Genomic DNA, 72,089 nt, shown 5'->3' with positions numbered 1-72,089 from the left:
TACAATAGAAAGGAGATTGTTGGCATTTCAATAAGGATATTGAGAAGGTTGTTGGATATTGTTGATATAACTGAAGAAGATGATTACTGTCTTTATAATATTATTTTTTCATTGATGTCAAGAAATTGATTTTTTGATTCAGTATGATGTTGCCATATCTTGAGAAGTATGTATTGATGAGAATTAAGATGTCGGTAAAAGACACAGAAAGAATGTGATGAATAAGGGGAGAAATAAGTTATTCAATGGACAACTATTACCGAGTTAGACAATGATGAGATCATGATGTTTTGATTGTTTTGATATTCTACATATGTTGTTGATTATAAGTTTAATACTGTACCATGTCACTGAGCAAAGAACCTAGTCGGTAAACCCTAAGGAACCTAGTCGGTAAACTCTAAGATTATTGATATTGGTTAAAGAAGGCAGAATGTCTACCGAGTGAAGTCCAGTATTAACCGAGTAACAACCGAGTTATAATAGATCGCATTGGATGGATAAAAGCATTATTTAATGAAGGATGCTGATGAGCTAGAGATGAATAAATGATTGGTATGCCACGCAGAAGTTTGTTAAAGATCTACGGCAATGGAAAATCAAGAGGAAGATCTACATCACAGATTGAACCGCAATAACCTAGCATAAGTTCCTAGGAAGGAATGCAAGTTCCAAGGTGAGGTATAACGTTTTTAGATCAAAGGATACATTGAACCTAGTCAAGATTGAAGATCTGATGGCTATGATTGATCATGGGAAATGTGATCAAGGAGATTAAGCGGTTAGCAAATTGTTTATAAATTAAGAAATTGTTGATAAACAATGCATGTGGGCAAGTGTAAGCACATGGATGCTACATAGTGATTACTGAGCACCGAAGCTTGAAGACCTGTTTGAATAACAGAGTAGGGAACCTAGCAGAGGGACAAGATAATTCCTATGACTAGACAGTGTTGAGCAAATAAGAATTTGCTTTAGCATTTTGGATGTGAAGTTGTAGATATATTTTATTACTGTTGTTTATTTTGTAAATGATAGGAAATCTCTTAACCGAGTGGACTTAACAGTCTTATTTGTAAATCCTCTAGCAAGGTAACATTCTAAATGAGTGTTTGAAATCCTTTGACAATGTCACTTCTAACAAAGTGAAGATCCTAACAGATCCAAGGGAAATCCCTTAACCGAGTCACATCTAGCAATGTGTTTGTAATCTTTAACAAGATTTTCTTTTAACCGAACATACTCTAGAAGAGTATATTTCTTAGTGGGTCCAAAATACCATAGTGGTTTTTCCCTATTTGGGTTTCCATGTTAAATCTGGTGTTATATGTGTTATGATGATTTTGTGTTTATGAGTTAGCATGTTTAGTAGTTTTTGGTTATATTGCTGAAGTATAAGTTACCAAGGTTGAATCTGTTGATTTTGTGGAAGATTAAGTTTGTATGATTCACGCCCCCCACCTCTCATCTTGTTAGCTATTGGCATCAGAACTTTACAATTGGTATCAAAGCTGTGGACTTCGAAAGAAAAGTTTAAAGGTACTTGAGGCAAAGATCTGAAGATGTATAAAAGGGATGCACCAAAGCTGAACAAGTCAAGTTTCTCCACATGGCAGAAAAGGATGAAGCTGCATTTATCAGGAATTGGAGAATATGCAACATATTATTTGGAGAATGATTACATACCACCAAGCACCAACCCGATGACCTTGGAAGAGATAAAGGCAAAGAAAGAATATATTCAAGCTATGATTGAAATAACATCAGCATTGACCGACTCAAAGTTTAATGATCTAGAAGATTGTAATGATGCAAAAGCAATGTGGACCAAGCTTATATCTATGTATGGCAGTGATGAACACGTTCAAAGAGAAAAAGTAGATAGTCTAAGAGGACAACTTGAATCCATGAGAATGAATGAAGGTGAGAACATTACCCAATACAGTACAAGGTTAAAGGAGACTGTCAATCAAATCAAAGGAGCATAAGGAACTATTGAAAAAAAGGATGTAACAAGTAAGTTGTTGAGAACCCTTCTACCTGCTTATGCAATCCGAGTCTCTGCAATCAATGAATTGAGGTCTGTACCTAACATGCCAGTTTCTTTGGATGCTACTATTGGTAAGCTACATGCATTTGAGTTAAGTAATTTTGATAGCAGTGGGTCTTCGGTAAATAAAGTAGAATCTGCATTCATTTCTTTTCATATTGGTGAATCTGATGATTACAATGATAGAATGAGTAAGTATACTGAAGGAAATCATAGTGGAGCAAGTGAAAGATTTTGCAAAAACATGGAAGAGGTACACAAACTATATGAGGAAATCAAAAAGCAAGAAGAGTTTGAAGCATTATTAGCCAGAAGGTTACCGAGAGGAAAAGGTAAGTATAAAGGAAAGCTACCTTTAAAATGTTTTAACTGTGATAAAATAGGACATATGGCTTCTAACTGCCCTGACAAAGAATCTAGTGAAAAGAGAGAATACCAAGATAACAGGCAAAAAGACAACCAATACAGAGGACACTGAGACTTCAGAAGGAGAGACATAAAGACATGCCTAGTAGCTGATGAGGAATCCAACGATGATAAATCTGATGAAATTGATATAGAGGAAGTTGTTTATGTGGCTATTAAAGATGGATCAGATGAAGAAAGGTATGAAGAAAAAGCCCTAATAGCTCACATAAAAAATAATGATTCTTGGATCATAGATAGTGGATGCTCACATCACATGACAGGTGATAAACACAAATTTGTTAAATTAGAAGATTACGATGGAGGCTATGTAAGATTTGGTAATGATGCACCATGTCTAGTAAAAGGTAAAGGCTCTATCACACTTCTTGACAATGATAAATGTGATGATGTATATATTGGGTTGAAGGTTTGAAATACAATTTGTTGAGTGTAGCACAACTAAACAATATAGGATACCGAATAGAATTTCAGAAAGGATGTGTCAAAGTTCATGACAAACGTGGAAAGCTGGCTGCTATCGGGACACAAACAAAAGGTAATACATTTCATCTTGACTCAACTCGGAACAAATGTCTATATGCAAAAATAGAAGATACCTGGTTATGGTATAAAAGGTTTTGTCATGTAAATTTTCATAATCTAATCAAAATAAGTAAGAAGCACCAAGTAAGAGGTCTACCAAGCTTGGAAAAACCTGAGAATGCTATGTGCCAAGGATGCCAGATGGGTAAGATGACAAGATCAAGCTTTACAAGTAAGTCCTACACTTCTAAAGGAATTTTAGATCTAGTACACACTGATCTTTGTGGTCCCATGAAAGTTCAAAGTTATTATGGTGATAAATATTTCATATTATTTGTGGATGATTACTCAAGGATGATGTCAGTTATGTTTTTAAAAGAAAAATCAAAAGCTTTTCAAATGTTTAAATGGTACAAGGCAAGAGTTGAAAATGAAATAGGAAGACAACTGAAATGTCTTAGATCTAATAGAGGAGGAGAGTTCACTTATGATGAATTTAACTTATTCTACAATGATCATGGTATAAAAAGGCAAGTGTCTGCATCAAGAACACCCCAGCAAAATGGGATAGCTGAGAGAAGAAACAGATCAATTATAGATTGTGCCAGAACCCTGATGATAGAAAAGAGGGTACCTCAAACATTTTGGAGAGAAGCAATCAGCACTGCAGTTTACACCCTGAACCGAGTACAACTAAAGAAAGGAACTATGAAGACACCATATGAAATCTGGTATGACAAGAAACCTAATGTAAGTTATTTAAAAATCTTTGGAAGTAGATGTTATGTTCATAAAGATAACAGAAATGGAAAGTTTGACCAGAAAAGCGAAGAAGGAACATTTCTTGGTTATTCTTCTAGAAGTAAAGCATTTAAATGTCTGATCAAATCATCTAACAAAATAGTAGAAAGTGCAAATGTGAAAATTGATGAATTTGCAGAAAGAAATGATGAAGGAAATTCCAAAGAACCAGAAGATTATGAAGAATTTGTTTATGTTCAACCGAGAAGTCCTAATGAGAAAGTGGCTGAAGAAAATTAAGATAATGTCCAGTTACCGAGTGATGAAGAAGATCATATAGAGCCTACCGAGCCTATATTAGCCAAATATGTCAGAAGACATCATGTATCAAGTTAGATTATAGGAGATAAAGATGATCCAGTGATGACAAGGAACAAATTGAGACAAAACACATGTTTGATATCTGAATTTGAACCGAGAATAGTAAAAGAGGCATTTAACAGTGAAAATTGGGTAAATGCTATGACAGAAGAGATTGATCAAATCAAGAAGAATGACACATGGACACTAGTCCCAAGACCGAAGGACAAAAATGTAATCGATACAAAGTGGATTTTCAGGAACAAGCTAAATGAAAAAGGTGATGTCATTCGGAACAAAGTAAGACTAGTTTGCAAAGGTTATGCTCAAGAAGAAGGAATAGATTATGGTGAGACTTTTGCACCTGTGGCTAGACTTGAGGGAGTAAGAACATTGTTGGCATATGCTGCTTTCAAAAATTTCAAGGTATATTAAATGGATGTTAAATCTGCATTTTTGAATGGTATACTAGAAGAAGAAGTTTATATTGAACAACCTGAAGGATTTGTTGAAGACAAGAGTAAAGATCAGGTATGTAAATTGAACAAAGCTTTATATGGTCTGAAACAAGCACCTAGAGCATGGTATGAAAGACTGCACTCTTATTTGATCAAGATTGGATCTGTAAGGACAAGTGAAAACAACAATATGTACATGAAGAATGATGAGGACAATGGAATACTGATCTCAACCATATTTGTTGATGATATTATTTTTTGTGGTAATGACTCCTTATGCAAGAACTTTGGAAATGAAATGTGCAAAGAATTTAAGATGTCATTAATCGGTGAGATAAAGTATTTTATAGGTTTACAAATACTGCAAATGAAAGATGAGATTTTCATTACTCAATCCAAGTACATAAAGGAAATCTTGAAGAAATTTGGAATGGAGGATTCTAAACCTGTAAGTACTCCTATGACTACTAATTGTAAACTATCAAAGATTGATGAATCTGCATCTGTTGATGAGACACTTTACCAATCTATGATTGGAAAGTTACAATATGTTGTGCACAGTAGACCGGATATAGCACATGTAGTAGGAATAGTTGCAAGATTTTCTACAAATCCCAAAGAAACCCATATGATAGCAATTAAGAGAATTTTCAGATACCTGAGAGGCACTGAAGATTATGGCTTAGTATATGAAAAGAGGAATGATTTTGATTTAAAATTTTATACTGATGCTGATTGGGCAGGAAACATTGATGATAGGAAAAGCACAAGTGGTGGAGCTTTCTTTCTGGGTGATAGACTAGTAAGTTGGCTTAGCAAGAAACAAGGATGCATTTCACAGTCAACAGCTGAAGCTGAATATGTTGCTGCAGCATTGAATTGTACCAATATAGTATGGATCAAGCAACTGTTGGAAGGTATAAATGAGAAAGTTACTGAGCCAATAACTATATTCTGTGATAATACGAGTGCCATTAACATTTCAAAGAATCCAGTAATGCACTCTAAGACAAAACATATTTCTATAAAGTATCATTATCTCAGAGAAGAAGTTCAAGAGAAGAAAGTTGTGCTAGAATATATCAGTTCAAAGGAGAAAATAGTAGACATCTTCACAAAGCCACTGCCACAGGACACTGTTGAGTATCTCAGAAGCAAGTTAGGGGTCCTACCCCTATCTTCTACTCACTGACAGAGTTCGGTGAAAGCATCAATTCGATGACTCTATCGAATATTATTTGTGGATTGATGCTGATTTATGCACTTTAGGAGGTTTTCTAAAGGTGTGCAGGAAATAGTGAATAGAGACAAGTTGCTCTGACCGAGATTGAGATGATACATGTGTAACACAGCAAGGCAAATCACTTCACAGGGGAAGAAATCATGAATTAGTTTTTCTTTTTGGCATTGTTGTCAAAGGGGGAGAAGACTAAATGGAGAAGATATACTAAATGGAGAAAATAACAAAAGACTAATGACAGGGGGAGAAGATCACTGAAAAAGGGAGAAGACTAAATGCAAGATAATAGCTCAGAAGACTAATGAAAGAGGGAGAAAGCCTAGAAGACTTCAGGAGAAGATTTTAACATCTCAAGGATAACAGGAGAAGTCTAACAGCAATCTGAATCTGAATCAGTTGGAATAAATCAAGTTGGTATTGCCATTTAATTGTTGGTTTTGCCATCAATGCCAAAGGGGGAGATTGTTGGCATTACAATAGAAAGGAGATTATTGGCATTTCAATAAAGATATTGAGAAGATTATTGGAGATTATTGATATAACTGAAGAAGGATGATTACTGTTTTTATAATATTATTTTGTCATTGATGTCAAGAAAATGATTTTCTGATTCAGTATGATGTTGCCATATCTTGAAAAGTATGTATTGATGAGAATTAAGATGTCGGTAAAAGACACGGAAAGAATGTGATGAATAAGGGGAGAAATAAGTTATTCAATGGACAACTATTACTGAGTTAGACAATGATGAGATCATGATGTTTTGATTGTTTTGATATCCTACATATGTTGTTGATTATAAGTTTAATATTGTACCATGTCACAGAGCAAAGAACCTAGTCGGTAAACCCTAAGGAACCTAGTCGGTAAACCCTAAGGTTATCGATATCGGTTAAAGAAGGCAGAATGTCTACCGAGTGAAGTCCAGTATTAACCGAGTAAAAACCAAGTTATAATAGATCGCATTGGATGGATAAAAGCATTATTTAATGAAGGATGCTAATGAGATGGAGATGAATAAATGATTGGTATGCCGCACAGAAGTTTGTTAAAGATCTATGACAATGGAAAATCAAGAGGAAGATCTACAACACAGATTGAACCGCAATAACCTAGCACAAGTTCCTAGGAAGGAATGCAAGTTCCAAGGTGAGGTAAAACATTTTTAGATCAAAGGATACATTGAACCTAGTCAAGATTGAAGATCTGATGGCTATGATTGATCATGGGAAATGTGATCAAGGAGATTAAGCGGTTAGCAAATTGTTTATAAATAAGAAATTATTGATAAACAATGCATGTGGGCAAGTGTAAGGACAAGGATGCTACATAGTGATTACCGAGCACAAAAGCTTGAAGACCTGTTTGAATAACATAGTAGGGAGCCCAGCAGAGGGACAAGATAAGTCCTATGACTAGACAATGTTGAGCAAATAAGAATCTGCTTTAGCATTTTAGATGTGAAGTTGCAGATATATCTTATTACTGTTGTTTATTTTGTAAGTGACAGGAAATCTCTTAACCGAGTGGACTTAATAGTCTTATTTGTAAATCCTCTAGCAAGGTAACATTCTAAATGAGTGTTTGAATTCCTTTGACAAGGTCACTTCTAACAAAGTGAAGATCCTAATAGATATGAGGGAAATCCCTTAACCGGGTCACATCTAGCAATGTGTTTGTAATCTTTAACAGGATTTGCTTTTAACCGAGCATACTCTAGAAGAGTATATTTCTTAGTGGGTCTGAAATCCCATAGTGGTTTTTCCCTATTTGGGTTTCCACATTAAATCTGGTGTTATATGTGTTATGATGATTATGTGTTTATGAGTTAGCATGTTTAGCAGTTTTTGGTTATATTGCTGAAGTATAAGTTATCGAGGTTGAATCTATTGATTTTATGGAAGATTAAGTTTGTATGATTCACCCCCCCCCTCTCATCTTGTTAGCTATTGGCATCAGAACTTTACATACTATCCATAAGAATAAACATCAATTACAAAGATAATATTACAATATTATATCACCATCCTACATCGAAACATAGTCTCCAATTGCAATTATGAATACCTCATGAAACATAAGTACAATGATTTCTTTCAACTAATACAAGAGTGCATCATATATCAATCTACTCCAAGAAATCATGGACAAGATAAAGAGGAAGAGTTTCCACATACACATACATGTTTATCCAATGAAGAGGACATCCCAATGGAAGAAGGCATCAAACCACCCAACCATGTGGAACCATAGGAACCACCCCCTCGCTCTGGAAAATGACACAATGTCCCACACACACTCTAGACCTAGATTGACACCTAACAACCAAAGTAAATAACATAAAAAGAACCACAATTGGAAGCAACCACATGAACCATAATCTAGGCCACATCACAAGGCTAAATCAAAGCATAAAACTCCCAGAGGCTATCCAAAAAATCATGGCATAAGGAACAAGGACACGTGTAGGGAGGAGTGTCATCACATGCTATCTTCACATAGAAGGAAGAACTACGATATCTTCACTTGTTACTTTGATAGTCATGTGGAACCGTCTCAACCTATGCGAGAATCAAGGGAGTTTGGTTTACCATCTCCACGATCTTCCCAAGATCATCCCAAGTCTCCACTCTAGGGCTATGAGATGAGACACCAAAAACCATTTATTATCTTGTTTTAGATGAATCCTAATTACCCAGCTCATCTAAATTAACTATTAAAGTTATCACTTGTTTAAACAAGAAAACTTCCAATGTGTTCCTAGAGGTTTAGACTCTAATCATCCTTACAAGGAACCTCTTAGCAGCCTATCTCTCATGACCCTTGTCATCACATGAAAGCCCACTCCCCCTAACAATGTTCTAAGACCTTAGGGTAGACAACATCAATACAACAACAAGGAGGCTCTTTCAAATCCACATATAAATAATCAAATTTGAATCAATAGTCAGAATGCCATAGTGCCAAATCACATAATATAACCAAGAGCCTCTTAAGCAACCAATAATCACGACCAAGGCATGATCCCTCTTGCTCAACCATAGAATAATACTATCCTCTACAACAAGGCAAAACCATCTTGTTGGAGCCATAAACAATGCATATAACATCTCCGATCAATATATCAACTCAACAAATCTCAAGGAATCCAAAACACAACCTCTAGTGTAAAATACAAACTCAAAAGAAAAACACAGAAGCCAAAAACAACTCAGAAGTGAAAAGAGAGCAGACTAGCACATAAAAGACCCAATCTATTGCATTTGTCTAATTTTGCAATGCATCTACACATTTCTGCAACACATACATTCAATCTTGTAGCACATAGGAGAAATCCCACAACACATATGACAAATTCGACAACACCTATGACAAATCCTGTAGCGCATATGAAAAATATTGTAGCACATATTGTTGGCCATTTGGAGGAATTGATTATGTGTTGCATTGATGCCAACACTATTTGTTTGGATGCTTTACCGACACCCTTCTTGTCCCGGTAGGTTGAGTGGTTTCTGGTTGGTTTGGATCCGACATGATCCGGTAGGCTCCGGTATGATTTGGCTACGGAATTGGCTTGTTCATATTTAGTAAGTTGGTTTTGGTTTGGTGATCGAATGCTATCTTTTTTGCTTAGAAGCATGGCTTCTTGTTTCGGCGAGGGTTTTACCGGCAGAGCTTTTGATGAAGATCCCTGATGAATTGCATAAGTGGCGTTGGTGCAGCTTCTAGTGGAGTTTCAGGATGGTGACGGTAATCATGTTTGATACTTCACGGATGGAGATCATTGCTTTAGCATATGGACCTATATTGGGTCACGGTTGATCTAGGTTATGGGTTGACTTTAATGAAGCGTGTGGATTGGACTTCTTGATACGTTTCCGGGATGTCTTATGTGTTGGATATTATTTGTCTGGTCTAAGGCCGACATGGTTTGTAATTATGTAATTGGTTTATTGTCTGGTGGCCAACTTGATTTTTTATGGTCAAGGGTTTGTATATATAATGTAATATCTCATTATAGATCATCATGTTAATGGTAATAGGAATGGGAAATGGATATGTAATGTGTGAATAATGTAATATCATTCAGGCAGAAAATTTGGTCGGTCATTGGAGATTGAATTGGGTTTATGTAAGAGGATTTAGTCCTCCGGTATTGAGCTTAACTGGAACTATACTCAAGCATAGGAGATGCTATCTTTGGAGTTCAAACACTTCTCCATATTGTAGTCTAGATTTCTATGTAGTCAGCGAAGCTCCTTTTGTGATGAGCAGTGCGCTCTAGGCTGCTAGCCTTCCTACAAGTGTAGGCCCCCTCAATTATAATTCATATACTTACTGCAGAAGTATTATCTAACTGTGGGTAGGCTTCCCACCATGGTTTTTCCCTTTTCTAGGTTTTCCACATATAAATATTGGTATCATGTGGATGGTATTTATTATATGATTATTGTTTATGCTTAATTGGTTTAATTGCTATTCCGGTATTAATGTTTTGGGTTTCGGTATTAAAGTTTTAATTGCTAATGGTTCGGTTAATATGTGACAACTGATTCACCCCCCCCTCTCAGTTGTCTTCTAGTTATTTGAACTATCTAACAATTGGTATCAGAGTTCTGGTCCTCTCTACAGAAAGATTAACCGCTCGAGGAAGATCCTATGACGACTAACAGTTCAAGTTCATCCAGTTCATTTAGAGAAATATTTCAGAGAGATATTCCTAGGCGTGATGGAACAAATTATAGAGAATGGAAGATTTAGATGGAGACTCATCTGAGATGTCTTGGCAAGGAAATTTGGGAGATCACACAGAATGTTGTCACACCTTATAATCCAGCATCTGGTAATCCTCCTCTGGCAAACTTTGATAAGGAGCTTGAGAATGATTGTAGAGCAAGAGAAGCCCTTTTATGTGCACTTTCTGATCATCAAATAATCTGGAAAGGCTATATGGGATAAGTTGGAGGCTCTTAATGAAGGTGACCCTACAGTGAAGATTGCTAAACTTGATGGTTACCAGGTGAGATATGAAAACTTGAAGATGGAAGAAGATGAAAGGATTACTGCATTCATGGAAAGGGTAAATGATATTATTATGGGAATTCAATGTTGTGGTGGAACTCTAAGCGAAGATGAAATTGTTTCTAAAGTACTGAGAGCCCTACCACCAACTTAGAAAATGAAGGCTACTGCTATTAATAAGTTGAGTAGAATGGCTAATACATCTGTCAACAAAGATACCTTGGTTGGGAAACTATCTGCTTTTGAGCTTGAAGAATTTGGACCTTTTGGAGCTGTGAAGACTAAACCTGCTTCTCATGCATCTACATCTGCAACCGGTAAGCAAGATTGGAAAGCTTTATATGCAAAGGATTAGATGATATGAAGAGATAAGATGAAAAATTTGAGCAACTTGAAGCATTATTTGCTAGAAGAGTACCTAAAGGAGTGGTAGGAAGTAAGTATGAAGGAAAATCACCTTTTAAATGTTTTGCATATAATAAGATTGGTCATTTTGCATCTAGATGTCCTGAAAGGAATTCAAGATTTGAAGAAAGATTTAAAAGATCATTTAAGCCTAACCTTGGATATTAGAACAAGTATAAGTATAGGAAAAATAGAGACAAATCATGCTACATAGTGGATGAGGAAGGCATTAGTGATTCTAATGATGAACCGACATAAGACTGTGCTAGTCGTTCCGACAATGGGAATGAATGGGTGTTCCTGGCTATTAAGGAATATGTTCCAACATTGGAAGAGAATGTACCTGAAGAGAAGGCACTTGCTGCTAAAATTGAAGACAAGGATGAATGGGTAATTGACAGTGGTTGTTCACATCATATGATTGGAGATAAAGGGAATTTTTTATCTTTTTAAGAATTTGATGGCGGTCTAGTTAGATTTGGAGATGACAAAGCATGTATGATCAAAGGAAAAGGAACTATATCACTAGATAGTAAGAACAATATTGAGAATGTTTTTTATGTTGAAGGTTTAAGGCATAATCTTGTGAGTGTAGGACAATTGGTGGATAAGGGATTTCAATTGCAGTTCAAGGATGGAAAATGCAAAATCATTAATAGATATGGATTGGAGATTGCAACCGGTACATAGACAAAAGGTAATATATTTCATTTGAACTCCGGTGAGAAGACATGTTTTATTACACAAATTGATGAGAATTGGCTATGACATAAAAGGTCGTGTCATGTGAATTTTGATTGCATTGTGAAGATTAGTTCAACTAAGGCAGTTAGGGATATACCTAAGATTATGAAGCCCTATAATCCGGTATGTAAAGAATGTCAAATGAGAAAATAGGTCGGAACCTCTTTTAGGAGTACACAAGATAAATCTAATGATGTTCTTGATCTTATTCATACTGATTTGTGTGGCTCTACTAGAGTTAAAAGTTTTAAAGGTGATAGATATTTCATGCTAATCATTGATGAATATTCTAGAATGATGTGGGTTACTTTTCTAAAAGAAAAAACTGAGGCATTTGAAAATTTTAAAATCTTTAAGGCTAAAGTAGAAACTGAGACGGGATTGAAGATTATATGTTTGAGGTTAGATCATGACGGAGAATTCACATCCGGTGAGTTTAATAACTTTTGTGAGAAGCATGGTATAAGAAGACAAATTTCTGCTGCCTGGACATCTCAGCAGAATGGACTTTGTGGAAAGGAAGAACAAAACTATCTTGGATGTTGCTAGAACAATGATGAAGGAAGCTAGTCTACCTCATATCTACTGGAGAGAAGTAATGAGCACAATGGTTTATACATTCAACAGAGTACATATCAAAGGAGAAATCGGTAAGACACCTTATGAATTATGGTTTGGCAATACACCAAAAGTTAAGTATTTCATAATATTTGGTAGTAAATGTTATATCAGGAGAGATGATATCATTGGAAAAATTGATCCTAGATGTGATGAAGGCATATTTCTTGGTTATTCTAATGAAAGAAAGGCATATATATATTATAACAAGAGATTGCAGAGAATTGTGGAAAGCACTAATGTCAAAGTAGATGAGCTGAATAAAGGTCAAATCAGAGTTTATGAGAAGGAACCAGTAGTGAAATGATTATATCTGAACTGGTAGCACCTTTACCAGAACAGTGAGTTGAACCAGTTACTCCGACAGTATCAGAGAATTATACAATAATTGAAGAACAGGGAAAAGGAAGTTAGAGGACTCCTAGGTATGTGAGATTGAATCATTCAGAAGATCAGATCATTGGGGATAAGAATAATGGAGTGATGACAAGAAGAAGACTAGCAACTAATGAGGTATGTTTAATTTCACAAGTTGAACTAGTATCAGTAATTGATGCATGTAAAGATGAATATTGGTTGAAAACTATGGAAGAAGAATTAGATCAAAATGAGAAAAATAACACATGGACTTTGGTTCCTCGGCCTAAAAATAAGAATGTTTTTGGAACTAAATGGGTTTTTAGGAATAAATTGAATGAGGATGATCAAGTTATAAGAAATAAGGCTACATTGGTTTGTAAAGGATATTATCAGAAGGAAGGAATTGATTATGGAGAGACTTTTGCACCTGTAGCTAGGATTGAAGCTGTAAGATTATTTCTTGCCTATGCTGCTCATAAGAACTACAAGGTTTATCAAATGGATGTTAAGTGTGTATTTTTGAATGGGGATCTTGATGAGGAAGTTTATATTGAGAAACCTGATGGTTTTTCACTATCAGATGATACAAACATGGTTTGTAGGTTAAGGAAAGATTTATATGGATTGAAACAAGCACCTAGAGCTTGGTATGCAAGGTTGGATAAATATGTTTTGAAGCTTGGTTTTACTAAGGGTAATGCTGACAATAATTTATATTATAAGATCACTGATGATGATATACTAATTATTGAAGTATTTGTTGATGACATTATTTTTGGAGGTGAAGATAAGTTGTGTATAGAATTTTCTAAGAATATGGAGAAAGAATTTGGGATGTCTATGATTGGAGAAATGGAATTTTTCTTAGGTTTGTAGATTACTTAGACTAATAAAGGTATTTTCATTTGTCAAACTAAGTATGCTAAGAAATTATTGAAGAAATTTGGTATGGGAGATTCTAAACCGGTAGGTACTCCTATGATTACAAGTGAGAAAATGACATGGAAAGATGTTTCTGCACCGGTAAATCCTATAAGATACAAATCTATGACTGGAGGTCTACTTTATTTGAATCAGACTAGGCCTAACATTATGAATGCTATTTTTATTGTATCAAGATTTCAGAGTGATCCTAGAGAAAATCATGAGAGTACGGTGAAAAGGATTTTTAGATACTTACAAGGTACATTAGAATATGGTTTGTGGCACCCTAAGGATGATAACTTTACTTTATGTGCATATACAAATGTTGATTGGGCTAGAGATGTTGATGACCAGAAAAGTACTTCTGGTGGAGCTTTCTTTCTTAGAAAGAAGTTGGTTTCATAGATCAACAAGAAACAATCATTACTTCTTTATCTACTGTTGAAGCTGAGTATGTTGTTGCTGCTACTAACTATACACAAGTTTTATGGATGAAGCAAATGTTGAAGGATATAAAGATGGATTGTAATGGACTGATAGTTATTCACTGTGATAACTCTGCTACTATTGATATATCAAAGAATCCAGTATTTCATTCTAAGACAAAGCACATATCTATCAAGTACAACTTTTTGAAGGAAAAGGTGGAAGAAAATGAAGTTAAATTGATTTATTTGAACACTAAAGAGCAGATTGCAGATATTTTCAGTAAACCTTTGCCTATAGAATCATTTGAGTACCTAAGAGACAGACTGGGAGTTTTTGCCCCTCTGATAGAGACTTGATTGATGCGGTTTGGCATTAGTTTGGTATGAATTATTAGAGATACTTTTCATTCCGGCAGTGATGTTGGGATGCTACTACTCAAGGGGAGTATTCAACTTTGTGATTCAGTGATTTATGATTTTGCTTTGATATTTTTTGTTAGATTTCTGGCATTGATGTTAAAGGGGGAGAGACATTGATGTGAAAAAGAAAAAGAAAGGGGAGGGAGATATGTATAATTCAGAGCTTTACAAAGATATTATTCACACGGGGAGTTTGGTCTTTATTTCAGAACTATATGTGGGAGATTGTTGGTTATCTTCCATTGGGGGAGACTTGTTTGGCATTTCTTGGTACTTAGATGTTTTTCACGTCTAGTGTTGCTATCAATGCCAAAGGGAGAGATTGTTGGCCATTTGGAGGAATTGATTTGTGTTGAATTGATGTTTTGTCATTGATTTCAACACTAGTTGTTTGGATTCTTTACTGACACCCTTCTTCTCCCGGTAGGTTGAGTGGTTTCTGGTTGGTTTGGATCCAGCATGATCTGGTAGGCTCCGATATGATTTAGTTATGAAATTGGCTTGTTCATGATACTCATGTTCATATTCAGTAAGTTGGTTTTGGTCTGGTGATCGGATGCTATCATGTTTTCTTAGAAGCCTAGCTTCTGGTTTTGGTGAGGGTTTCACCGATAGAGCTTTTGATGAAGATCCTTGATGAATTGCATAAGTGGTGTTGGTGCAGCTTCTGGTGGAGTTTCAGGATGCTGATGGTGATCATGTTCGAGACTTGGCAGATGAAGATCATTGCTTTAGCATATGGACCTATATTGGGTCTTGATTGATCTAGGTTATGGACCGACTTTAATGAAATGTGTGGATTGGACTTATCGATACGTTTTCGAGATGTCTTATGTGTTGGATATTATTTTTTTGGTCTAAGGCTGACATGGTTTGTAATTATGTAATTGGTTTATTGTCTGGTGGTCGACCTGATTGTTTATGGTCAAGGGGTTGTATATATAATGTAAGATCTCATTGTTGATCATCATGTTAATGGTCATAGGAATGGGAAATGGATATGTAATGTGCAAATAATGTAATATCATTCAGGCAAAAGATTTGGTCGATCATTGAAGATTGAGTTGGGTTTATGTAAGAGGATTTAGTCCTCCGATATTGAGCTTAACCAAAACTGTACTCAAGCATAGGAGATGTTATCTTTGCAGTTCAAACACTTCTTCTGATTGTAGTCTAGATTTCTATGTAGTCAATGAGGCTCCTTTTGTGATGAATAATGTACTCTAAGTTGTTGGCCTTCCTACAAGTGCAGGCCCCCTCAATTGTAATTCACATACTTACTGCAGAAGTATTATCTGACAGTGGGTAGGCTTCCCACCGTGGTTTTTTCCTTTACCAGGTTTTCCACATATAAATCTTGGTGTCATGTGGATGGTATTTATTCTGTGATTATTGTTTATACTTAATTGGTTTAACTGCTATTTCGATATTTGGTTTAAGCATTTCGGTATTATGTTTTGGGTTTTGGTATTAAATTTTTGCTAATGGTTTCGATAATCTGTGACAACTGATTCACCCCCCCTCTCCGCTGTCTTTCAGTTATTTGAACTGTCTAACACATATGACAAATCTTGCAATGCATATGACAAATCATGCAACACATATAACGAATCCTACAACACATATGACACATCCTAAAGCACATATAACAAATAGAATAGTGCATTTGTTTCTTTAGTGCATATGTCTAGTAAGATAGCATGTTCATGATAGAGAAGGAATAAGTCTTAGAAATGTAAACGAAGAATACAACTAAGCCTATAAATGCAATAAATTAATGAAGATGACACCCAAGAAAATAATTGAGGTGCAATATACTTTTAAATAAAAGGGATTATACAAATAAAGTAATAATCAAACCAAAGCTTAACAATTTATCCTCAAAACAACATAGAATTACTTCCCGACAACACACAAAAGACAACCCCTGATAAGGAAAATACAAGAACTATTACAGATGTGATGGTGATCCTATTAAATGGTTGTCATTGATGTCAACATATTGGTTGGATATTGATGTCTTTGATGCTTTTGATATTGGTGATCCAAAATATGTGTTCCTAGAATCTTTGGTGCTCTGGAAGATGTGTTGGTAGTGATCTGTATTTTTCTGGTTATTGGATATGGTGTTGATTGTTGGTATTCATGCATATCTTGATATCATTCTTATTTTTATTATTTTGGGTAATGGCGTTTGGGTCTAGATTTAGTCCAGAATTCGAGGACACGCAATGACTTGTGGTGTAGTGTGTGTATCATGTTTTATGTCCAGAATATGTAATGATTGTATCATGTTGATCTAGCCAATGATTTGTGTTGTGGTATGGTCTATTACTCATTCCTTCACACCACCAGAATGTTTAGTGTTAACCTATTTTAAATCTCTTTCTTGGTTGACTTGGAAGATTATGGTTCTTAGAGACAATATATATATGAGATCGATCTGATTTAGGTAGATGTGGAAAAAGTGTGACATTTTTTTGAAGACATGTGAGAGTGTGTTGGTATTGAGGCACCAGAAGCAGTCTTGTTTGTGTAGATTGTGTTTCAGTGGTGGATTCTTTCTTTCTTTCTCTCTCTCTTCAGCAATGAGCCTTTTTCTGGGCAGTGAGCCCACTTGCGGTGAGCCACCCTTTGTAAAAATCACCTAAACTAGTATTTTATATTGGGAACTAGCATTCTCCGTGATTTTTCCCTTGGGTTTTCCACGTCATATCTGGTATTCATTGTGTGATCTGTTGTATGTTCATGTTTTCATGCTATATCTATGTTAATTCATTTTGTTGATTTGGATCTGGATGTGAAAAGAATAAAAGTAATTATTTTAAGTTATCAACTGATTCACCCCCCCTCTCAGTTGCCTAGATATTCAATAATTTATTGAACAATTGGTATCAGAGCTTTGGTTCCTTGGACAAGAGCTTAACCGCTTGAGGTAGATCCTAATCCGATGGTACATAAATTGACTATTCCTATCTTTGAAGGATCCATCTACAATATTTTGAAAGTGAAGATGAGAGGCTACCTGATATCTTTGGGGTACAATACTTGGAAATTAGTAGAAACTTAGTATGTTGAACTAGTAAATGGTCTTACCACTCTTGATGAGATTCAAGCTTATGAAGAGAATGAAAGGCAAGGTATGTTATCTTTAGTGCTTTCTCCTAGATTGAATTGACAAAGGTTATTTCATTGAATACTGCTTATTAGGTTTGGGAAAAGGTGAGAGATATCTATGAAGGGAATGCCAGTCAAAATATCAAAGAAGCTAACAACTAAGTACAGATATGAGAATTTTAAAATGGAAGAAGGAGAGGACACAACGAGCTATTTTTAGAAGGTTGATAGTTCAGTAAATGAAATCAGAGAACTTGGTGTCACATTGATGGATGAAGATATAATTGAGAAGATATTGATGTCCCTACTGGACAGTTACAGTGACAAGATCTCGGCTATTGAAGAAACTTATGATCTGAAGAAGTTCACTAGAGAGCAACTTTATGGTACTTTATTAGTATTTAAGATAAGAAAATTTGGAAAAGACAAAGTTAAGATTGAGTATACATTTAAAGCCTCTAAGGAAGATCCAGAAGATGAAAGTTCAGATGAAATGGAAGAAAACTTTGTAAGGAGATTGAAGAAAGGCACTGACAAAAACAAAGGTATGTTACCTCTTTAATGCTTTAGATGTGGAAAGATTGGTCATATTGCTACTAGGTGTCCAGAAAAGGATTTAAGACAAAAATCTAGAGAAAATAAAGGAAAATTTAATAAGAGAGCCTATTATGTCAAAGATGATGCTGGAATTTCAGATAATGAATCATATTATGAAGATGTTGATTGCTTGTTTTTGGTAGAAAGAGATGTACCTTAGATTGATATTCCCAAGGTTGTTGCTTCTACTTTACATGCTAGAAGAGATAGAAATGAATGGTTGACTGATAGTGGATGTTCAAATCATATGAGTGGTGACAAGAGTAAGTTTGTGAAACTTGATAAGTATGATGGTGGTATTGTTAGGTTCGGAGATGATCAAACATCACAAATTGTGGGAATTGGTTCTATGTCATTTGATGGAAAACATAACACTGACAATGTTTACTATGTGAATAGTTTGCATCATGATCTTTTGAGTGTTGGATAGATGTGCGAAAATGGATACAATCTTGTCTTTCAGGATGATGGTTGTGAGATTTGAAAAGAATCTAGAATTGTTATTGCAGCAGGGTAAAGAATTGGCAAAAACATGTATCTGCTAGAAGGAGCTATGAAGCATTGTTTGTTGTCTCAGATCAAAGACAGTTGGATTTGGCATTAAAGAATGTGTCATATCAATTTTGACAACCTAGTGAAGATCAGTTCATCAAGTGCAGTGAGGGATTTATCGAGGCTGACCAAACCGGATAACAACATTTGTAGAGAATGTCAAGTTGGAAAGTAGACAAGAGGATATTACAGAGGAAAGGAGCATTCGTCCACTAGATTATTGGATTTAGTGCATAGAGACCTATGCAATCTAACCAGAACAAGGAGTATACAAGGTGAGAAGTACTACATGTTATTGACTGATAATTACTCTAGAATGTCATGGGTTGCATTTTTGAGAGAGAAGTTAGAAGCATTAGAGAAACTCAAAATATTCAAGGATAAAGTTGAAAATGAGGTTGATAGAAATATGAAGTGTTTAATTGGGATTTGATTGAGGAGGAGAATTTACTTCTAATGAGTTTAACAAATTTTGTGAGAAACATGGTATTGGAAGATAGTTGTCTGCCCCAAGAACACATAAACATAATGGTTTAGTAGAAAGGATGAACCAAACAATTTTGGAGGTAGCTAGAACAATGATCAAAGGAGTAGAACTTTCGAAAGTCTATTGGAGAGAAGAAATTCATACTGCAGTCTACACTCTTAAGAAAATTCTATACTGGAAATGACATGGAAAGACATCTTATGAGCTATGACATGGTAGAACTCCAACAATGAAATATTTTAAGGTATTTGGAAGTAAGTGCTACATTCAAAGAGATGAGGATAATCCTGGAAAATTTGATAGTAGAGTTGATGAAGGCATATTCCTAGGATATTCTACAAGTTGCAAGGCATACCTATGTTACAACAAAAGGTTGAAGAAAATTGTAGAAAGTGCAAATGTGAAGGTTGATGAAGACACTTCTAAGGAATTTAACAAATTGGCAAGATATGAGTCTGATGAACTGGAAGACCGAAAAAGGAAAGAAAAGATCAAAGAAGGAGAAGAAGAAAAGGAAGCTTAGGAAGCCCTGACATCTACATCTACGACACCAAGATATGTTATGAAGAATCACTTAGTGGATCAAACTATTGGAGATAAGAACAAAGGTATCATCATAAGAAGCAAAGCAGCTAGAGAACAAGTTCTGTTATGTTTACTTTTAGAGATTGAACCAAAATCTATAGAAGAAGCTTACAAAGATCAGAATTGGATGAAAGCAATGAAAGAAGAGTTGGATTAGATTGAGAAGAACCAGACATGTAAATTAGTTAATAGACCGGTAGATAAGAATGTGATTGGAACTAAGTGGGTATTCTGAAACAAGCTATATGAAGATGGAAAGGTTGTGAGAAATAAAGCAAGATTGGTTTGTAAAGGTTATACTAAGATTGAAGGTATTGATTTTGATGAGACATATGCCCTGATTGCTCGGATGGAAGCGATCGGGATGTTTTTGGGTTTTGCATCTTTTAAGGATTTCAAAGTTTATCAGATAGATGTGAAATCCACATTTCTGAATGGAGAGTTGAAAGAAGAAATTTATATTGAACAACCAGAAGGATTCAAGTTGAAAGATGATCCGAACATTATTTGTAGATTGAAGAAGGCCCCGTATGGTTTGAAATAAGCCCATAGAGCTTAGTATGGAAGGCTAGATAAGTATTTATTTGGTCAAGGATTTCATAAGGGTTTGGTTTACAATAATTTATATTTCAAAACAGATTGAGGTAAAATCCTAATTGTTGTAGTGTATGTTGATGATATAATTTTTGGAGGAAATGAAGTTATGTGTAGAAAATTTGCTAATGAGATGTAGAAGGAATTTGAGATGTCCATGATTGGTGAGTTAAGTTTCTTCCTTGGTTTGTAAATTAATCAAAATGATAAAGGAATTTTTATTTCTTAGTCTAAATACATTAAGGAATTATTGAAGAAGTTTGGGTTAGAGAACTCCAAACTGACGTGTACACCTATGCCCATCAAATGCAAGTTGACAAAATATGATGTCTCGTAAAGCAGATGCAAGTCCGTATGGATCAATGATTGGAGGACTGCTATATTTGATTGCTACTAGATTGGATGTCATGTATGTAGTATGTTTGGTAGCTAGATTTTAGCAAGAACCAAAAGAGTCTCATGTTGTGGCAGTGAAAAGAATTTTCAAATATCTAAAAGGAACAAAGTAATTTGGTTTGTGGTACCTTAGAAGTTCAAATTTTACTATGACAACTTATACTGGTGCAGATTGGGCTGGAAGTGTTGATGATAGGAAAAGTACAAGTGGTGGAGCATTCTTTCATGACTCCTGATTAGTTGCTTGGTTAAGTAAGAAGAAGGGTTCTATCTCTTTATCTATAGCTGAAGCAAAATATATTGCAGCATCTTCATGTTGCACACAGATTTTATGGATGAAGCAGACTTTGAAGGATATTGGTGTAACATTCAATGAACCTATCTCTATTATTTGTGATAACACTAGTGCAATAAAAATTTCTAAGAATCTAGTACAACATTCCAGAACAAAGCATATATCTATTTGATATCACTTCTTGAGGGAAAAGGTGTTCGATAATGAAGTAAACCTTGAGTACATACCTACAAACCTTGGAGTATATTGCAGATATCTTCACAAAGAAATTGTGTAAATATACTTTTGAGTATCTTCGACAAAATTTTGGGGTATTATTCCTTTCCAGATTGAACTAATGTGCATTTGGTCATGCATTGGTCTAGTGAGAAGATTACATATTTTTATCTAGACTAATATTTGGGTGCTTCTTCTTAGGGGGAGTAGAAGTGAGCTTCATAGAGGGACTTTTTCCCACCTTTGTCATTGTTGTCAAAGGGGGGGAGATCTTGAGATTTTTAGTTGTTTTAGTTGTTGAGTTATTACAGAGTTGTGTAGAGATTGTTTTGTGTTTGTTGTTGATGGATGTTGCCATCAATGACAAAGGGGGATATTGTGAAAAGAATAAAAGTAATTACTTTAAGCTATCAATTGATTCACCCCTCCTCTCAGTTGCTCGAATATTCAATAATTGGTATCAAAGTTTTGGTTCCTTGGAGAAAAGATTAACCGTTTGAGGTAGATCCTGATCTGATGGCACATAAATTGACTATTCCTATCTTTGAAGGATCCAACTACAGTTTCTGGAAAGTGAAGATGAGAGGCTACCTGAAATCTTTGGGGTACAATAGTTGGAAAGTAGTGGAAATTATTGTCACAAAAGTGTACCCTCTTGATGAACAACCTTGATCATGAAACTAGTGCAACATGGAAACAACCTCCCAAGTGTGGGACTTGCAAAAGTGAGGTTGAGTCTTTGGAGAAGGTCGATTTCCTTTCCAATCCGAGTGCAAGTGTTGGACTAACCCAACATTGAAATATCTATTCTACTAGTTTTAAGGGGAAAAGGGTAAGAAGGAATGCATACAAGGGAAAAATAAGGCTTGCACCTAGAAGGAATTGTGATCTTTCTGCCTGTAAATGCATGAGATATCAATGAAAACTACCCAAGTATGCAAAATTTCCTATTCTAATCAGTCCCTTAAGGATGTGCAAAGGTTAGAATTCTGAAGGATGAAGAAAGGAGTTAGAAAAATTCACAGACAACATCCACAAAAGCTTTAACACAGTCACATAAGATAAGAACTAGAAAATAATGCATTCAAACAAGAGGTAAACATGTTACACAGATTGATTAAACTGAAAAGAGGAAAGAAGGAAAATTTTATTGATGAAAGGGCAAGACAAATTTTATAGTTGTAGAGAAACATAAGTTTTCTGCCAAAGAAAAGAGAGAAGATCTTGAACAGGGTTACAAAATTACCTTTAAAGCTCAGGCATAACTCAGATCGAGTTGTAGTTAAGAAATGCTAACCCTAGGTAGGGTTAGGTTACAAAAATATCAGAGCATGACAAGAAGATCAGATCAAGGATCTGATGGCGTGTTGAGTGCAACCTCTGAAAATGGTCCTCTGCAGCACAGGGAAAAGAAAAATTTGCAGATGAGGGGAAAGCTCTGTGCACAAGGCATCACTGTGGCATCTAGAAGCTGAAGGAGTCTTCATTGCAATGAATGAGCCACAGGGGTCATATTTGGAGTAATGGCGGAGCCCTTGAGAGTGGATAAATTTATTCTAGTCAGATTCGGCCGTCGACTAAACAAAATACCAGCCTTGACCGCTTGGTCGCTAACTACCCTGCAAAAGGGATTAAAATATTTACCCGCTCGTGGGTTTGAATTTTGGCCATTTAACCATGGAGGGTGTGTGAAGATGGAGGTGCGCGATCAAGCCACTTAGCCATTGACATGGCTCAATATAAGTTTAAAACATGACAGATCAAGCCTTTATGAAGATCCGATGACTGACAATGACTAACATGGCACCCCGATCCCATGCTTCTTTTTGTTGTGTGACTGTTGAGCGACCTTCTTATCGTGCAGGATGGCAGGGGCAATAATCGCCCCTTGCATTTGATCACCTCATGCGACCATCTTTGTGTATTCTTATTCGGCTTGAGATGGTGGAGAAAACACCCACACTTTGCTTTTCCTTATTTGACGTGCATCATTTGGGCCTTCACTTACCCTATGGGATGGCAGGGAAAGCCATATGCCCTTGTCTTTTGTTTCCCTACAACACTCTTTCCTTGGCTCTTTTCGTCTTGCGGGGTGGCGGGGAGCATCGCCCACATCGCTTTTTCTTTATCCCGCAAGGCCTTTCCTCTTGACCTTTTTTCCTTGTAAGATAAAAGGGAACATCACCAAGAACTTGGTCCCTATTACCTCACAAGCATAATTTTTGTTAACTTATGCTCACGTGGGGGGGGGAGGAAGAAAGGAACTGACTTCCTTGCCTTCCTCACCATCCTGCATGGGCAAAACCTATTGGACAAAACTTGTGCGGTAAAAACCCTTAGCCCACTGCAGTAGAATAACACACACTTAAAATAACACGAGGCATGACTAACACGTGTGTTAATCACATTGATTTTGTTATTTTGGTGTAACTATTCGCTTTGATCATTAACCCTCATGCTAATAATTTTCTAAAAAAATAAAGAAGCAACTAACTTTGCTGAGTATGATAACATGACGTGTTAGTCACATTGACTAACACGATGTGTTAGTCACACTAAAAACTCAGAATTGATCTCTGCTAAGGTTGGCACAAAAATTGCCAACAAAAACTTAGTATGTTCAATCAGAAAATGGTCTTACCTCTCTCGATGAGATTCAAGCTTATGAAGAGAATAAAAAGGCAAGGTATGCTATTTTTAGTGCTTTGCCTAAGACTGAATTGACAAAGGTTATTTAATTGAATAATTCATATGAGGTTTGATAAAAGTTGAGAGATGTCTATGAAAGGGATGACAGTCAAATTATCAAAGAAGCTGAAGTTCAACTAAGAGCAAATATGAGAATTTGAAAAATGGAAGAAGGAGAGGACATAACTAGCTATTTTCAGAAGGTTGATAGTGTAGTAAATGAAATCAGAGAACTTGGTGGCACCTTGATAGATGAAGACATAATTGAGAAGATCTTGATGTCCCTACTAGAAAGTTACAGTGACAAGATCTTAGCTATTAAAGAAACCTATGATCCAAAGAAGTTCACTAGAGAGCAATTCTATGGTACTTTATCAACATATGAGATAAGAAAGTTTGGAAAAGACAAAGTTAAGACTGAGTTTGCTTTTAAAGCCTCTAAGGAAGATCCAGAAGATGAAAGTTTAGATGAAATGGAAGCAAACTTTGTAAGGAGATTAAAGACAAGCACCGCCAAATACAAAGGTACATTACCTCTTAAATGATTTAGATGTGGAAAGATTGGTCATATTGCTACTAGGTCCCAAAAAGAATTGAAGACAAAAATCTAGAGAAAATAAAAGAAAATTTAATAAGAGAGCCTATTATGTCAAAGATGATGTTGGAATTTTAGATGATGAATCAGATTATGAAGATGGCGATTTCTTATTTTTGGTAGAAAGAGATGTACCTTATATTGGCAAGAGACACTTTTACGGTGATGATTGGTGCATGATAGATGTTTACGGGTTGTCATTGATGTCAACTCAGTTCATAGACCACATCTGGTGTATATAGAATTGGTTTACCGGGAGTCATTTTGCTCATAGGCATAAGTCTGGAAGGTGGAACACAGTTACCGCTAGAGCATGAGATCATGGTGCACATCCTCATTTTAGTGATGTATTTTGGGTTGTTGTGATCAAGGGAGTTAGTTCAAGGTTTAAGATAGATTATCTCGTGATCCTGATATCTGGTGTTGAATTATGTGCAAGTTTAGAGCTCAGGTATCTGGTATTTCAGTTAGGGAAGAGCTATTTTTAAGTAACATCTGTTGCGGTTTTGTTGGGATGATTTTGGTGATCAGATTCATGTTTGAGATAATTGGGCCAACTTATGGGAAGCTTTTTATCATCTTGTTTTGGTTTGCATTTGGATCTATGATCGAATTGAGCTGACTTGGTGGAACACATTTCATGTTGCATGTTATGCGGTTTTTGGAAGCCGACTTAGTAAATGATTTTTTTTTATGGTGTGGATATATAAGATTGATTTGGTTGATCATTTTGGAGAGTGTGTTGAGAAAATGAAGTTTTTATGAGAAATTTTGGTGAAGATTTTGTTGCTCTGGTATGTGACAGATCAGTATTACAGAGCAGAATGACAGATCAGTTGTAGAAGACTATATGAGCCTAACCAGAATTGTATTTTGGCATAGTTAGATGCTACACTTTAGTTCAGTTAACTTTGTAATCATTTTGTATTAGCCTATAAGGCAGCGAGCCTTCCTCTGGGTTGTAGCCATTTTGGAATTGAGCAGTGAGCTCTAGGCAGTGAGCCTAAATACAAGTGCATTCCCCTTATGTTATATTGTTCTACTACTGGCCATAGTATAATAATATTATGGGTACTCAATCCCACCGTGGTTTTTCCCTTTCCGGGTTTCCACATAAAAAAATTAGTTTTATGGTTGTGTGATTATTCATTTTATGTTTCTGAACTTTGATTACTTTCACATGCATCTAGTGGTTTAAGAGTTAGTTTGATAAGTTTGCAAATAATAAATCACTGATTCACGCCCCCTCTTAGTGTTCATTGATTCCAACAATTGGTATCAGAACTTTGTGCCTCAGAAGAAGCCTAACAACTTGAGGAAGATCTGGAAGATTGAATAAATGGACTTTGGTTTGTAGAGACAACTTAGTGTGGCACTTGAAGATCTTGATGTAGAAAGAAAAGAAGTTTGTTCCTTGAAAAGAAACTTGAATGCAACTAAAGATTTCATTGAGACATTGAAAGATCAAGTGAGCAGATCTAGAGAGAAGAGAAAGGAATTGATGGATAAGATGAAGGAGAAAGAAGAACAAAGTATTGATAATCAAGCCCTACAAGACAAGACAAATGAATTTTTGAAGCTGGCTAGGGAGAATGCAGTTTTGAAGAATGAAATGCAATCTATTGTCATGAAGTTGACTAAGGAGATTGAAGACCGAAAGAAGAATGAAGAATCCCTAACTCAATCACTGAAGGATAGATTTGATGAATGTTGCAGATTGACATATGAGAATGATCAGTTGAATCTTGAACTAGTACAAACAAAGAATGATGGACAAGAACTTGAAAGATAAAGCATAATTCTGAGAGATGAGTTGACTACTGCTAATGAGTACAAAGAAAAATTCAAAGCTAGCTCAACCCGTTTGGATGAGATGCTTGAGAGTCAGAGACATGGAAAAGACATGCGAGGAATTGGATTTGATAAAGGAGAATCCTTCAGTTCTGGTCAAAGGAATCATCAATAGAAGAATAAGAAACCTTCGATAAGACAACCTAATGCCTATAAATTCAATGGTAAATGTTTTGTTTGTGGTAATAAATTCAGTCAAATGGAAATTCAATGCAAAAGTAGGATGACTAATGGAATGATGAATAATATGACGAACAATGGTCCTACCTTTACCAGTCAATGCTTCATATGCAATAATTTTGGTCACAAGTAAAACATGTGCAGAACGGTGATAAATAACTTTAAGAATAAGAGATTATATGCTTGTGGTATGTTTGGGCATATTTCTAGCCAATGCAGAATGAGATCAAATCAAATGAACTTCAGGCCTATGCAAAGAAGTGTTGTTTGTCATGCATGCAATAAACCTGGTCATATTGCAAGGTACTGTAGAAGCAGGAATGCTCCAGTGAACAAGAAAAAATCAAATGAAAAAGGAAAAGCTAAAGTGGAAGAGATCAAAGATCAACATATGAAGATATGGGTGAAAAAGGAAGATTCAAATGCGTAAAATGGCTCCACACCTGATTACGGTCTAGGAACCTCATCCGGTAACTAAGGCATTTTGGCCTTAATGGGAGATTATCATGCATATCTTTAAAACCCCCTTTTGGAGATCTATAACTGGTGGAGAATGGTTGTAGATGATGGATATTAGTTCTCTCTTGTTGCTATCCAAATGATCTCGTGGCAGTTTGATAATCTAGTGAATGAATTCATGAAAAATAGTGTATGTGAAAGTCATTAGGGTTGTGCATTTATTACAACTTGAAATTAGGTTTTCAGTGAATAAAAAGGCATATCAATAGTTCATTCTTCAAAATAAGATCAAGAGAGAAGAGTAGAGCAGTAGAGCGAAGGAGTTTTAGCAGCTAAATTTGAGCTTGAAGCAATCTATCAGTGATTTCTTGCACCCGGTTGAGAATCAAAAGGTATTTTCCGTTTGCGAAGCTATCTTTTCATATCTGTATTTCAAAATGGAATCTTCATCTGCATTTGGTGTTGCGACTCCATTGGTGGTTGAAATTTCTGAGAGAGTAAGGTCCATGTTCAAGAGGAACCCATTCAAATCCACTGAGAATGATCCAAAAGGTGCATTTTCTTCTCTCCCATATGGTTTACTTCACAACGAAGATATTAGGACATATATCCATTGCAACATTGAGGAGCTTGGGAATGCAAATATGCTTTCACTTGGTGCAGTCACCGGTTAGGAGGGACCTCAAAGAGATCAATCCGGATTGGGTAGCAAGAGTAAACACAATGGAAACATGAGGATATGATGGAGGAAATGCAAAATTGAATGAATTAGATTATAAAAATGATTATAGATCACCAGTAACATCCGACTTATAAGATTTGGCTCACTCGCCTGCCACATATAGGCTCAATTACAAAATTGGTCAACTCTAGACCACTAAATCTTACGATATACCTTCTATGTTCTTCCTAAACAAATTATGATGCTCAATTACATTGATTTATAAGGTCTAGAGGGATCCGGTTGGCCCAAGAGGAAAAGAACAAGATCAAAGGTGTAAAACACCAGGTCGGCCTCCACCAAAGAGATTCCTTCGAAAAATCCAAAGGATGAAGTGCAAATCAAAGGGAAGGTTTCCCAAACTCCAAGGAACATTGGAATCAACAAACTAAAGTTGTGCAAGCTATGAAAAGGATCTGTAAGATTCACCAACAACAAATAGGTTCAAGTGGTTCTGGGGCCAAAAAACTGTCTCAATTTTCGGAAGCAATAAATTGTTGGTAAATGATCCAAATGCTCCATGGTTTAGGAATAAGGAAGATGATCATGTCCTAAATCAAAATCCAACTCCACAAGATATGGTGAGCCAATGCAAGGAAATACATAAAGAAATGCTTAAACTGCAAAACATAAAACAAACTGAAAAGGAAATATTTTTTTTGGTTGATGCAAGATTGCCAAGAATTGGGGATGCTCCTGTATCAGACATCTAGAGTTATTGAAAAGTGGGTCCCTCACTTTTCTAGGGCTAGAGGAAAACCAAGGCAGTCCACCTCTGCCTAAGAAATCCAAGATGAATCTTCAATGGGTCTGTCTTTCCATTTTACAAGATATTCTTTGTACTAATGGCTCCTGGTACTACACCCCATCCTACTCTCCAAAATGTCTTCAATCTGCTCTAGTTCCTTCTGGGGCAACTGTTTCTCCAAGTCCGCAATACTGTCTTCACTAAATTTTGATTCATGATACTGATGTAGATCTGCAATGTTGAGTATAGGTGAAATACTCAAACTATCTGGTAGCTCCACTTCATATGCATTTTTGGAACTGAATTTTCTGTAGATCTTGCAAGGTCCAAACTTCCTCTTTTGTAACTTGTTATATGTTCCAATAGGAAATCTTTCTTTTCTCAGGTATACCATCACTTCATCATCAACTTCAAATTCCTTATATCTTCTCTTCTCATCTTCTTTCTCCTTATACTTGTTGTTCATATCCTGCAAATGTTGCTTAACCTGAATATATAAAGCCTTCATGTGATCTTTAAGTTCTTCTGCCTCTGCACTCCTCTTGTCTTCATTAATGATATCTCTCAATTCTGATATACCTCTAGGGTATGCTTCGGTAACAATCTCAAAAGGTGTTCTTCCGATACTCCTTTTCATTGAATTATTGTAGGAAAACTCTTCTTGTGCAAGAATCAAATCCCAACTTCTGGTTTTCTCTCCAACTAAGCATCTCAACAAATTTCCCAAGCTCCTATTTACTACCTTTGTTTGTCCATCAGTCTGTGGGTGAAAAGTATAATTGAATTTCAATTCCATCTTCATCTTTTTCCTAAGCGTTCTCCAAAAAAACCAACAAACTTAGTGTCGCTATTTGAAACTATTCTCTTAGGCAATCCATGTAATCTCACTACTTCCTTAAAAAATAAGTCAACTACATGCACTACATATGATGTCTTCTTACAACGTATGAAATGAGCCATCTTCGAGAATCTATCCACCACCACAAATATGGAATCATTCCCTCTGTGTGTCTTAGTCAATCCAAGTATGAAATCCATTCTTATATCTTCCCATGTTCTCTCCAGTACTATCAAAGGTTTATACAATCCCACATTCTGACTACTACCTTTTGCAATCTGACAAAATCTACAGCTCTGCACAAATTTCCTAACATCCTTATGAATTCAAGGCCAATAGTAATGTTCACTTACCAATGCTATTGTTTTGTCAATACCAAAGTGTTTGGCTAATACTCCACTATGCTTCTCCTTTATCAGGTTCTCCCTCATAGAACTCTTAGGTATACACAATTGAACTCCTCTGAATGACATCCCATCCTTAATGAAATAATCTATCCATTGACTTATATCTATCATAACCAGTTCTCTACATGCTTTCCAAGGTTCTGCAAAATCTGGGTCATCATCATACAAGGTCTTCAATTCCTCAAATCCTAATACTGTCACTCTCATCTATGTCAGCAAGTTACTCCTACTCAATGCGTTACCTACTTTGTTTGACTTCCCACTCCTATGCTTCAACACAAAGGTGTAACTTTGTAAGAACTCTACCCATCTCATATGTCTCTAATTCAACTTACTTTGACTGTTCAAATACTGTAAGGCTTGATGACCAGTATACAACACAAATTCCTTAGGCAATAGGTTATGTCTCCATTTCTTTAGGGCTTGAACTATGGCATAAAATTCCTGGTCATACACTAAATATCTCCTTGTGGCATCATTCAACTTCTCACTGAAATAAGCTATTGCTTTGATTGCATTCCCACTTGCATCACAATCCACTTGAAATACTTTGTTGAAATCTGCTAAAGCTAACACAGGTTGTTCAGTCACTTTCTGCTTTATCAATTCAAAACTTTTATTTTCTCTGGTTGTCATCTTGAACTCCTTCCTATCTCCTCTCATTGTCTTTTTCATAGGGTTACAAACTGAACTGAAATTCCTAATAAACTTCTAGTAAAAACTAGCCAATCCATGAAATGATCTTACCTCTCCAATGCTTTCTGCAATAGGCCATTCAACTATTGCTTTTACCTTCTCAGGGTCCATCTTCAATCCATTCACAGATATCACAAATCCCAAATAGACTAACTCTTTTTTCATGAAAGTGCACTTCTTTAGGTTTATCAACAACTTTTCTTCTCTCAACCTCTACAAAACTTGTCTTAAATACAACAATTGCTCCTTTTTTGTCTTATTGAAAATTAGAATGTCATCCAAATATACAATAACAAACATACCCAATAATTTCTTCAACACCTCATTCATCAATCTCATGAAAGTACTCGGTGCATTAGTCAACCCAAAAGGCATCACCAACCATTCATACAATCCTTCATTTGTCTTGAATGCTATCTTCCACTCATCTCCTTCTCTAATTCTGATCTGATGATATCCACTCTTCAAGTCTATCTTTGTGTAGTATTTGGCTCCACTCAAACAATCCATTATATAATCCATCCTAGGTAAAGGAAATCGGTACTTCACTGTGATCTTGTTTATTGCTCTAGAATTGGTACTGTATGTGGGAAAATGCAGTGACGAAAATGAATAAATCGAATGTAAAAGACCCACACACCAATGAGACTCTTGGTGCAAGTATATGAACTAATTGAACTAGTTCAACTTACCAAGGGGTGTCCCATTGTTCTCTATCTCACATGATCCATAAAGTCAATGTTTTTCTCTCAGATCATTGAGAAAATGACTTAGGAATGACAACTCCAAGAATGAGTGATATTTGATTTATATGCATGAATGCATTCTAAGATATATATATACATGATGATTAAGCTAGTATAAAGATAATGATATGATAAAGATTAGCAAATTATCCTAATCATAATATACTACCCTAGCATGAATATTCTATGATATGAAAAATACTTCTTGTAGACACCTAAAATTATCTAGTTTAATTAAATAAATATTTGTATTTATTTAATTATTTTAGCCTAATTCTTCTATTAATTAAATAAATCTTTATTTATTTAATTAATTCATTTATCCTCTTCTACCCTTATTTCTCATTTAAATAAATACATTTTTTTTTTAAATTATCCTTTTCCTAAATTAAATAAATATCTTATTTATTTAAGTGATCTCACTCCTTCTATTAATTAAATAAATCTTTATGTATTTAAATAATTCATTAACCTTTTCTACCCATGACACATGTCATTCATCTCTTAATTCATACACTACCTACCCCTTTCATTATTTTATTATTTCTTTTACCTACCCTCTAATCATAGCCGACCTCCTTTTACACCTCTCAATCTTATCCCTCCATTTCATATAGTGTCTTCTATATAAGGAGATGCTTCCTTCATTATCAAACCCCCTGTTGACTACTTGACTACACTACGCTTTTAAACATAGGTGATCCTACTTGCAACCACATTTACGTTCTTTGTTGAGCTCTTGTGCACACATAAAATTTGAGAGCAAATATATCAAGCAAGATCAATGGAGATAGGAAGAATGGAGATCCAAACCCTATTGGACATGTGATGGTATAATCTTTGTGATTTCATTTGATTTGCATTGTCTTAGGTAATCTTCATATGTTATGGTGGATCTTTGTTGTTGTTACGCTAGGGTTTTGTGGTTGAATTCATTTAGCCTTTCAATATCGTTATTATTGTTATCCACTTTCACCATATACATTTTGGCACGCCCCATGGGACATGGATTTTTGTTAGATCTATGTTTTTTGCAGATTTTTTCTAACCCTATATTGTTGTTTTGTAAAACAATTTGGAGAATAATCTTGTGCAGCTAGGGTTTTGGACACAAAATCAAGATCTTGGAGAGATTTGATCATATCTCACAAATGGCTTGGAAATTTTGCACCAAATTTTTTTTGCAGGTTGAAGAAAGTATCAGGAGCTCTCAATACAAAATTCAGAATTTTTGGAGCAAATTTTCATTTTCAATGAATTTTCATAAAAAATTAATTTTGAGAGCAAATGAGAGAATTTTTCAGATTTTCTTACATTTTTGGAAATCTCACATAATTATACACAGGATCTATTTTTTGTGATTTTAATTTTGATGCAAAATATTTCCCTAAAAATCGGATCTTTAAAAATTAGGGTTTTTCCTTATTTTGATTAGATCTTACAAAAGGCTTCGAATTTTGGTATCAATTTTTTTTTTCAAGTCAGAAAAAGTATCAGAAGGATTCAGTAAAAATTTAAGATTTTTTGAATCACTTGTTCAATTTATATGAATTTTTTATGATTTTTCATAAAAAAATAATTTTGAGAGAAAATTAGTGAATTTTTTGGATTTTCTTACCTTTTTGGAAATCTCTTAGAATTATACATAGGATCTACTCTTTGTGATTTTAAATTTGATGCAACATAATTTCTCAAAAATCAGATCTTTGAAAATTAGGGTTTTGCATTATTTTACTTATATCTCACAAACTGCTTGGATTTGTTGTAGAAAGTTTTTTGTGCAGGTTTGAAAGACTATCAGGACTCTCCAGTAAAAATTTTAGATTTTTTGGATCGATTTTGCATTTTATATGAATTTTTTATGATTTTTCATAAAAAATTAATTTTTGGAGCAAATTAGCAATTTTTTTGGATTTTCTTACATTTCTGGAAATCTCTTGAAATTTTACAAGGGGTCTTTTTTTATGATGAATCAGATCTTTGAATTGGTCAACAAAATGCATTGTTGAAGACCCCTATTTCACAAAGTCTTTTGGATCTAAAATTTACCTAACTTGTGTGCTTGCAGGAAGGGGTGATTATTTCAAACAATCCAAACTACTAATAAATCTTTGTTCCAAGTCCTTGGCAAGGGTTTTTGGATTTTATTGTGTGCCTTGTTTTCATAGACTAGCAAACACTTCAATTGGTGCACTAAAATTGAATTATTGTCTTTTGTGTCTTGAGCAATAGGCTCTTTTTGTTTAATCTTTAGAGGGCCTGTCTTCCTGTGTGGTCATTAGGACTACTAGTGAGAAGAGAATGACCCGGGTGGTAGCGAGGAAAACCAACCTCTTCCGAACCACTATAAACAACTGTATTCATGGTGAAAACTATGGATAATGTGTGCTGATTAGTTCATACCGACACTATGTCTCCCCATAAACCCGTTTGATCAGTTGTAGGGCGTAACCCCTACCGGCTGGGAGCCTTCTGTATTTAGAGAGTTGAAAGTGCCGCATGTATGGCCACATGAGCGGATGCCCTTACTAGCACATTTTTGTTTTAGAAGCCAAAATCCTTCTAGTTGTTGAGGCAGGAGGTCGGACCTCAGGTAGCGGCCCACACACATACAGTTCTTAGTAGAGATACAAAGTTTGCCATGGGGAGTTTTCGTGGGGACTGATGCTTGGCTGACCCGAGAAGTGAGTGCTGAGGGTGGAGCCAGTGAGGTCAAGCATCTAAGTATCCGCTCTAAATAGCGTAGCCTCGGGGGTAAAACCTCATGTGGGATCAACAAAAATTGTCTTGGCCAACCATAAGAATTGTGCTTGACTTATTTTAAACATTCAAGACCAAACAACAAAACATTGTGTCTTTTGTGTCTTCAAGTGTATGCAAAACATTTTTTACATCAAACAACACACTTTTCTTGGAGTCATTTTGAGTCTAAACACTTGCAAACATTGAGTCCTCATCAACATTGTGTCCTCTTGTCATGAAAAACAGTCAAACATTTAGATTTGGTCACAACCAACTACTTCACAAATTGGAAAAATTTTACAGTCCAGCAAACAAGAGAAATCAATTTCGGAATTCTTGAGCTTCCTAGGTTGTTGCTCCAAGTTTTCATCTAGCATTCAAATTGTCTTTAGGTCTCACAAAGTCCATCATTGCTTTACATCTTGCATTAAATTTACATTTTTCTAAACTTGAGTCAAAAGGTCACTTGCTTGTCCTCATCATACTTTGTCAACACACTACATACAACAACATTTTGCTAAGTGGTCCCTCATCAAGGTCTATCACCTTTGGGTCTCATTTGGTCTTACTTAGAGTCAAGGTCAACTTACCTCATCAAGAGAAACTATCCTCTCTTTGGAAGTCACACCTACTCTACTACATACATACTTGGTCTTACACTTTGGACATTGCAAGTACACCTCAGAGTCATTTACATTCCATCCAACTCTTGGTCTTCCATACTTTTTCCATTTTCATCTAGTCTCACACATCTTGGTCAATACCTAGTTCATGGTTGAAACTTGTCTTCAAAAATCTAGGAGAGAAACTAAAGAGGCTCAAGAGTCCGCAAACATGAGTTCCTATGAGTATGACAATGATATCTTTTTCAATTCTGATCATACTATATTACCTGACATGGATGCCTATAGAAACATTCCAAATGTTGAGAACATGGACACTACAAACAACAATGATACACACAATGATGATATGGACAACTTTTCAGTACATTCAATAGATGTGGAAGAATCCATTATGGATCCCCGTTTCAATCGATTGGTTGAGGAAATAATGAGGGATAGACAATACTTCTTACAAATGATGGCACAAAGTGGAGCCAATATACCTCATGATTTTGACATGTCTCAAATAATGGAAAATCGACCTTTGCAACAACCTCACTCCAACATGGATCAAAGGAGGCCTAATAGTGGAGGTAATAGAAGACCACATCTTGTGCCTGAATCACCATCATCTTTGTTTCAAAAACTAGAGGTCCCACATACACATGGTCAAGCATATGATACTCACCTTCGCAGACCATTATGGAAGTCTTATGCAGAGAAATATGCTCAATCACATATCAATGCTAAGGATCAACCACCAAAGCAATTGGATATTCAAAGGCATGCTCAAAATTTGGACACAAAGAAATCCCGTGTCAAATTTGGGGGCAACACATTAGAACATGACATGCCTATAGAATATGGTATACATGGACAAAATAGATATTTCATTCCTCAACATGAATCTATACCAAGTGGTCCATATATGCAGCATCACTATAGACCTCCTCCATATGAACATGTGTATGATCAATATCATCCATATATGCAACATGCTCCTCCTCCAATTGGTGCCTCAAGCATGGGGTATGGTCCAAGAAGTGGATCTCCACCTAAGAGAAATTTGGAGCAACAAATCAGGGACTTACAAAAGAAAATGGAGGACATAAATACACCGAAGCCAACATACACAATGAGAGACATATGTCCTTATCCATTTGACAAGAGCATTCCAATGCCTCCTTTTCCTACACACTTTGTGACGCCTAAATTTGATAAGTATAGAGGAAAAGGGGATCCTAAGGCACACATAAGATAGTTTTTCACAGCTTGCATTGAGGTAACAGCAGAAGAGACATATTTGATGAGATTATTCCCATAAAGCCTAGGTGATCAAGCTATGGAATGGTTCTCCCAACTTCCACCTGGTATTAAGTCATGGGGTGACTTAGCAGAGGCATTTATTCAACATTTCTCCTACAACATAGAGATAGACATATCAGTCACTACTTTGTGCAACACCAAGAAAAAAGATGGAGAGTCTTTTTCATCATTTTTTCAAAGATGGAGGAATCTAGCTAGCAGATGCTCTTGTGAAATTCCACAAAAACAAATGGTAGAGATGTTCACCCAAAATGTTAACAAAGACATTGGCTATGATCTAAGGAAAGCTTGTTTGTCCACCTTCAAGGACATCATTGAAAAAGGCTTAGTGACAGAAAAGGTCCTAATTGAACAAGGAGTCATTAAGATATTCAAAGAAAACAAAGATGACTTTAAAGGAAAAGACAAGCCAAGATTTTGGAATAAAAACAAGAACACAATCAATGATGGTGTTGTTGATGCCAATACAGTGCAACCCAAATTCATTTTTTCCAGATCAAATCAGGTGAATACTCAAACAACTTCTAAATCACGAAGGAAGTACACTCCATTGGGAGAACCACTTGAGTCAGTTTTCAAAAAGCTAGTGGCAAACAAGGTAATCACTATTCCAGATTTTCCTCCATATGAACCAAAGGTTAAACCAAATTGGTGGAATGATGATGAATATTGTGAATTTCATAAGAGAAAGGGTCATAAGACAAGAAATTATCATTGACTGAAGAACATCATACAAGATCTCATTGATAGAGGTGACATTGAGATTGAAGGACACTCATCCAATTAAGAACATGAAATGTTTAAGGAACCATTCCCAAAGCATGACAAGGGAAAAGTTGCAGCCACAGATGACCAAACCAACTATACCAGAGCATCCTACAACTATGATTCAACTATCATTCACATCTCGATGGACAATTATGTCTCTACCATTATCATCAAGGACAAAAACCCTGAGAATTCTACCCAGAGTCCCAAGATTGTCTTAAAAGGCGTTGGATCTTCTTCCGAACCTACCTCTGAATGTCATGTTACAACCCGTTGAGGTAAAATCACTTTGCAAGGTGCTCCAGCCAAGAACACCACTTCCTCATCAACCAAACCTGAGTATGACCTTGTAGAACAATTAGGGAAGACACCCGCGCTCATCTCCATTCTTGAGCTCCTACGCATATCCCCCGCACATAAATCCACTCTTGACAAAATCTTGAGAGAAACTGTTGTTCCTACTGATCTGAACGTGGACCAGTTTCAAGCCATGGTGGGATATCTTTCCATTCCACACTCCCTTACATTCACAGAAGCTGATAACACCTCTGTAAGTCAGCCACATAATGCACCATTACACATTGAAGCCTTCATACACAAACATAGAATCAAACGAGTCCTGATAGATGGAGGAGCAGGTCTAAACATCTATACATTGAACACTATTAAACAATTGGGATATTCTGATAAAGTTGTGAATGCTACAAACAAAATTACCATCAAGGCATATGATGATGAAGAACGTTCATCCAAGGGTACAGTCACCTTACCTCTCAGAGTTGGGCCAGTTACAAAGGATGTGGTTTGTCAAGCACTTGATCTTGATCTCACATACAATATATTACTAGGATGCCCATGGATTCATGAAATGACAGTTGTTCCCTCTACATATCATCGATCTATCAAATTTCCACACAATGGAGTTGAAGTGACCGCCAAAGCTGAGCAAAATCCAATCATATACTGCAACAATCTGCGACCTAGATCAGAAATAACAATTCTAGCCAATCGAGAAGATGTTCCATCTTTAGCATATGTGGATCCAGAATCCTTGAAAGCTTCTACATCAAAACAAGCAGAGATTAAAGAAAATTTCAAGGTTAAAGACCTAGGATGTGGTGAGTATATCTTTCATGTTGATCAGCTCCCACTATCTCCTAAGACATTCAGTCTACAGGAACAATCTATAAACAATTTGCAAGGAATTGGGTGTGAACCACCTAGTGTTGTGGCTACTAAGTCTAAATGCAAATCTCCTCTAGTGGTGCAAGCATCTCTTGATATCAATAGTCCTAAGAGTGGTTCCAGAGAAGAATCTATTGAGAATATTGCCAGCCCTCTTGAGAACTCACATAGCCTTACCATTTCATCCACTCATTCCATCTCCACTCCTCTCCCAAACTTGGATCAACAAGAATCACAAAAGCCCTTAGTCATTGGGGATCAAGAATCAAGCTTTGAAAAGAAAAATTTAAAAGTCAAAAATAAAGAAAAGTGCTTTAGTCCAAATCAAAATCAAAAGCTATTGGACTCTGCAAAAATCAAAGTCAAGGATAAAAATCCTATGAAAGAAAAGGAACAAGAGATGATCTCCCCTAATATCAAAATAACTGGGGGCAAAAGTTCTAAAATTTCAAGTCAAAAAGCATACTTGTTGATCCTAAGTCTCCATCATGCTATCCTACTTTCACTTCTTTTCGCAATCATAAGCCTTCATCACTCATCCACTTGTTTCACACATCCATTCCCTTCTGGCGATACATCATGGATCTTTAATGGAACTTCCTCAAAGGACTTTGTTATCAATGATGCCCAAACTTCTTTAGGTGACAAGCATACAGGCCTGTGTAGTCCACACACTAGTAATTCTATCTCAGTTTCTTCATCAAGGAAGACAATCAAGGAAGCTACACATCGTTCAGTCAAGGAACAATGCAGCTACAATCAAAAAGTCAAGCCTCACACATTTGAGGTAGGGGACTTAGTTCTCAGAGAAAATCCCAAAAATCAGCAAGACAGAGAGAAGAAGGGCAAGTTCGAACCAAATTGGCTTGGTCCTTACATCATTACAGCAGCATATGGATCTGGGGCATATCAGCTCTCAACTACAGAAGGTGAACCTTTGGAGGATCCTATCAACAACATGCTCTTCAGAGTATCCTTTAGAGTATCCTAATTCAAAAATACAAAAAAATTCAAAAATTTCAATAATACAAAAAAAATTATAAAACAAAAAATTGTTACTTGGTGAAAACCTAGCAAACAAGCGCCTTGTGACACAAAAAACATTGAAAAATCGAAAAAAGTAAAGAGAAATAATTTCGTCCAACGGTGAAAACCACTTCGGTGGCGCTTGGGCAAGTACCATGGTGAAAACTGGGTCACCAGCTCCATGCGTAGAGACATTGCTCCTCCCTCCTTCAGGATTCACTTTCATCCTTTCACTTTGTACACACTCACAACCTATCCATCCATAATAAATTTACCCATTCCCATCATGGCTTGTTATTGATCTACCTAAGATTGGTTAGCCATTCATAATAAACCTCCCTTTTCACTCCTTTCCATCCATAATAAATCAGCTCCTATCTGTGGCTAAGGAAAATCCTACGTCTAGTGATGGTTGTGGAACTAAGAACATCACATGTTTCGAGGAGTACGGTTTCTTCCAGCTTCCTTCAGTCTATCCGTGCACAATCTACAATAAAGTTTCATCTTCTCTGCAATAAAGTATAGGTTTCATGGATTCAGTTAGTTTCAGATGAGACACAACAACAACAATGGGCTTCAACAAATTAAATCTTTCAACAGACTCAAACAACATTATGGTTCCGTGCTATCTATCTTTTTTGTGAAAGTAAACATTGTGACCACAATCAAATAAGACTTATACAAGTGACAAGAGACACTAAATTTGAGGACTACAATGGATGTTGGTGTCGAGTCTTGATTTTCTTTTGATTTTATCTTTTCCAGGATGTCTCTGACTAGAGATTTTATCTCCAGGACGTCTTTGACTAGAAAGGCGAGCATGGGGTATCATCACCTATTTGTATTTGTTGTCTGTGGATTGTCTTTTAGTAATGCTATGACTTGTCCAAGGATATGAGGACACTGTGAGTCTAGTATGAACTGGGGCATTCCTTGTTTGTGACTGTCTTATCTCCATGCAAACAGGTACAATGACTTTCTGGGTCAAACATATGCCTCGATTATCATAACCTACTTGCCATAATAAAGCTCAATGATGATAACACACAAGAAGCTCTTTCGCTTTCATATCTTCTATCTTCCATCCCCCTTTCTTGATTGACTTCCATCATCCTTCTCGAGTCCGCGTAGCCTGCTATCACATGACTGAGTATAATGACACCAAAAATATTTGCATTTCATGTAGTTGCACCTACATTACCACATATAAGCATTTTATACATACATATAGATATCACAACTGCATCACATCCTGCACACAACACCTATTAGTACAATTTACATTTGCATTATCATATTCATCTGCATTACATACATTCACATTTGCATCATGCATACACATATAAAACATAAAAGAACAAAAAAAAAAATATTGCATTGCATCACATACATATTTGCATCCATATCATAAGCATCACATAGAAACATACATCACATAGGTATGCATGCATATAGCTGCCACAAAGATGAATCATCTCATATATATATATAAAGTGCCATGATACAATGATGTCAAAATCATATGGCTACAATCACCCGCAGGTGTCTACATCATCATACAAAAATGGTACAATACTGATACATAGGGAGCCCTCTACGGCTATGATGAATTCCCTCCCTCAGAGCTGGTTGGCCTCAATGGAGTCAGAGCCCTAGAAGGACCCGCCCCAAGATCATCTCTCCTGGCCCCTGTGTCCTCTGCAGCCACCCCTCGTGTCACCCTATCCAAACAGAGGAACCCACTGATAACTCCTGCCAACATTGTTGGTAGTGCTAATCCTGTCCATGTCATGGTATCCCATGCCACATATCCCACCCTCATCTCCAGTCCTGGATCCTAGAACACTCATCTAAGGGCATCCCTGTCTCCGTCTTGATCGTATAGAATCAGCTCCCCATCGATCGATATCCGCAGAATCCTATATACATCCTCCAGGGTGACTGTCATCTCCCCCATCGGCAAATGAAAAGTGCAAGTCTCAGAGTGCCACCTCTCCGCCAATGCAGTCAGCAATCCCATATTCCCCTAAAACTCAGGCACATACAGAATATGTCTCAATCCCATAGCCTCAATCGCAGCTCGGTCCTCAGCTATCAACTCAGGTCGCAACCTCTGAGTCGATGGGAATCTCTCCCGTGACTCCAGCATAGGCAAATACTCCTATAGTCACACAAATCAATCATCTCAGTCCTAGTGACACTCACTGTTCATCACAAAGTGTTGCTTCTATCCTAGTGGTACTCCCTGTTCATCACAAAGTACTACGTGTTTGGCACTCCCTATTCATCACAAAGTGCTGCTCACATTTGCACTCACTGTTCATCACAAAGTGCTGCTCATATTTTAGTACTCCTTGTTCATCACAAAGTACTATATCTTGGTACTCACTGTTCATCACAAAGTGCCTTGATCTATCCTATCCTAGGGCCTCTGCTTGAGTGAATCCTCTTGAGAAGTTTCCTAATTGGCAACGTATGTTCTATCACAAGAATTGTCAATCCTAGCCCTATTTGTTATCCTAGTCTTCCCTAGAGGACCTGCTTGAGTGTATCCTCTTAGCAACTTATCCAATCGACAATGTATGTTCATCACAGAACTGCCGATTTGACCTAGAAGACACAAATTCACATTTTTGGACACAAACGTGCTTTCATGACATAAACGCTCTTTTAGACCGCATAAACGCGCTTGGCACCAACGCAGACGTGCCTACACGTTTTTGACATTTTTTGGACCCTATTCTAAGCGTATTTATTACTCTACCTAGCATGCATTAATGACAACAATAAATGCATCAAAGTACAAGGAGGTTTTGTGGTACTTACTGGTTCTCCTGCCTCTAAGTACCAGTTCTCCTGCCTCTGCTGGCCTCTGAAATCGGCGAATGCGATCGAATCTGTGAGCCATTGCTATCGCTGCTGACTGCTGCTGCTCTATCTCACTCTGCACTCTGATCTCTTGGATGTGTGGATGACAATGAGGATGTTTTGCCCTCGTGGTCTATCTTATAGACTGCCCTATCCCTAGTCTCCTGTGTCAGTCTTCGTTATCCCGTGACTTTGTCACTTTATCTGGTCAGTCTATTCTAGCTTTTCTTTCTTATCGAGAGATTTTCTGTGGTTTTTTCACACATTCTCATCCAATCTCTCAAGTGGGCATATCATTCCTATCTTGGGGCAACTCTGTATCAGTTCATCTTATCTTCTTTGAAACAACGCAACAAGCTGCATTGTCTCAAAGAGGGGCAAAATGTAGACACCTAAAATTATCCAGTATAATTAAATAAATATTTTTATTTATTTAATTATTTTAGCCTAATTCTTCAATTAATTAAATAAATCTTTATTTATTTAATTAATTCATTTATCCTCTTCTACCCTTATTTCTCATTTAAATAAATACATTTATTTATTTAAATTATCCTTTTCCTAAATTAAATAAACATCTTATTTATTTAATTAATCTCACTCCTTCTATTAATTAAATAAATCTTTATTTATTTAATTAATTCATTAACCTTTTCTACCCATGACACATGTCATTCATCTCTTAATTCATACACTACCTACCCCTTTCATTATTTTATTATTTCTTTTACCTACCCTCTAATCATAGCCGACCTCCTTTTACACCTCTCAATCTTATCCCTCCATTTCATATAGTGTCTTCTATATAAGGAGATGCTTCCTTCATTATCAAACCCCCCGTTGACTACTTGACTACACTACGCTTTTGAACATAGGCGATCCTACTTGCAACCACATTTCCGTTCTTTGTTGAGCTCTTGTGCACACATAATCTTTTACCAATAAGGTTAGGTTAGGGTTATCCAATGGAAAAAGCTTTTACCCAAGGGGTAAACTCTTGTGCAAGGGTTAATAGGATGACCAAGGTTCAAGCCATGAATGCTTGATGAGACCCTTGGGTTAGTTGAGGGTTAAGTTAGAGAGAAAGTCTCTAACCATACAAGAAGGTTGAGTTAACCATTAATGATTAGGAAGACTTTGTGGACAAATTTGTAAGAGTCCTTTCAAATTTGGGGGAACTCAACAAGTTAGCTTGTTGAAGAAGTAAAGCCTTTAGTGCATTTAGAAGTATTTCTTCCAAATTTGCGAATTGACCTCCTCAAACTTAGGGAAATGATAGAATAAGAGGGATTAAGGCTAATTGATTAAGATTAGATGGGTTCTAGAAGAATGCTTAGGAGGCAAGTGGGAGATGCAGGAAAATGCAAGTGGATCGGGAAAAAGGATTTTAATTAAAATAAAATTGATTTATTTCAACCAAAATAGATGCAACTTGCATAAATACAAGTGGGGGTTTTAATAAATAAATTAGATTTATTTATTTGCAAGGATCAATTTAATTAAATGTAAATTTAATTAAAAGGGAGAAAGGGGAATTAATTAAATAAAGTGATTTATTTAATTAAAGGCCAGAAAAGGCTTAGGTGAATTTAATTAAATAAAATGAGTAATTCATTTAATCAAATAGATGAATGTGAAGAAATTAATTAAATAAAATTTAATTAATAGGAGGAATGGGGTTAAAATAAATATTAAATATTTATTTAAGAAAGTGGTCAGATTTATACGTCTACAGTTACACATCCTCCAATCTCCATTCTTCTTAGGTACTAACACTGCTGGCACTACACAAGGACTCAGACTTTCTCTGATCAAACCTTTCTTTGACAATTCCTGCACTTGTTTATTCAACTCTTCATTCTCTACCGGTGTCAACCGGTGTGCATCTTTGTTAGGCAAACTAGCTCCGAGAATCAAGTCCATGCAATGACTGATACTCCTTATAAGTGGCAATCCATTAGGTACATTATCCGAAATGATGTCTCTGTATTTTGTTAGCAACTCCTTTATCTCCTCTATTTGTTCTTCATGGTCTAGGTTCTCAGTCTTATTAGGAACTAAGTAAAAACACACATTCTCATGTGTCATTCCATCCAGGAATTTCCTTCCATCCACCAAACGGATTCTAGCATTCGTACAGACTTCACTCTTCAGGGGATCCTCCAAGGGTAACAAGGTTTGTTTCATCCCATTTGCTACAATAGCGTATATGTTCTTTCTCCCATCATGTATTGCCTATCTATCAAACTGCCAAGGTCTACCCAACAAAAGGTGACAAATGTCCATAGGCATATTATCACACAAAACTTCATCATGATAATTCCCAATTTTTAATTTCACCAAACATTTCTCACTTACTAACAACTTATGATCATCTTGAATCCATGCTATTTGATAAGGCTTAGGGTGTTTCAATCTTTCCAACTTCAATTTATTCATCATCTCTTCTGAAACAAGATTATCCAAACTACCACTATCAATAACAACTTTACAACACTTACCAGATACTTTACAACTTGTCTTGAACAAATTTTTCCTTTGCAAGGGCTCTTCATCTTCTCCAGTATGACACAAAGCTCTCCTCATCATAAATAACTCTCCATCTTCCTGTTTGTTACTTGATCTGGTGGGGATTTCTTCCACTAAGGTTGTCCTCCCAGTATTTTATGTCTTCTTACATTTGAAAGTGTGATGTCCTCCAAATTTAAAGCAACACTCTCTTGTCTTGTATTCTGTCATCTTTTCCCAAACTTTCATTCCGGTAATTATTAGGTTCTCTCCTCTAGTAGAAATTTTTGTCATCCTTTAAGTATGAATTGCCATCTTTTCTTACTTCATTGTCCTTGTTCTGATCTATATAGGTTCCTCTTCCTCCAGAATATCCTCTTCCTCCTTGAAATCTTCCTTCGAAAAACCTTCCACCTCTACCTCTCTGTCTCTACTCATGCCTTTTGTTCAACTTCTCTTTTGTTTTCAGGGCATATTGGTACGCTTCTTCAACACTCTGCAACTTGATCAAACTGAGTTCATCTTGTATAGATATCCGTAGTCCATTCAAATATCTTGCAACTTGTTCAACCTCATCATCGACATGTCCGGATATGATATTCAACTTGTAGAATGCTTCGGTATACTCCTTCACACTAGATTCTTTCTGTTTCAAGTTTTGTAACTTCTAGACCAAATTTACTTGGTAATCAGCAGGCATAAACTTCGATTTCAACTTGGCAACCATCCACTCCCATGATTTGATTTTCTCCTTACCTTTTCTCTATCTATCAACCTGTAAATGTTCCCACCAAAGAGATGCATGACCTTTCAACCGAGTACAGGCATATTTCACCTTTCTTTATTCTGCGGTGTTCTCAAAATCAAAATGCTTCTCCATCTCTGAGATCTAATGCATTAATTCATCTGAATCCAACTTACCATCATACTCTGGTGGGGTAAAATGTGGTTTAGTGTTCGCCCTACTCAAAAACCTCAAGAACCTCTCTTCATCTGGATGAATCACTAGTGGGTTTGCTACTTGTTCTGTCGGTGCTTCCTCTTCCTCATCTTCACTCACATCTTCAATATGTCAACCTCTTCTCTAGGTTGTCTCAATGGCTTCTAACCGGGCTGCAATTCCTCTCAACATTTCCATCATAGAAGGGTCTATAGTCCCACATGCTCCACCATTCCTATTTCCTCTTCATGCCATCTTTACTCCAATCCTCTACAACTATAGGTCGGATTCATAATCTGCCACCCTACAACAAGATTATCAGGATACTGCAATCTTCAGAACAATATCTCGCTTCGATACCACTTGGTGCAGTCACCAGTTAGGAGGGACCTCAAAGAGATCAATCTGGACTAGGCAGCAAGAGTAAACACAATGGAAATTTGAGGATATGATGGAGGCAATGCAGAATTGAATGAATTAGATCATAAAAACTGATTATAGATAACCAGTAACATTTGGGTTACAAGATTTAGCTCACTAGCCTGCCACATATAGGCTCAATTACAAAATTGGTCAACTTCAGACCGCTAAATCTTAAGATATGTCTTCTATGTTCTTTTTAACTGAATTATGATGCTCAATTACATTTATTTATATGGTCTAGAGGGATCCGGTCAACCCAAGAGGAAAAGAACAAGATCAAACATGTAAAACACTGGGTCGGCCTCCGCCAAAGAGATTCCTTCAAAAAATCCAGAGGATGAAGTGCGGATCAAAGGGAAGGTTGGCCACATACCAAGGAACATTGGAATCAACAAATTGAAGCTCTGCAAGCTACTGAGGGATCCACAAGATTCACCAACAACAAATAGGTCCAAGCGGTTCCGGGACCAAAAAATTGTCTCAGAATCCGGAAGCAATAACTTGTCGGTAAATGAGCCTAATTCTCTGCGGTTGAGGAATAAGGAAGATGATCATGTCCTCAAGCAAAATCCAGCTCTGCAAGATCCAGTGACCCAATGCAAGGAAATATAGAAAAGAATGTTGAAACTGCAAAATAGAAAACAAACTGAAAAGGAAATTCTTTTTTTGGTTGATGCAAGATTGCCAAGAACCGGGGATTCTCCTGCATCATCAATTTACACCAAGCACATGATGGATATTCTGGTAAATTTGAAGCCAAAATTCAAGGCATTACATGAAAAGGGTTTCATTCGATGAACCCAAATGGGTCCATTACCTTCTGAGCTGAATACACGATGAATTCATCTGGTTGGAGCATCCTCATAAGATCACCAAGAAAGCCATTGAACTAGTTACCTATTTGAGTGCAACCAATGACGTTCCTAGATTGAGTAAAATACAAAATACAACGCTAACAAATATTATTGGATCTTGGTTTGATAGTCGGTCGATGACTATCAATGATATTATAGATAACAATGTTAGATTTGCCTCGATGGTGACTGGATATAAGGTATATCAATCCAACACACAGAACTTTGTATCCAGATGGCTATATTTGCAGCGTATGAAATTTTGAAGTAAGGCAAGAGGTATAATATTTGCTTAGTGCTTCTTAGTGAGTTATTAAGCAACCTAAAGAAGATTAAGCAGGACAAGAAGCATGCATTCAAGTTTGGTTCCTTGATTATTTGCTTGGCTTTGTATTTCCCAAATGTGATACCTAGTATTGGGAAGATTCGGTGGGGATATGATAAACTGGTGGCCGTTCAGATTAAGGAAGGATTGAAGAGTTTAGGTGATATTGTTGCTCAAAAAACTGCCTTGTGGGGATACTTCAATTCCTTTCAGGAATCAATGCACAACAAGGAAAGGATCGCTAAATAGATTGTAGAGAAGTATGAGAAAATTATCTGTTTCATGGTCGACAAGGACCAATGTCATATGGAGGCAGTTGAGCCAAGAATTGTCTGGATTATTCCTATGGGGTATGAGGTGGATGTTGTCACACTTGATGAATATGCTCAACATTTTTTGAGTCAACCGATAGATGTCAAGGAGGAAAGGTTTGGTACTTGTAAGGAAAAAGACCTTGATTTACACAAATTTTTTACTGGACCTGCTAGGAAGAGGAAAGTACGAAAAGAAGTGGAGGAGTTAGCAGAGGAGATGGGCATATCCAAGGAGGTTGTACAAAGGGCAAGAGAACATAACATTCTGAAGGAGGAAGACATGGTGAAGCCCAAGAAGAGTAAACCTGTTTCCACCCCTCTGAAGAAGGACAAGCCAAACGGTCGCAATCTGCACCTACTTCCAGTGTACAGAAGCCCATTCCTCCACCCAAATCACAATCTACATCATCAACTGGTGGGGCAGAGAATAGGAAGAAGGATAAACCTCAAAGAGTATATGTTTCTGCCACTACTAAGGACATAGAGATAGAGTCTGATGAAGCAGTAAGAGAGGTGAAAAAGACAGCCACCTATATAAGAGTGGTGAAGAAACCACAATCCGGTGGAGCTCAACCATCCAAGAAGTCAAGGAAAAAACTTGAATCATCTGGTAAGGTCAGGGCTAGAAAGAAGCATAAATATGAGATTGATGTCACTCTGAAATCCAGTAAGATTGAAGGAACATTTGAAATAGTGCCCCCATTGACTTTGAAGGAGTTAATAATTTCATGGGAATCTGAACAATGTATCTACGTATTATGAAAATTTTGATGATGAGGATCAGAGGGCAGTTGAAGAAGCAATTATAAAGTATATGGATGTATATAGTAAGACATTAATAGAACTTGCATCTATGATTCCTAAAAGTCTATATGACATTTTAGATGCGAGAAGGCTTACAGCTAGTCAAGAGGATGAGAAAATAAAAGAATATGTGTTAGTAAATCTGTCTTCTGTTATTTCTAGAGATGAAGTCACCAGATTATTGAAACTTGCCAAGGATAGATTCCAAAGCAAGAAGAGGGTGAACAAGCTTATGGTAGGGAAGAAAGATGTGGTGATAAAGGAAATTGAAAAAAATTTGAGATAGTTTTTGATAGATCAAAGAGTTTATGTAAATCTGGAAAAACCAACTCAAGACTCATCTGTTCTGAAAGTAAATATAGTTGTCCCTAATAAGCTAAAGGATAAGTCTCCCGAGAAATCCCATCCAGAAGGACAATATAATGATCAAACTCCAGTTGATAATGTTGATGGAGAAAATGATACCTCCAGTAATGTTGTACAGGATCCTTCGGTTATAGAAGTAGTGTCAGAAAAATTAGCTGAGGAGACATTGGATGTGGAGAAGGATAAGGATCATGGTGAGAAACATGGAAAGAGTGAGAGTGCAGAAGTTGCAGATAAGGAGAAAGAAGAGGAGAAGGAAGAAAAGGCTCTGACAATAGTGGTAAGAGACATTGGTTTTGTTAAAGGGAAACAAATTGTTGATTCAGATGATTTTGGTCAAGGGCTTATTGACTTGAGTTCCCTATCTCCCATTCAACCACTTAAATCAGCAACTCTAGCTCAAGCCAAAGCCAATGAGGACTTGCTCAAGTCCCATTTTGTAGACAAGGAATTAATATCATTGGTGGGGGATATGTTGGAGAAGATTATGCCATCTTTCAAACTAGATACATCTAATCCCTCTGGTAATCGCAAGGGTTTGTTAAATGTTGTTGGTTCTCATTTTGACTCTCTGGAGAAGGCAACATATATTTTAGTTTTGAATCAGTTTAATGCTATGAGGTTGAATTTTTTTTTGAAAATGAATGAAGATGATAGATTCAGTCTAGCTACTGCACTAAAATGTATTCAGGATGCAATTGGTGAAGGAGGTAATATATACAAGTCATGACTGATTTTGCCCAAATTCACTATAAGCATTGATAAGAAGATAAGGGAATGTGAAGATTAGCTAGCAAGCATATCACAGTCATACGCACCACAATCTGGTCTAGCTAGCAATTTTGAACCCCAAGTTTTGAGTATACTGAATAAAATCAAGATTCTAAACCATGAAAAGGATATAGTTTTGGGCAGAGTGTCTGAGTTAAGGAGTCTTATCACTCCCTAGATAGATTTTTTAATGAGCAGTATGTAAGATGCTAAGGATGCTTTGGATTCCAATGTTCCAACATATAGAAGAGGAGTTGAAATGCTTTCTTATATTTTCAGTGGGATGATTAGCATTTTGGACAGCTTGAGGAAAGCATGGGATAAACATTTGTTGTCCCTTAGGACAATTTTTGTAGACATCTTTAAATTTTTGAGAGCAGCTATACATAACCTTGTATATCAATTTTGGCAAATCATTTATCTTTGGCATTGTTGTCAAAGGGGGAGAGAGCAGAGTGAAATATGGTGTAAATTCTTAGGGGGAGCTTTTATATTCTTTGTAAATTTGAAATTTTGAAGTCTTACAATATTGAGTGTACAGTTCAATTTTCACAATGTTGCCATCAATGCCAAAGGGGGGGATTGTTGGCAAGAGACACTGTTTCGGTGATGATTGGTGCATGATATATGTTTAGGGGTTCTCATTGATGGCAACTCAATTTGTAGACCACATCCGGTGTACATAGAATTGGTTTACCGGGAGTCATTTTTCTCATAGACATAAGTCTAGAAGGTGGAACACAGTTACTGGTAGAGCATGAGACCATGGTGCATATCCTAATTTCAGTGATGTATTTTGGGTTGCGATGATCAAGGAAGTTAGTTCAAGGTTTGAGATAGATTATCTCGTTATTATGATATCTGGTGTTGAATTATGTGCAAGTTTAGATCTCCAATATCTGGTATTTCAGTTAGGGTAGATCTAGTTTTGAGTAGCATGTGTTGCGATTTTGTTGGGATGATTCTGATTATCAGTTTTGTGTTTGAGATGATTGGGCCCACATATGGGAAATATTTTATCATCTTGGTTTGGTTTGCATTTGGATCTATGATCGGATTGAGCTGACTTGGTGGAACATGTTTCATGTTAGGTGTTATGTGGTTTTTGGAAGCCAACTTAGTAAATAATTATTTTTTATGGTGCGGATATATAAGATTGATTTGGTTGATCATTTTGGAGAGTGTGTTGAGAAAAGGAAGTCTGTGTGAGAAAGTTTGTAAGTTTGGTGAAGATTATGTTGCTCCAGTATGTGACAGAGTAGTATTATAGAGCAGAATGATAGATTAGTTATAGAAGACTATATGAGCCTAACTGGAATTGTATTTTGGCATAGTTAGATGCTACACTTCAATTCAATTAACTTTGTAATCATTTTGTATTAGCTTGTAAGGTAGTGAGCCTTCCTCCGGGTTGTAGCCCTTTTGTAATTGAGCAGTGAGCTCTAGGCAGTGAGCCTTCCTTCGGGTTGTAGCCCTCTTTAAATTGAGCAGTGAGCTCTAGGCAGTGAGCCTGAATACAAGTGCATTCCCCTTATGTAATATTATTCTACTACTAGCCATAGTATAATAATATTGTGGGTACTCAATCCCACCATGGTTTTTCCCTTTCTAGGTTTCCACGTAAAAATTTTGGTGTTATGGTTGTGTGGTTATTCATTTTATGTTTCTGAACTTTGATTACTTTCACATGCATCTGGTGGTTTAAGAGTCATCTTGATAAGTTTGCAAATAATAAAACATTGATTCATTCCCCCCTCTCAGTGTTCATTGATTCCAACACCTTAAATTGATATTTCTAAGGCTATTGCTACTTCTTTACATGCTAGAAGAGATAGAAATGAATGGTTGATTGATAGTGGATGTTCAAATCATATGACTGGTGACAAAAGTTAAGTTTGTGAAACTTAATAACTATAATAGTGGTTTTGTTAGGTTTGGAGATGATCAAACAACACAAATTGTGGGAATTAGTTCTATTTCTTTTGATAGAAAACATATTACTGACAATGTTTACTATGTGAAGGGTTTGCATCATAATCTTTTGAGTGTTGCACAGATGTGCAAAAATGGATACAATATTGTCTTTCAGGATGATGGTTGTGAGATCCTGAAAGAATCCAGAATTATTATTTCATTAGGGTGAAGAACTGGCAAAAACATGTATCTTCTAGAAGGAGCTATGAAGCATTTTTTGCTGTCTCAGATCAATGACAATTGGGTTTGCCACCGATGGATGTGTCATATCAATTTTGACAACTTAGTCAAGATCATTTCATCAAGGATAGTGAAGGATTTATTGAAGCTGACCAAACAGGATAACAACATTTGCAGAGAATGTCAAGTTGGAAAGAAAACAAGAGGATCTTATAGAGGAAAGAAGCATTCATCCACCAGATTATTGGATTTAGTGCATACAAACCTATGCGGTCCAACCAAAACAAGGAGTATACAAGGTGAGAAGTGCTTCATGTTATTGACTGATGATTACTCTAGAATGTCATGGGTTGCATTTTTGAGAGAGAAGTTAGAAGCATTAGAGAAATTCAAAATATTCAAGGCTAAAGTTGAAAATGAGGTTGATAGAAAGATTAAGTGTTTGAGAACTGACAGAGGAGGAGAATTTACTTCTGATGAGTTTAACAACTTTTGTGAGAAACATGGTATTAGAAGATAGTTGTCTGCCCCAATAACACATTAACATAATGGTGTAGTAGAAAGGATGAACCTATAAGGAAGTTAAGTAGAAGAACAACTTCATACACTAATCTTGAGAGGAGGGTAATGCAATTTTTTTGCAGAATGTTACAATAGTTACACAAACTTAACAAAAATAAACATAATATCATTCATACCACAACACAACAACACAATGATTTACATGGGGAAAACCCTTTCGAGAGAAAAACCCCACACTCTAAAATCAGCTCAATATATTATTGAACAATCAATAACATAATATAATATACTTACATAGAAAGCTATTCATAGGAGTACCACTAATCAGAGACTCAGAGGTAACTCAATATCCATAAGACTTACACACAACCTCTATCTCATGCACCTCATATATAGGAGATACAATACAAAAAACTGTTATATGGTATTACAAAACCATGGGCTAAAACCACCCAATAAAGTAGAGCTGACCTTATCTCCATTCTAGATTCCCTATGACATGTCAAAATAAAAATCACCATGTGTTCCTCCCTTTTATAGCTCATTTATGTACTTTATGCAATTTTATATTTCCTACTACAGGAGTCCAAACTTCCAGAGGCCATAGCTTGTGAATTGGGTGTCCAATTGATGAACCATTTGATGCACCAAAAAATCTCGTGAAGTGATCTATCACCTCATAGATGCTGGTTACACCCACTTTTCAGGGCATTTTGGAGGGTCTAAAGTCCTCAAAATTAAATTTAAACCTTTCATCGCACGCTTTAAAACAAAAAACTTTAATATCTTCAAAACTAGTTGTGATCTTGCGACGTAAATTTACTGACATGCTTATCTAGCCAATTTGAAACTTTGGAGGTAATTTCGCACCATTTCATGCTCAAACAAAAAACTTACTATAAATAGTAACCTCATGTAAATGCAAAGTTGAGACACCATTTTCCCAATAGAACCAAACAATTTCTGAGGTAGCTAGAATAATGATCAAAGGAGTAGAACTTCTGGAAGTCTATTGGAGAGAAGCAATTCATATCGCAATCTACACTCTTAACAAAATTATATACTAGAAAAGACATAAGACATCTTATGAGCTATGGCATGGTAGAACTCCAACAATGAAATATTTTAAGGTATTTGGAAGCAAGTGCTACATTTAGAGAGATGAGGATAATCTTGGAAATTTTAAGGTATTTGGTTTGTGGTACCCTAGAAGTTTATATGTTACTTTGATAGCTTTACTAGTGCAAATTGGGCCAGAAGTGTTGATGAAAGGAAAAGTACAAGTGGTGGAGCATTCTTTCTCGGCTCTCGGTTAGTTGCTTGGTCAAGTAAGAAGCAATATCTTGTCTCTTTATCTACAGTTGAAGGAGAGTATATTGTAGCATCTTAATGTTGCACATAGATTCTATTGGATGAAGTAGACTTTGAAGGATATTGTTGTAACATTAAATGAAACTATGTCTATTATGTGCGATAACACTAGTGCAATAAACATTTCTAAGAATCTAGTACAAAATTCTAGAACAAAGCATATATCTATTTGGTATCACTTCTTAAGGGAAAATGTGTTGGATAATGAAGTAAAAATTGAGTATGTATGTAAAAAGGAGTAGATTGCAGATATCTTTTGGATATTGTTGCTACTAGGATATGTTGTTGTCATTGATGTCAACATATTCTTGTGTTCTTATATTGTGGTGATTGCAAAGAGTTGATCTGGTTGGTATATTGCAATGTGCTTGTGCAGACTTGTGATTTCAGAAATGGAATATCTATACTTGATTTAGTGGTGGTTTTGTGATGCTATGTGGTGATTTGATCGAGTTATGGATTCTGGTATAAGGATTAGTTTTTCAGTGTTCAGTGTTGCAGTGTTCTGGTATTTGATCCGTTGTGCTCCAGAATGATTATATCTTGAGTTGCGGATTTGGGAGAGTTTTTGGGATGTTCATGTGTATCTACAATTCAGATGGTTCATGATTTGGTTCTCCACAGGTTATCTTTCTAATCCCAGTTGTTGTTGTTGAAGTGTTCTTGAGTATCAACGTGTTGATCGATGAAGATTTGATTAAGAGGTGTTGGTGCAGCTATTGCGGATGGTTCTAATGTTCTTGTTGGTGTTTCCTAATTGTATCCTATTTGTTTTTCTAGTCCGCATTGATCTTTGTGTACCTTATTAAGGATCTTATGGGTCTAGTGATGTTCTTCATGTTATGCGACATTTTTGGTGGTGTAGCATGTTGTGGATGATCTTGGCATTATTTTTGATGGTGTTGCATGTTTGAGAATTTGTTTTGGGTCCATGCTATGTCAGTAACGATATTGTATTGGTCTGGTGGTTGATTTATGTATCGTGTGATGTAATTTTGTAATTAGGTGTTAAGGGTTGAGCTGACCTTGTAGTCAAGGTTGATGATTTGTATAAATCAGTGTTATATTCATGTAATTTGGTGTTCGGTGTTGTGTTTGCATTATTAGAGAGTGGTGTATGTGCGAATAAGAAAATTCATATTTCAGTGAGAAGTGTAGAGTAGAGGGTGTTGCAGAGAAGACAAATGTGCTTAATCAAAACTGTCATCAGGCATTTGGAGATGATATTCTTCAGTTCATATAAATTGGATTGTTGTCTGAATATTCTTATAAGGTAGTGAACCTTCCCTAAGGGTTGTAGCCTTCCAAGTTATCATATTTTTAGTAGTGAGCTCTAGGCAGTGTTCATGAATGCATGTGCATTCCCCATTGTAATATTTACACATACTACTGCAGAGTATCATCTTATTGTGGGTAGGTTCCCACCCTGGTTTTTCCCTTAACCAGATTTTCCATGTCAAAATCATGGTGTTATATGTGTTGGTGTTATTGTGCTTATCTTTGTTCTTGTTGCAGTTGATCAGATTTGAAGTTGTGCTTAAATTGTTAGATCCGGTGAAAAATGATTCACCCCTTCCTCTCAGTTTTCCTTCATTGTTGTTGCCAACAATTGTTGGTATTAGAGCTAGATCCTTCGGAAGAAGCTTGACCGCTTGACGAGATCTGGGATGGCAACCTATGTTTTTAGGAAAGAGAGTCTGATATTTGATGGAAGCAATTACACTATATGGAAGGGTCAGATGGAGTGTCATTTTAAGTGTCTTGGAGATGACTATTGGAAGATTACAAAGAATACCTACAATTTCCCTCAGAATGGTCTGGTTATTGCAAGTGAGATCAAGCATGATGAACATAACATAATAGCTAAATAAGCATTGCTAAGTTCCCTAACCGATCCAGATATGACTAATGTGATGGGATTGCAGTCTCCACATGAAATCTGGGAAAATTTAGAGACCTTGTATGAAGGAGATAAACATGTCAAAGTCGCTAAATTGCAAAGTTTAAAATGAAAGTATGAGAAGTTGAATATGGGAGAAGATGAGAACATATCATCCTTTATGGCTAAAGTGAATGAACTTGTCATGAACATCAGATGTGCCTGTGGAACTCTTGAAGAAGATGAGATTGTTTCTAAAGTGCTGAGATCCTTGCCTCTTGCTTACAAATCTAAATTTGTTGCTATTGATGAGATCTAGACTATGACCACAGTGACAAGAGACATGTTGGTTGGTAAACTTGCTACTTTTGAGTTGAGTGAATTTGGAGGATCACATGGTAAATATGAGATTGCATTTAATGCCTCAGTATCCAAGAAGTAGAAGTATGATTTGAGAGAAAGTTCATCTAGGGTTTCCAGATATGAAAGAGAAATGAGAGAGATGGAAGAACATGAAAGAGAGTTGGTTGAGCTTGAAGAACTTAATGCTCGAAGATTGCCTAAGGGAGCTGGTAAGCATGATGGAAAGTTATCTTTGAAATGTTTCTCTTGTAATAAGATAGGACATTTTGCTTCTAGGTGTCTTGAAAGAATGCCAAAATATTATAGGCATGATAAATTTGATAAGCATGATAGAAATGAGAAGCATGATAAGTATGATAAGCCCTATAAGCCTAACTAGAAGTATAGATATTAGATGATATTATGTTGTTGATGAATGTGTGATAGATGAAAAGTCTAAGAATGGGAATTCAGAAGATGAATTTGTATTTATTGTTATCAAGGAAGATAATCTGGTACTAGTGAATTCTACAAGCTGCATTGTTGAGGAGAAAGATTTGGCTGCTAAGATTGAAGAGAAAGATGAATGGGTAATTGACAATGGTTGTTCACATCATATGATAGGAGATAAAAGTAAATTTGTGAATCTGGAGAAGTATGATGATGGTATGGTAATATTTAAAGATGATAAAGCTTGTGTAATTCGTGGTAGAGGTGCTATTTCTCTTGATGCTATTTTTGGTATAGAGATTGCATCAGGAACTAAGACTAAAGGTAATATCTTTAATTTGAATGCTGGTGAGAAAAGTTGTTTGATTGCTCAGATTGATGAAAGCCAGTTGTGGCATAGAAGGACGTGTCATGTTAATTTTGACTGCATGATTAGGATAAGTTCTACTCAAGTTGTTAGAGATTTGGCTAAGATTGTGAAACCTTCTAATTTGGTATGTTAAAAATGTCAGTTGGGAAAGCAAACAAGAATTTCATTCAAAAGTAAGTTGTATACATCTAATGGATTATTAGATCTGATAAACTTGTAAGGCACTGAGAGGGGGGGGTGAATCATTGCAAGCAAAAACTTAATAAATTTGATAACATCTCTTACGAACTTGAAACTCAATAAGCATGCAAGAAATATAACCACATAAGCAAACATCCAACAAAGCATGCAAACCATAACACAATGATTTTTCATGTGGAAACCCAAATGGGAAAAACCACGGTGGGAATTAATACCCATAAAGATCAACTATCTACAATATAGAGATTTGACCAGTTAAGGTCATACAACACCTTGTTAGGGGTACACCCAGTTAAAAGTGTCTTAGCCCAGTTAAGAGCTATACAACAAGGCTTGTTAGGACCCAACCCTGTTAGGAGCTACCCAGTTAAGGGATTTCAAAACACAAGCTAATGTGTCACCTTGTTAGAGCATTTCACCTTCGGACCTGCTAGGATCCTACTGCACCCTGTTAGGAGTGACCTTGTTAGAGGATTTTCTTGCTACAACTATTAGGGAATAACAAGTTTGACTGATCTGCTATTAGCACCTATGTGCCTGATTAGATCCGCTTCTAATATGCTTCTACCACCGAATAAACATCAAAACCTAACTCCTTCCACTACACAATCAAATTCTCACTCTCGATCCCATTAAATCATACAACTTTCATCTCCTTATAAAAACTTTGTTAAGTCGACTAAGAACCTTGGAACAATTCCCTAGATTCATTGAATCTATTCACCTTTTATATTTTCCCACTCATTACACTTTTCTCATGTCGGCCAAACAAAACATAACATAAAGTCTACCGGTTATCGATCAAAGTAAGTCTTCTTTACCAGTTCTTTGTTCTTCCTTACTGTAACTATTCTTTCGATCATAACTTGCTCAATACTCTGAATATGTTGGTGCGGTTCCAATAAAAGACTCATGCCAATTTCATAAACATATGTTGCAAACCGCAACATCTAAATCTTCTCCAATCGTCTGTACTTGTTGCTTGATCATCGCTCTGTTCTTGTTTACCAGTTGCCTGCAACTTAGCAGTTTTGTTGTCTGACAAATTCCACTACCGGTTAGGCTCTACCGATTTGTCTAAATAACTTATATGACTAACAAAACATGGTTTCCATTAATGACAACATAAATAAAGTCATCAAACATTCTATTACAACAATATCATTATCATCAAGCCAACAAGATCTTGTGCATACTAATTTGTGTGGTCCTACAAGAGTGAGAAGTATGCAGGGTGATAGATATTTCATGTTGTTGATTGATGAATACTCTAGAATGAAGTGGGTTACCTTTCTAAGGGAGAAATCAGAAGCATTGGAGAAATTCAAGATATTCAAAGCTAAGGTGGAGATAGACATGATTGAAGCTGAAATGTCCAAAATATGACGGAGGGGGAGAATTCACATCCGGTGAATTATGGAATTAGAAGACAATTATCTGCTCCTAGAACCCCTCGACAGAATGGATTTGTTGAAAGGAAGAACATAACGATTTTCGATGCTGCTAGGACTATGTTGATTCAAGGGAATGTTCCATGGACCTTTTGGAGATAATTTGTTAGCACTATTGTATACACTTTCAACCGAGTGCATATAAAAGGTGATTCTGGTAAGACTCCTTATGAGTTATGGTTTGGTCATGTTCCTATAGTTAGATATTTTAAATTTTTTGGAAGCAAATGTTATATCAAAAGAGATGAGGATATAGGAAATTTTGATGCAAGATGTGATGAAGGAATCTTCTTGGGTTATTCTACTAAGAGAAAGGCTTACCGATGTTACAATAAGAGGCTGAGAAAGATAGTGGAAAGTACAAATGTGAAGGTTGATGAATGTCATGGGAAGCAAATCAGAGCATGTGGATATGAGTTTGATGATCATGATGTTATTTCAAAGCAAGTACATACTAAGATCCTAAAGCAGAATGATCCGGTAGAGATAGTTAATCTAGATATTGCTGTTGTCGGTGAAGAAGTTCAAGAACCTGATAGAACAATCAGAAGACTCCAAGGTATGTGAGATTAAGTCATTCAAAAAATTAGATTATTGGTGACAAAAATAAGGGTGTGATGACTAGGAGAAGGATTGTTTCTGAAGAGGTATGTTTTATTTCCAAGATTGAACCTAGAGATGTTGTTGAAGCTTGTAAAGATGAGAATTGGATAAAAGCAATGGAAGAAGAGCTGAATCAGATTGAGAAGAACAATACATGGGAACTTGTTTCGAGACCTAAAGACAAGAATGTGATTGGTCAAAATGGGTGTTCTGGAATAAATTGAATGAAGCTAGTGAATTAGTTAGAAACAAAGCAAGATTGGTATGTAAGGGATATTTACAGATGGAAGGAATTGATTATGATGAGACTTTTGCTCTGGTATCTAGAACTGAATCTATTAGATTACTTCTTGCATATGCTACTTATAAAAATTTCAAAGTATATTAGATGGATGCAAAGTCAGTCTTTTTGAATGGTGACTTGGAAGAGGAAGTCTACATTGAGCAACTAGATGGGTTTTCATTATCAGATGAAGGAAACATGATATGCAGATTAAAGAAAGCATTGTATGGACTTAAACAAGCCCCTAGAGCTTGGTATGCTAGATTGGACGGGTATTTGATGAAGTTGGGATTATGTTAAGGTACTACTGATAGTAATTTATACTTTAAGGTTGATAATGATAACATTTTGATTGTTGAAGTTTTTGTTGATGACATTATTTTTGGAGGAGATCATGATTTGAGTAAGAAATTTGCTGATGACATGCAAAAAGAGTTTGAGATGTCTATGATAGGTGAGATGAAATTATTCTTAGGATTGTAGATTAAATAGTCTAATAAAGGCATTTTCATTTATCAATCTAAGTATGTGAAGGAACTGTTGAATAAGTTTGGGTTAGATGACTCCAAACCTATTGGAACTCCTATGGTGACTAGATGAAAGTTGTCTAAGCATGATGAATCTCAGAAAGTTAATCAAACCTTGTATAGATCCATGGTTGGTGCACTACTATACTTGAATCAAACTAGACCAGACATTATGCATGTTGTTTGTCTTTGTGCAATATTTCAAGTTGATTCTAAAGAAATTCATGTTACTGTTATGAAGAGGATTTTCATATACTTGAAGGGGACAATTGACTATGGTTTGTGGTATCCGAAGAATGATGATTTCATGTTATGTGCTTATATTGATGTTGATTGGGTAGGTGATGTTGATGACCGGAAGACTACCTCCGGTGGTGCATTCTTTTTAGGAAAGAAGTTGGTTTCTTGGATGAGTAAGAAGCAAGATGCTATTTCTCTATCTACTCCATAAGTTGAATACATTGTTGTTGCAAGTAGTCATACTCAGGTAGTTTGGATGAAGCTAATCCTAAAGGACATTAGAGTTATTTATGATGAGCCTACTGTAATATATTGTGATAATTCAAGTGTTATTAATATTTCCAAGAATCCGGTGCTGCATTCTAAAACAAAGCATATATCAATTAAATATCATTTCTTGAGGGAGAAAGTCAGTGAGGAAGAAGTCAAATTAGAGTATGTATCTACAAAGGATCATATTGAAGATATCTTTACTAAGCCTTTTTTTGCAGATACATTTGTATATCTGAGAGATAAGTTAGGGTTTTCCTGCCCCTTTCGATGAAAACTAGATGCATGAATCCAGTGGACTTCATAGTCTTATCTTCTTATCCAGATTGATGAGCTTATGTTGCTACTCACCTAGAGTAGTTAGTGTGTGGTTCAAATGTTTAGATTTGTGAGTTTGTTCTAAGGGGGAGAGAACATTGATCTGTATTATCTTTGGCATTTTTGTCAAACGGGGAGAGAAGCATGTGAAAAACATCCTTATCTTGGAAGCTTTGTGTGCATAATCTCAGGGGCAGATTGTTGGTGTTGATTTCTTTCTTTGCGTTGATTATTTTTCACATTCATATGTTGCCATCAATGCTAAAGTGGGAGATTGTTGGATATTATTGCTGCTACGATATGTTGTTGTCATTAATGTTAACATATTTCTGTGTTCTTGTGGTCCGGTGATTGCAGAGAGTTGATCTGGTTGGTATATTGCAAATGTTCTTGTGCGGATTTTTTATTTCAGTAATGGAGTATCTATACTTGATTTAGTGGTGGTTTCATGATGTTATGTGGTGATCTGATCGAGTTATGGATTCTGGTATAAGGATTGGTTTTTCAGTGTTCAGTATTGCAGTGTTCTGGTATTTGATTCATTGTGCTCTAAAATGATTATATCTTGAGTTGTGGATTTGAGAGAGTGTTTGGGATGTTCATGTTTATCTACAATTCAGATGGTTCATGATTTGGTACTCTACAAGTTATCTTTCTAATCCTAGTTGATGTCGTTGAAGTGTTCTTGAGTATCAACGTGTTGATCGATGAATATTTGATTAAGTGGTGTTAGTGCAGCTATTGCAGATCGTTCTAACGTGCTTTTTGGTGTTTCCTAATTGTATGCTATTTTTTTTGTTGGTCCGCATTGATCAATGTGCACATTATTGAGGATCTTCAGGTTAGGTGATGTTCTTCATGTTATACGACATTTTCAGTGGTGTAGTGTGTTGCAGATGATCTTGGCATGATTTCTAGTGGTGTCGCTTTTTTGAGGATTTGTTTTGGGTCCATGCTATGTAGGAAACAACATTATATTGGTCTGGTGGTTGATTTATGTATCATGTGATGTAATTTTGTAATTAGGTCTTAAGGGTTGAGTCGACCTTGTAGTCAAGGTTGACGATTTGTATAAATGGGTGTTATATTTATGTAATTTGGTGTTCCGTGTTGTGTCTACATTATTAGAGAGTGGTGTATGTGCAAATAAGAGAATTCATCTTTTAGTAAGAACTGTAGAGCATAGAGTGTTGCAGAGTAGACAAATGTGATTAACCAAAACTATCATCAGGCATTTGGAGATGCTATTTCTTCAGTTCATATAAATTGGATTTTTGTCTGAATGTTCTTGTAAGGTAGTGAACCTTCCCTGAGGGTTGTATCCTTTAGAGTTATTATATTTTGAGTAGTGATCTCTAGGCAGTGTTCCTAAATGTATGTACATTCCCCATTGTAATATTTACACATACTATTGTAGAGTATCATCTTATTGTGGGGAGGTTCCCATCATATTTTTTCCCTTAACCGGGTTCTCCACGTCAAAATCCTTGTGTTATGTGTGTTGGTATTATTGTGCTTATCTTTGTTCTTTTTGTAGTTGATCAGATTTGAAGTTGTGCTTAAATTATTAGATCCGGTGAAAATGGATTCACCCCCCCTCTCAATTTTCCTTCATTGTTTTTGGCAACAATATCTTCATGAAGGAATTATGTAAAGATGCTTTTGAGTATCTTCGACAAAAGGTAGAGGTATTACCCCTTTCCAGTTTGAACTAATGTGTATTTGGTTGTGCATTGGTCCAGTGAGAAAATTGTATATTTTTATCTGGACTAATGCTTGGGTGCTTCCTCATAGGGGGAGAAGGAGTGAGTTTCATAGGGGTAGTTTCCCACCTTTGTCATTGTTGTCAAAGGGGGAGAGATCTTGATAGTTTCAACTGTTTCATTTGCTGAGTTATTGCAGAGTTGTACATAGATTGTTTTGTGTTTTTGGTTGATGGATGTTGTCATCAATGACAAAGGGGGAGATTGGTGCAGATGTGATGGTGATGTTGTTAAATGGTTGTCATTGATGTCTCTAATGTTCTTGGTATTGGTGATCCAAAATATGTGTTCCCAAAATCTTTGGTGCTTGTGTTGGTAGTGATCCAAATTTTTCTGGTTATTGGATATGGTGTTGATGGTTGGTATTCATGTATATCTTGATCCCATTCTCATTTTTGTTGTTTTGGGTAATGGTGTTTGGGTCTGGATTTAGTCCAAATTTCAAGGATGTGTAGCGTGTGTATCATGTTTTGGGTTTGAAATATGTAATGATTGTATCATGTTGATTTGTTAGTTGATGTATCTTGTGGTGTAGCGTGTGTATCTATTTTAGATCTTTGTCCTGGCCAACTTGGAAGATTATGCTTCCCAAAGAAAGTATATATATGAGATTGATTTGATTGAGTTAGATATGGAAAAAGTGTGACATTGTTTTGAAGATATGCAAGATTGGAAAGGAAAGATTTGACTCTTGGTGATATGTGAGCGTGTGTTGGTATTGAGGCACCGAAAGCAATTTGATTTTTGTATATTATGTTTCAGTGGTGGACTATTTCTTTCTTTCTCTCTTTCTTCTGCAATGAGCCTTTTTCTAAGCAGTGAGCCCACTTGCAGTGAGCCACCCTTTGTAAAAATCACCTTAACCGATGTTTTATATTGAGAACTAACATTCTTTGTGGTTTTCCCCTTCTTGGGTTTTCAATGTCATATCTAGTGTTCATTGTGTGATCTATTGTATGTTCATATTTTCATACTAGATATCCATGTTAATTTATTTTTTTCATTTGGATCCAGATGTGAAAAGAATAAAAATAATTATTTTAAGTTATCAACTGATTCATACCCCCCCTCTCAGTTGCTCAGATATCCAATAGGAACCTCTATGGTGCACAAAGCTAGGAAATAAGGCTTGCTTGAAAAAATAAAAGAAATGATCAAAAGGAAATTTAGACAAGCACAACAGGAGAAAGAAAGCAGAGACTTCCCAGACATCCAAAAACCATAACATGGAGACTTGCCGCAATACACATGAAATGGATACAAAAGCCATTCACAACAAGCACAGAAATAAATTCCCAACTCTCAATCAAAATAAAGCTATTAAAATAAAATAAACCCAAGGTTCATATATGTGTATTTAAATATATAATTAAATCATACACCTAATCTCAATTTATGATCCTTGCAGACAATCTTTTCATAAACAAATACAAAGAAGGATAAAATTCCTCCAACCTGGTAATAGAAGTTATGGATAAAGAATTTGGAGAAGCACAATCCGCAATCCAACTAAAATCCAAATCCAAAAAAAACTCCAAGCCGAATCCAAATCGAAGCTAAACGAATCCTCAGAATAATGAAAATATTTTCTTCAACCAAAAGAACCCTCGAGAATTCTCAAAAAGCTCTAGTTATAAAAATTAAACCAAAACTATGGAATTTCCCGACCAATAAAAAATATAATAAACGATGCCTACCATACCCAAAATCGAGGTGAGAAATAATAAAATAATATTATCTCAAATCAAAAATCCCACAACCAATAGTAAAATAGGGTAGGTAGAATAAATAATAAATCAAATGGGTAAAAAAATGAATTAAATAATAAGAATAACCCAATAATTAAATAAACCATGAGCTCTATAATATAAACACCCAATTAAATATAAAGTCACAATAATTAAACAATAAATAAATCTAATAATCAAAACTCAATAATACAAATGCTCAATTAAACATTAATCAAAGTAACATTAATAAATATTAATCCTCAAACAAATTACCCAATTTATATTAGATTAATTTTAATATTTAAAAACTATATGAATCAGTTATTATTTAATTAAATAATCATAACACCACATGACAACCTGACATAGGGTTGAACAACATACCACATAACGCTAACAAGATGACTCACGCCAAGACACTAAACTAATAGAGTACCAACTTAATCCTAGAGTGTGTAGAAGGAAATCATGTCGCCTCTGATCAACTTGTCATTGGGATTTAAAGACGCGTTCAGACTTGTGAGGCTAGGTGGAGTCAAAGTCTAGTACCTGCAATCTCGCAACCACCAATATCCATAAGACAACATATTCATTGCATATATATAATATAATTAGACAATTAAAATCTAATTGCGACGTCATATCATGCTCATGACGAGTGGTATTCCATCATCTCTATTACTTCATACAGTAGTAAGACAATCACGACAATCATAACATCAACATATCCAATATAATCATGAACTAAGGTTAGCGCTAGCAAGATGCCATCATATAATCATAAGCAATATGATACATCCATGAATAATGAGTGCATATAGATCATCAAATGTAAGTCCATCTATCATAATAATCCAGGATATACCATCATCCATATAAGGTATCATATGTCAATATAAAATGTCTAGCATCATCTATAAGCATATTAAATATATATCAATTCATAAGTACCAATCAAACATCATAAAAGAGTCTAAACAAGTCTATCAATGCACAAAAGAAAGATGAATTAGGGAGGGGCGCTACAATTATAAAGAGTGAATACTTGTAATTTATGAGAACTATGTTTTGGATGAGGAAGAAGAACATGTGCTAACCTCTTTAGATGAATTGGGTGTGGATAGGAAAAGCATACTAATAGAATATATTATTTTATTATAAATAAATAAAAAGGAAACTAGAAATGGAATCTAAGAGTCTTACAAAGTGAGACTCAAAGACCAAACGGTAAGTCAAATTAAGAGACACTCTAGAGAAAATGTAGGAGAAATCTTTCCCATGTAGCATTTGAATAATATTTTATGGGATCAAAATCTCTATTAAGAAAGGAAGTGTGATATGTTTGGGGATCAAGAAAATAAAACTTGAATAGCAAGATGGATTCGAGAATTAGAAAGGAAAATAAATAAAATAATTGTATATAAAGAAGTTTCTAAACTGAATATAGATGTTTTCACAACTTTGCATAAAATATATACCCATGGAGTCAATCTTGCATAAATAATAGGTCTACAACCATAGATATGAACTTTCACCTATGAAAATATACCCCCAATTGTTGAAACTTGGATAAAAAATGAAACCTTTTTTCTAGCTTGTAGGAGATTCTCCATGACCACAAGAAAATTTTATAGCACCACCAACAACTATATATAGAGGTATAGAATATGTGTTTTGGAGGAGAGGAAAGATTTGAGTGGTGAGATTGTGAGAAATTGAAGAATTCAATGGATATTAATTTAAGTGATCTTTCACTTAGTAATAAGGAACAACCATTTCTATAAATATATTTTTTAATTGATTCCATCAAGGGTAGTATTGCATTTTCTTCTACTAAATTTGGGTTTTCCCCTTACATGGTTTCCAGGGTCTCTTGAATTATTTATTTGATTTATTAAATATTTATTTTTAATTTTCTATCAACATTAATGCATCTCTAACTAGTATCATTTTTTTGAGAAAGAAGAACAATACAAATAATTTTTTTGTTTTCAAATTATGCTTATTTAGAGAGTATAAGGATAAGAAATGAACAATTTAATTCATCTTTACATCTAGATGATATTTTTTATTTTTTATAAATAATTCTTTTAGTACAATTGGCTTATATCTACTAATCATCTCTAACATTTTGGAAAACAAATGTCAAAAGGCGAGAAAGGGAAGGGGGAAAAGAGTGTGTTTCACATGACATACTTTGGCATAATGTATGCTAGAATTATGGTTAATCAGTCGAATAGAAATGAAGCAACTAACATACCAATGAAACAATATATAGAAAAGGATTTAATTGATAAACTTAATTAAACAAACGATCCTTCAAAGGAGTTCCATTGTTCTCTATCTCTGAGGATTCCTCAAGTCATGGTTTTGCTCTCAGATCATTGAGCAATTGACCTTTAGAATGACAACTCAAAGAACGAGTTCTAAGATAAATGATCTACATGCTATGCAATTAAGATCTTATATGATGATAACCATACTACTAAAATTGATCTATGATAATGGAAATATTATGCTTATGATAATGAAACTACTATGCTATGCTAATGAAACTACTATGCTATGCTAAAATGCTTGAGTGAGAGAGACTTGTATGAAAAAAACTTGATAATGATAGCACAATGTGTGTAGCCTCTTGATAATGAGCAAATGAGACCTATTTATAGAAGAAATGAGCAATTGGATGGCTAAGATGGATTTGGCTTAGCAAGGGCTAGGATTGCATGAGGAGGGCTCGAACCTCAATCCATGTTTTCAACTTCCACCAATGCCATGGTGACAAGTGGAATCATGAGGAGGCTTGAGAGGAGAGGGAAGAGGCATTAAATGCCTGAAGAGACATGATGGTTACCCTAGGAGGTTTGGTTAGGGTTAGGTTAATGGATAAAGCTTTTATCCAAAGGGTAAATGAATGTGCAAGGGTTAAAGGATTACCTTAGTCAAAGCATTAAATGCTTGAAGAGACTTGAGGGTTAGATGGATGGTTGAGTTAGAGAAAAAGTCTCTAACCAAGGGTCAAAGGTGGGTTAGTTGGATTAAAGCCTTTATCGCTTGAGAAGACTTTGAGGGTTAACTTGTTGAAGGGAGAAAGTCTTTAATGCTTTGTAAGAGCCTTAGATATTTTTGAGAAGTGACTATTCACTAATCCCTTAGTTAGGAATGTGACACTTAGAAGAGGATTAGGCTAATTTAGAAGGGATTAGAAAAAATTAGAATGAAGGTTAGTGTGCAAGTGGGCATTGTAGGAAAATACAAGTGGGTGAGGATATATAGGATTTTAAATAAAAGTTTATTTATATAAATGTGCATATGAATTTTGGATTTTATTTAAATAAATATTAATAAATTTAAATGAGAAAAAATGGGGATAAAGTATTAAATGCTTGAAGACTTGAAGGAAGTCATTGAAGGTTTAAGAGGACTCTAGAAGGAAGCCATTAAAGGCTTGAAGACTTTGAGGGAAACCATTAAAGGCTTGAGAAGACTCTAGAATGAAACCATTAAAGGCTTGAAGACTTTAAAGGAAGCCATTAAAGGTTTGAGTTGATAGGTTTTGGGTTAACCTTTGGTTTAGGAATGTGCAAACCATTAAAGGGTGATTAGGCTAATAATAGGGGTTTAGACATGATTACGAGAAGGTTGATTTGTAACTTGCATTTTCTAGAAAGTGCAAGTGGGGGAGGGATTTTAGGAACTTAAATAAATATTAATTTATTTAACTGTGAGAAAGGGGATCTTAGGGATTTAAATAAACATTAATTTATTTAAATGTGATGGAGGATTTAATTAAAAAATATTATTTATTTATTTAATTAATGGTTTGAATTTGGTTAAGTGAATTAAATCAAATAAATTGAATAATTTATTTAATTAATAAGAGAAGACGGTTGGGATGAATTAATTAAATATTAATTTAATTAATAGTTGGAAAAGCATAAAGGATTAATTAAATGTGAATTTAATTGATAGATGGATGAATGATAATTAAACAAATATTAAATTCATTTAATCAAGTGGACAAAAATAGGTGTCTACATTTTGCCCCTATTTGAAGTCGTGTGTGGTGACACGTTGATTCAAAGAAAAATTCGCTTGATGATGCTGATAAATTTTTTTATTTGCCCCAGATATTGATTGTTGGATAATGGTGCAAATATTCCCCCTCGGGAGATGAAGCAGATAGATTTGTGAATTTTTAGGTTTTTTCAATCGATTCATCTCCTGATAAAAATGAGAGAATGGTGGATTTGGGAATGTATGAGGCTGAAGGGAAAGTGGTAGAGAATAATGGGAAGTCAAAAAGTACCCCTAGGTTATGCAGGAGATATGGTGCAAATGTAGTATTGTGGTGCCTTTGATGGATGCTATACAATTAATCAATATTGTTTGGACATTCTAGTGCAATTGGTTGAATTGCCTCAGTTTTAATCAAAGCGTGACAGTTGATGTCAGTTGGTCGCTCGAACAGGATAAAGTCTAAGTAAGTGAGTCAAATTGACCTGATGAGACTTATACAATTGATGTAATTTCCTGATGAAGTTGAGGTATCTGAAGAAAAATACTTGTTGAGACTTAGACAATTGATGTAATTGCTTGTTTTGATTGTGTGTGTATCTGAAGCAAAATACTTGTTGAGACATAGGCTACACAACCACTCCTTTTATAGATCAATTGCGATGAACTTGGCTTGATCAATTTGTGGTATACAATATAGGGTATGTGGTGATGTCCTAGATCGAGAGGTTGAGGGGGGTTAGTTTAATAGAAATTAAGCAACTACCATACCAATGTATGCTAGAATTATGGTTAATCAATCAAATAGAAATGAAGCAACTAACATACCAATGAAACAATATATACAAAAGGATTTAATTGATAAACTAAATTAAACAAACAATCCTTCAAAGGAGTTACATTGTTCTCTATCTCGAAGGATTCCTCAAGTCATGGCTTTGCTTTCAGATCATTGAGAAATTGACCTTTAGAATAAAAATGGAAAGAATGAGTGCTATGATATAATGATCTACATGTTATACAATTAAGATCTTATATGATGATAACCATGCTACTAAAATTGATCTATGATAATGGAAATATTATGCTTATGATAATGAAACTACTATGCTATGCTAAAATTCTTGAGTGAGAGAGACTTATATGAAAGAAACTTGATAATGAGAGCACAATGTGTGTAGCCTCTTGATAATGAGAAAATGAGCCCTATTTATAGAAGAAATGAGAAATTGGATGGATAAGATGGATTTGGCTTAGCAAGGGCTAGGATTGCATGAGGAGGGCTCTATCCTCCATCCATGTTTTCAACTTCCACCAATGCCATGGTGACAAGTGGCATCATGAGGAGGCTTGAGAGGAGAGGGAAGAGGCATTAAATGCCTAAATAGACATGATGGTTACCCTAGGAGGTTTGGTTAGGGTTAGGTTAATGGATAAATCTTTTATCCAAGGGGTAAATGAATGTGCAAGTGTTAAAGGATTACCTTAGTCAAATCATTAAATGCTTGAAGAGACTTGAGGGATAGATGGATGATTGAGTTAGAGAAAAAGTCTCTAACCAAGGGTCAAAGGTGGGTTAATTGGATTAAGGCCTTTACGGCTTGAGAAGACTTTGAGGGTTAACTTGTTGAAGGGAGAAAGCCTTTAATGCTTTGCAAGAGCCTTAGATATTTTTGAGAAGTGACTATTCACTAATCCCTTAGTTAGGAATGTGCAAACACTTAGAAGATGATTAGGCTAATTTAGAAGGCATTAGAAGAAATTAGAAGGAAGGTTAGTATGCAAGTGGGCATTGTAGGAAAATGCAAGTGGGTGAGGATAAATAGGATTTTAAATTTTTATTTATTTAAATGTGCATGTGAATTTTGGATTTTATTTAAATAAATCTTAATTTGTTTAAAGGAGAAAAATGGGGATAAAGCATTAAATGCTTGAAGACTTGAAGGAAGTCATTAGAGGCTTAAGAGGACTCTAAAAGGAAGCCATTAAACGCTTGAAGACTTTGAGGGAAAGCATTAAAGGCTTGAGAAGACTCTAGAATGAAACCATTAAATGCTTGAAGACTTTAAATGAAGCCATTAAAGGCTTGAAGACTCTAAAAGAAAACCATTAAAGGCTTGAAGACTTTAAAGGGAGACATTAAAGGTTTGAGTTGATGGGTTTTGGGTTAACCTTTTGTTTAGGAATGTGAAAACCACTAAAGGGTGATTAGGCTAATAGTAGGGGTTTAAACATGATTAGGAGGAAGGTTAACTTGCAACTTGCATTTTCTAGAAAGTGCAAGTGGGGAGGGCTTTTTAGGAATGTAAATAAATATTAATTTATTTAAATGTGAGAAAGGGGATTTTAAGGATTTAAATAAACATTAATTTATTTAAATGCAAGAGATGGGATTATGGAATTTTAAATAAATATTAATTTATTTAAATGTGAAGGAGGATTTAATTAAACAAATATGATTTATTTATTTAATTAATGGTCTGAATTTGGTTAAGTGAATTAAGTGGATTAAGTGGAGCGAATTTGGCATTTGTTAATGTGTTTGAGGATGTTTAGCCGACATATGTGGTAGCGTGTGTTCAATTTTTTTGGCCAGCATTAGCATTTGAGTCTGGATTTTGCTGCCAATTTGTATACGGTTCATAAAATAATTAAATGTTCTTGAACTGACATGTAGTCAATATCATTTCTTTTTGCAAATATATAAGAGTGATGGTTTTGGTCATTTTGTGGATGCGAAGGTTGGGATTAATTTATTGTGTGCAATTTCATGTGCTCGGGTTGGAGATTTGTGCTCCAGATCAATGACAATGCGGTGAAACAGATCAGTATAAGATGAAGTGTGAGCAAAGTATGAAATCTATATAATGAGCTTAACTCAAAATATACTTTGGCATTTTTAGATGTTGTTCATCAATTCAAATGATATGTAATCTTTGTTTTTGAGTTGTAGGCAGTAAGCCTCTTTCTTTTGAGTAATGAGCTCTAGGCAGTGTGCCTAAATGCATGTGCATTCCCCATTGTACTAATTCTATACTTCTGCAAATTATACCTATATTGTGGGCTCATCCCCATCATGTTTTTTCCCTTAACTGGGTTTCCATGTACAAAAATCCTTGTGTTATGGTGTTGTGGTTATTCACTTTATGTTCTTGCATCTTTTTTTTGTTCATATGCATTAAGTGGTTGAAAGAACAGTTTAATAAAGTTAAAGATTGTAGAACAAGGAAAGGTGGTTCAATAGATTTGGATGGTCTGCATCAATAACTCCTAGGTGCATTAGATGATCTTGATCAATCCAAAGTTGAAGTCTGAGAATTGCAAGCAAATCTTAAGGATGCTGAGAATTCCATTTAATCATTAAAAGAGCAATTAAACAAATCCAAGGAAAAGAGAAAGGAACTTTGTGAATAGCTAAAGAAGAAATAAATAAAAAGCATTAATGATGGTCACTCAAGTCAAGCCTTGAAGAAGAAGACAAAAGAATGGGAGAAGCTTGCAAAAGAAAATTCAGCCCTGAAACATGAGATAGAATCTATAGTGATGAAATTGACCAAGGAAATTGAGAGAAGGATAAGAAGAATACATTCAAGTATGGCACTCTGATCTTGTGTTTATTCTTTTACTTCATGAATTAGGTTTTGGGAGTTGGTAATGTTGAATGGGAAAATGACAAGCCAGTGGCAGCTCAAATCAGAGATCTTTTGTACAACATTGGTGATAGTAAGGCCTGAAGAACTTCTCTTTGGGGATATTTCAAGAATTTCCAAAATATGATGCAAGCTAGGGAAAGGATCCCTAAATCCATTGTTGATAAGTATAAGGACTCTATTTATTTCATGGTGGACATTGATCAATGCTTGATGGAAGGAGTAGAGCCAAGGACAATTTGGATCATGCCTATGGGAAATGATGTTGATGAGAATATTATTGAGATGTATGCTCAACATAGTTTGAGTAAGCCTATAGATACCTTAGAGGAGAGATTTGGCACATTTGTAGAGAAATATGTGCAGTTGTATTCTCAGTTTAAGAGACCTTAGATAGTCTAGAAGGCTAGAAAAGAAGTTGAGGAGTATGTGGAGAGTACTAGCATTTCCAAAGAAGTTGCCAGGGAGGCGAGGAAGAGATCACAACAAGTTGAAGAGGAGATATCCACCAAGGAAAAATCTACTATTTTGGGAGCCTCTCCTAGCAACCCAAGATAATCCAGAAGCTTTGCACCCTCCTCTGGTTTTGCTAAGATAGCCAACACTAATAAATCACAAGTCAAATCATCCA

Source organism: Cryptomeria japonica, chromosome 6 (genome assembly GCF_030272615.1).
Source record: "Cryptomeria japonica chromosome 6, Sugi_1.0, whole genome shotgun sequence".
Classification (NCBI taxonomy): Eukaryota; Viridiplantae; Streptophyta; class Pinopsida; order Cupressales; family Cupressaceae; genus Cryptomeria; species Cryptomeria japonica.
Note: the sequence above shows the minus strand (reverse complement) of the source record.